Genomic DNA, 72,089 nt, shown 5'->3' on the forward strand with positions numbered 1-72,089 from the left:
TATAGATATAATTATAGATAACATTATGTAATATGATAATATAATGATATGTCACATTTGGTGATATGATTCATTAAAATACAATATGATACAATGCAAAATGACATGCAGTGATTCAATATATATCAACACAATTCGATGCATTATGACTGAATATAAAAAAATACAATAAGAAACAACATAAATAGGTCGTTTGATAAGATTCAATGGTACTTTGATATGATGTGTTACAATAAAATGTATAATTTTACATTCAATTTCTAAATAGACACAATATCTTACTGCACAATATAGCATGATAATACTTTTTTATTATAATATACAATAAGAACTATCATTTATAAGAGATAATACATTCTAAAATATTAGAAAAATATGGCATAATTTTAGATGATGCATAAAAACATTATATCATCTAATATGAAATATTATAAAGTATCATTGGATGAGATGAACAGTACTATACTATTTAGACAGTGAAGCGCTGCTAAAAGAATACAGTGTTGTACATAATGAAAGAAAAACAACAAAAACATCTATTTTTATATATAACTAAATGATAATTCTGTGCAATATTATATATTAAAACAATAACATATATACGGCCATGTCATATATCGTACATATAGTTACAATAAGATACAATATCACATGAGTTAAAATGTTTCCATTAGTAAAATAAACATTTTTGGTTCAGAAAAACAAAAAGATATGTTATGATGAGGTTGATAAATAAAACAAGGTAACAATGATAGGATATATATGATAAAAATAAAATATGATCCCGTTTGATATACAGCAGAATAAAATATGATAATATAAAAGAGTTTACCAAATAATAGATAAATAAATACATAACAAATGTATCAAATATGACATATTTTACTATATTTAAAACAGATTAAAGTTGGTAAACCTCAAAACTCATTCTCAGTATTCAGTGTAACGACCACACCTTTACAAAAAATTGCTTTAAGTGATTTTTTAAAGCCCATAAAAGTCCAAAAATATTACTCCATTGTTATATAAAGCATATATTCTGCAGTTTCCATCATTTTAACATAGAAAAGTTGTTAAAATCTTTGAAATAATAATGTTTGATCTTCTTACCAGTGTACAGATGCAAACTGATGCCGTTTTCCCAGAAAGTGGAGGCTGACGGTGCGCTGTAGGTTTTATAGACCGGCAGAGAGTGGGCAGACCTGAGGTCAGCCTTCCTGTGGGTCAAACCGCTGACCAATCCTGCCCCACCACCTCCCCTCACTCCACTGCATCTTTGCACAAACCAGCAGCACACCCTAATGGCTCTGTCAAAGTCATCTCTGTTAAAATGTTTGGGTTTATACCTGTTTTCACAGCTGTTTACCAGACTCTGCTCCCAAAAAGTTCAAATCAGGTGGATGTTTGTTATTCTAGGTTTTTATAACCCAGAAAAAAACACAGATTAAGCATATATATAACAGTATGCCACTGGTGATAAAAGAAATGAAACCTTTGTCTGGTTTTAATCTGTTTGATCCAGTTCTACCTCTATGGACGTGTTTAAGCATCTGCTTTGCCACAAAGGCTCGTTTCAGAGGAAGTTTCTGGCTGTGCATGTTAATGAAGACGCTCTTTTCACAGCTCTTTTGGCCAGACGTGTGCCCTCCACCGCCCGGAGAGAGCAAACAAACAAGCAACCAAGCAGCCAGAAGTGGTGGCAACAAGTTTTCCCCAACAAACGCTGCAAAGAGAGAAACTCAGAGCAAACTGAAAACATATTTCTTAGAAAATATATATCTAAATGATTGAACTTTCTGATGATCTGTGGGCATCATGACAGAGCAGGTATTCTTCATGGGTGTGTTGTTACAGGCCAAAGTCTTCCCTCCTCTGCTGCAGAAGCAGAGCTGCTGGTCTCCAGACAAACAGAGGCTTTGTTTGGTGATAAACGTTCGGCTCACGCAGACGACTGCTGGCCGTCTCATTGTTCGCCTCAAACAATCCAACTCTGTGCAGGGAGATGGACAAATTTACTGGAAAGCAGTGGCACACGATCCGACCCACTGGGTCGCAGTGTCACGCTGTTGTTTTGGAGTTTCTTTTGTTTACAGGGGCTGAGGAAAAAATGTTTTCCATAAAATCCAGAGAAGCGGGGTTAATAAATAATGTTATTTTCTAAATTATAATATGTATAATTTCTAAAAACCAAAACTTAACTAGCTATAAATAATTATGACGATAAAGTTGGTCCGCTTTTTTTATATTTCATAGAATCTTTCCATAAAAATTTAACATTTTAACCAAATTACTTAATTTTTTCTTAAAAAAGATATATTTTTTATCCTAATCTTAAAAAAATCACACAAAATATTTTTCTTACACTAGTAAAATGAATTCATAATCAGTTTGTTAGCAATATATATAGTGTTATACGCATGTTTTTTATATTTTCTAGTTTTACCAGCTTTATAATGAAATTATTGTTTTTTCCTTTGTGATTTAAAGCGATAATTAGGTCATAATAATAACTTTTTATCATTTATTTTAATGCACTTTGACCAGCCTACTTAGTTTTATATTAAAAAAGACTGACAGATCTCCATTTTAACTTTATGCTTAGGTAGTATTATCTATTATCTTCAATTTTAGAGAACCTATTTTACTATCATTCATTTTTGTGTGTTTTTGAATTATTTGCCTACAATAAATCCATTTCACTTCTCTCTTTTTTTTTGAGGATTTGGGATGTTTTCCTATTGAAATTGTAAGATATACTTTCAAAAATTATGCTTAAATATAAGAGGACATATCCAAAGAGAAATCATTTACTATTTTATAACAATCTTACTACTATGGTTCCACTTTTCTCACCTTTTTTTAATATAATTTTATTATTGCATCTCCTGTTTGCTTCTTAGGTTGACTTATTTTTCTCTCAGGATGGTTTAGAAATGTGTAGAACATAAAGTGGAGTTTGATGTGTTGAAGTAAGTTCTTTATTTCTCAGCCCAGTCCATTTTCTTCTTCAGCCTGCAGCCAAAACTCTGACAAACCCTTCAGCTCCAGCTCCTCTTTGTTCCTCTGTGTTTTGTGTCTCTTTCAGGATTTTCTCTCCTGGGAAACAGCCGAGGCGTCCTCAGAGCCAGCCGGGGCCACATGAGCTGAACCGTCTCCACAGCAGCCAGCTGGCATCTCCTGCCAGGCTGGAAAAAGGTCCACTGGGTCGCTGAGTCATCGCTGGGCAAGCACACAAAGCCTGCTACTGTTTTAGGTTTTTTTGCTTTTTACTCTAAGATTAGAACGCTCTTTGTGCCCAATCCTGCATCATTTAGTTTATCAACAACTTTAGAGGACATGAGTCAGTCTATTTTAACTCCACTGGATAGAAATAATAAAAAATAAACCCTAAAAGACAGAAAGATTGTTGTAATTTTCACCTGTACCCCTACAGGTAAAATTACAAAATTACAATAAGGCCTGTGTGTTCTACAAATATCTACACTGATATTTTATAATAAATTCATCTAAATTGATCAAAATGTAATTGCCTTGGCTCTTTTGTAATTAATAATATTCTTATTTTTATTTTGTGAAAGGATAGGACTGAAATATCAAATAGGGGAATAACTGATCAGTCTGGATGCTGACTTCCAAAAAAATTCTTCTTTTAAAATAATATTTTTTTTTAGAAAGGATCGGCATTAGATAGTTGTATTTATTCATAAAAATAACATTCAATCAGGTCAAATTAAACATTTGCTTTTAAACATTTTTATCCTTTAGAGTTGATGTTCTTTTTGTATCCTCTAGATGGCAGTGTTCTCAGTCAACCTTATATGAATCATTTTGGTTACATTTCTAACTTTCCACTCGGTTGGTTTGTTTATTTGTCACATTCAGCGTCATACTCTCTTTATAAATACCTGCAGATTTTTTTGTGTGCATAATTTTTGGTGGATTATTTGCTTTTTTTTCTCTATATTCTGTTTTTTGCCAGCTTTATCTAGTAGGCAGTGAATGCATTTTTTACTGAGACTCTACGTTTTAATTTAACCTTTATATTTATTGTGTTTTTTATGGATTTTCTGGATTTTTTTGGTACTTTTTACCATCTTTGTGGACATTTTTGGATGTTTTTGGAAAAGTATATGTTGATTATGACGTTTGCTAATATGGCCACAAGGGGGCACTAGAGGACATGTTCAAAATACCATAATTCCTCTGGCTACTAGATTTGTTCATTACTTTTAGGCCCAGGCTGCCTGTATTTTATGAAAAATTATGTGTTAAAGTCAGCTCACACATCTCTGCTGTTCCTAGTGCTGAAATATTTATACCGTCGGATCTTTTTCCATCCTCTAGAGTTCTGCAGAACATAAACACAGAGTTATGACTGCAACAAAACACCCTTTCAGATTATTGGTGAACGCCGGCTGGAGTAGAGCCGACATTAAATTATTATTTCATTTTCTTGTCTCCCACTGGACTTACATATCAAAACAAACCAAACAGGGAAGTGAAATGTAAATGGGTTGTTTACATATTTTATGAAAAATATGCCATGTCATTTGACTTTTACTCTTTCTGTATTTTTAAAATTTAAAAATTTCTGCATTCTTTTTTTCTTTTAATTGTTTTTTTTTATCAACCTCTTGTCTCTTATGAGGATTTGTTCTGTGTCTAGATCACTTTTCTAATGATCGTTTTCACTAATTGTAATCTTTTGCTGATCATTTAGTTTTGAACTATATATACCTCTTGTTTTTCATTGTTTTTGTTCTTTATAATAACTTTTCATCCAGGTGAAGTCCTCTCATCTGTCCTTAATATCATCAGGTATTTACTTTGTTCTTTGAGACTCCCATTCGCCTTAGTATCACCTACAATATGCCTTATGTCATTGTACTGCTCATTTAATTGCATTTATCACTGATTTTCTTAAACATTTAAAGATTTAAAGGAAACATTAAATTCCCATTTATTATTATTTCTATAAATAAATGTTACTGAGGCTGTAGTGTGTGAATGATGTGCCTCATGTTACCAAATATTAAGGTGTTTGTTTGTATGTATATAGAACAGTTATTAAGGGATCAACTTTAAAGACAATTATGCTAATGATGTGTGGAGGTTAATCTGATTTGTTATGGGAAGAAGCTATGCCTGGTCTACAAACACCATCCTGCAGAGAATTGTGTGGGCTTGAGAGAGAAACAGACTGATTGAAAACTTTTATAGTGAGTAAATAGGATAAATTAATATATAATAGAAGAGACAAAAAATTTTTCGGACAACAGTAACCCAAGTTTAGTGCTTTAGAATTCAGCCTGTAGCTTTAAGCAGAAACACTTTGTACTCCCTTTTATCCTTATATGTTTCTGCTAATATGCTAAAAAAAAGTCTGTTTTAAAGGGAAATTATTTCTCATGCACAACATTCACCAACATTAAGCAGAGAAATAGACTGCATTAGAGTAAAATGATGAAAATATCTTCTTTTTTTGTAACTTTCTGCTTTGCTTATTACGTTTTAAAGAAAACCAAAACATTTGTTTCCACAGAACACTTTAAATAGCATTTGAACTCAGCTAACTGAATTTCAGCTTCCTGCTTAAGTAGAAACACACCAGCTGACCGCAGGTCTGCTTTGTGTCTGGATGCCCAACTTGCTCCCTTTATCAGTCACCATGGCTACCTCAGAAGTGCAAACATGCAATGGTCCTCGGCTGCAGATTGGCCATCTCATGTCGCATCTTTGCCTAATCCCATAATCCTCCCCTGCTTGCACTCTCACCACCCCCACGATCGGATTAAAGGCTGCTGACCTTAACACATAGATACACATGACCAACACAAACCTGCTGGCCTGGAAACCTGCTTCCGCCTTACAGACTGGAGTCATTCACCAAACAACTAGTATTATAAACACACCCCTGAAAAAGTAGAAGGACCATTATAACTCTATCTATAACCTATATTATTTTACAAGAAGTTGCATAATCCTATTTTAATAAATGTGCAAATACTGGAAATCCTGCTTTTTGCACACATAAAACTTTGTGGACCAGTTCTGGTTGAACCTTTCTATTCCATGCTGGGAAAAACAAGTAGCTGGAGGTGGACGTCTGTAGGCACAGATCCATGACACTGAAACCAGCAAATTCCAGGTACTGACACTGAGATAGTGGACACTTACACGATCCTGAGTGTTCACCAGAACAATCCTCTGGACAGGGCTCCAGTCAGTGTGTTTGTGTTTGTTGTGTTTCTCTCCCTTCCTCCAACAGGAGGCGCCTGGTTCTGGTCCACCTCATCACACACCTGCTGATTGTTGCCTCGTTAACGGAGTGCTCTTAAGCTGATGATTGCCACTACCTCGACGCCAGTGTGTTTGCCAGTTTTGGGTACTCTAGCCAAGCTGAGTTTTTGCTGAGTAAGACTGAGTTCTTGTCAACCTGAGTTTAAACTTTGTTTATTGTCTTTGCCTCTCGGCAGCAAGTCATCCTGCAAACTGGATTTTTCTGACCTTCACTCCCTGGAGGGATTAACTGAGCTTCAAACTGAGCTGGGGATTCAAACTGGAGGTTTGGATCCAGTTTCCCAGAGAGGACGTTGAGTTTACACACTGAGCAAGGGAATCATCTCCACTACGACCCGTTCAAGTACTGCAGGAAATCTGAATTCCACCGAATCAGACTAACACTGGAATACAGCACACAGATTGGAGTCAAAGATTCTACAACTTCTCTGGAAATGTGAGTCTACAACCAGATCCTCTTCTCCAAATCCACAAATGAAATTTCCCACTTAGCCTGAACTAATCGCTGTGTCTTTCCCTCACCTTCCAGTTCCGGCTTAGCAGAGTTCAGAGCAACACTGCACCATGCTTTATCTCCTCAATAAAGCCTGTTAAACCTTTTCCCCTGGTCTCTCTGAATGCATGTGGGTCCGAGCTTTAGATAAAACCATGACACAATGATTCAATTCAATTCAGTTTATTTCTAAAGCACCAATTCACAAAATATGTAATCTCAAGGCACTTTACAATTCACCAGATCATACAGTGAGATTGATTCAAAGTTTTCTATCTAAGGAAAACAAGTTGATTGCATCGACTCATTGACTCGAAGGCAATCCTTCGCATTAAGCATGCTGGTAGCGACAGTGGAGAGGAAAAACTTAATTTTTTTTCAAGTTTTTATGGCACTAGTGGAATCTCCGGATATTTTAATTCGATTTTCATGACGTGGGCTGTGCTTATAGATCAAGTCATGCAATGAATTATGGGAAATCTTCTTTGGCTAAAGAGTTCTTGGCAATTTAATGACTTTGGATGCAGCCAGACTGCTGCACCCTTGGGCCACTAGCGCGCCTTATGACAAATAATTTCTTCATGCAGCTGTTAGACTCAGTCTACTGTAGGGTATTTTTCTTGTGGTATAAATTTACCATTACTGCACAGCATTCTATGTCCTACTTTTATGTTTTTACCCTTGTGTGAAATATTTCCATTTTGTCTGTGACTGTTGCCGGCAGAATTTTCCCATTGAGGGAAATTAAAAAGATCTTTACTTCCAGAACACCTTTGTTTCTTTCAATGAAGGCTGGAATCAGTCAGTAGGTTCATCAAACTTCACATTCAAAAGATTATGCAAGAGATCTCCAGGCTGAATGAGGCTGCCATTGAGATAGGTGGACAGAAAGGTCAATAAATGGATGAATGTGGCAACTTTGTGCTTCAGCTCCCTTCACAGCGTCTCTAGACCATTGAGTTATAGAGATTACTAGGCCACTCCGTGACCTTCATGTGTTTTTTTCAGCCATTTTTTGTTTCCCTGGTTCTATGTCTTAGGTCATCCCAGACAGGTTAGGACTGGGAACGATTTTAAGCCCTGGCATTTTTCCATCTACACCAGTCTACTTATGGACGGGACAGTAACTGCTGCTGCGTAACGTCCACACTCACCACATCAGCAGGGTTGCCAGATGTCACTGATTCACGTTTTCCAGCCCAAAAATGTTCATGAACCGTCTGGATATATGAAATCTTGCCCAATTTGAACCATAAATCTAAAGAAAAACATTTTTCACCCATAGACAGCCGTCCTAAACTGCCGATTGGGAAACATCCCAACCTGGCAACAATGCAGGTAAAACGGGAAACGTTTTACGTTTTACCATCATGCACCACATCATGGTTTTCGCAAAATATTCTAACATAAATTCACCAAATATAAGAGGAACATCGTAGTTTGAATTAAACAAAGCATTTTAGTTTTTATTAAAATTTTGTTTGTTGCAAGTGTGAAAAGAATAGAAATTACACCAGAATAGAATTACACCATATGCCAACCGTCACAAGGATGTGCATGACAAGGAAGGCCTATATATACTGCATGCATCATGCAGGTAGTTAACATTGTATTACTTCTTTAGCTCCTTGAGTTACTTGCTGTCACAGGTAGAAGCTTCGGTCAGAGAGTAAGTGTTGGGGTCGTTATAAAGGAGGGCCGACCCTTGCACGCTGAAATTAGGACCGGTATCACTGATTACCAGTCCAAGCCTGATCCCAGACCAATATATCACCGATCTCCAGTGATCTCTCTGAGGGAAGATGATTCTCTTGGAAGATTTCATGGCGCATTACCCCTTAATTGTGCCAAAGTCCTCCTGTACCTATAACTGAAAAAGTAGCTCCGAGTATCATCCATCCTCCTTTGAGCTTGACTCTGGGGAGGTTATCTGGTCATATTCAGCATATTTCATCTTTACACATGTTGAGGTGAAAAGGTGACAAAGTTCTGTATTTCTTCCACATATGACCTAAACAATGTTCTAAGCTTTTTGCAAATCGTTTAGATGTTTACTGGGAACCCTGGTTTGCTTTTTTTGTAGTTTACTTTGATTCAGGCCATGTTTTATCACCCATATGCCTTTTAGGAGCAGTTCTCTCCTCAATGTTCATTTCAAAGGTCCAAGTAAGGATGATCCCTCCTCGCTGACCAATAGCAGCTCCTGGCAACAATCAACAACAACAACATATGGTGGGGACTAAGCTGCAGACAGGTCATAGAGAAAATCTTCAAACTCTAAGAGGGCGGAAACATCGATGCCACAGCAGCTGAGCAGCCGCCATTAGGGATAAGTAATTAGCTGCATTTCACTGTTATTTTCATAATTGCACACTGAACATCGTAAAAATCTGTATATCATGGTCAGAAGTTTAAATACATGGATGTTATCTTTAAAAACAAGGCAACAATAACTTTAAATTCTGCTATAAACATCGATGATTAGAGATATTCAATTCAGTTACCTTTGTTTGTCTGAACATTTCACCTTTTTATGGTGTTTTTATTGTATCCCAACTGCCATAATGTCGTTAAAAGGATTCAAACCCTGCTTTAGCGCATTCTTCTCTTGATAAATTTATGAATAGATCATTACACTGAAGGTGACCCCTCTTGTGAAATAGATACCTTGTTTCCTCAACAGCTTTATCAATCAAAGCTGATAATGTGATGATAGAGAGAAGGTCTTAGACAGATGGTGGCTAAAACACATTAAGGTGAAAGCATCAGGGTGGGTTTAGATTGATAACTCTAAAAGTGACTGAATGGGGGTGTTGGTGTTTACACTGATTAATAACTATATCTATATCAGTAGCTAACAGTATATATTAGATTGTTAGGGCTTTGTAGGTTAACAACATTTTTATATTCAATTTTAATGATTTATAAATGTGTTTCTTTTTAATGAGTAGTCAGTATCCTGCTTGCACTAGACACCATTGGGATTGCTCTCAATTTGAAGAATTAGAAAAATGATGACTTTGGATTCATAGATGACGAGTGTCGAATTGAACCTCCAATCAGAGTCAAACTAAAACCTTTTTAGAATCAAGATAAAAGAGAAACAAATGTAAGCTAACTACAGTCAACAAAAATATAAATGCAACACTTTTGGTTTTGCTCTGTTTTTGGTATGAGATTAACCCAAAGATCTAAAACTTTTTCCACATGCACAATAAAACCATCCATTTTCTGACACGCTTTATCCCTGCTGGGGTCAAGAGGCCTATCTCCAGCTGTCTACCTGCATGAGGCGGGGTTCACCCTGGAAAGGTCGCCAGTCCATCGCAGGGCAACACAGAGACAAACAGGGCAAACAACATTCACACACACACTCACACCTAAGGACAATTTAGAGAAGCCAATTAAACTAACAGTCATGTTTTTGGACTGTGGGAGGAAGCTGGAGTACCCAGAGAGATCCCATGCATGCTCAGAGAGAACATGGAAACTCCATGCAGAAAAGATCCCGGACCAGGAATCAAACACAGAACCGTCTCGCAGCAAGGAAGCCGTGCTACCCATTGCCCCACTGAGCGCACAATTAAACCATTTCCCTCAAATATTGGCTCTGTTCGAATTCATGGGCTCAAAGGCCAATTACATCGAGGTCTGGTTGGATTCCACGTTATGTGGCCTACAAATGCGTCCTTCTTTTTGCCCGATTTGAAGGACGGGTCCGATGTATCTTCGGTTTCCTTGGATATCCCATGATTCATTGCGAGACCAAGCAAGCCGTGATCAGAGGAAAGGTTACTTGGCGCCGAACAGTGGTGAAAATTGGAAGTTCAGTTTAATATAATACAAGTCAGTGAATAGTTCCATCTGAAATGAATGAAAATAGTTGTTTTAATGTTTATTGATTCAGATATGTGGCGGTAATGTTTGATTTATCTAAAAGTTTTTATCTGTTGCTGTGTAAATGGGTTGGGCTGTAATTTAAAGACAGATTCTAATATATCTGCAGTGTGGGGACTATAAATCTGTTTGCTTAACTAAGTATTTTTTTTGTTGTTGAATATCAGAGATATATTTTTCAAAAATACATTGTTACATAGATTTACTTATATCGTTCTACCCCTTTTATAGAATTGAATAGAAAATCTCTTTATTGTCTCACAATGGGGAAATTCTGGTGTTAAAAGCAGCAAAAAAAATTTGAAAAAAGTTGTCACACAAATGCGGACCTAAGAAAAATGTATAAGAATCACATAATAATGAAGAGTTAAAATACAAACAATAAAATACTGTAAAGTGTTTTAACAATATCAAACTGGAGAATAAATAACCAATATCCAGCTATGGACATTTTTACAGTAATGGAGATTTGAAAATAGCAGCATCATCAGAGATGTGCAAAATGAAAGCAGCATGTTATTTAACTGACTAAGGTTTCTATCATTACATTTGATTTTATTTGTTCCTGCTCCTGGTGTTTGAAACCTTTATTCCACTCTGGATTCTCATGAGTTTAGTCTTTGTTCACTTTACAATAAAAAAAAGAAGAAAATAAAAGGAAACAGTCCTGAAAAGTTCAGTATTCATTCTTTTCATGCTTTGTGTGTCAACTTTCACGGCTGAGAAAGCTTTAAAAGGCTAGACCTGTTTAAATTCACAGCCAAAACTCTTCCGGTCTCCTTATTTTTAAGGACTTCCAAGGATCCAGTCCAGGTAAACCGCATCCTTGGAAGATGCAGCGCATAAATTCGAACAGAGCCTCTGCTCACAAGCTGGGAAAGTGAGCACTTCTTCTTCGCCATGATAATCCCTCCCACCTCACAGGTGCGCCATATCAGGATGTTGATTACACACCATGATCGATGTGTTTCATAAAAACGCTGCCAACTAGTGGCGTGGCAGGTAATCTACATTGTTTTTAGGGCTTCTAAGTTAAGCAGAGCGATCAGATTTAAAAAGTAATTTGTTTACAGAAGAAACAATAATAATCCAATTATTATTGTATCATGGTTTATGCGGTCTAGAATCGGTTTAACATGGCGTGCTGACAAGTTATCAGAATTAAAGACAAAATAAACTTGCTCCACCTCTATCTCTGCGTATGAGAGAGGATCTGCCCGATGGATGCACAGTGTGGGTATGCCATCGAGAGGAAACAACTACAGCTAGTCATCAAGACTGCACAGTGGATTGTTGTCCACACCTAGAGGAGATCTCTATTATCTCCTCAGCTTGACGATCCAGCCCACCCAGGACACACTCCTTTATCAGCCCTCCCTCTGCAAGCACCAGCAGCCTTTTCCCCATGGCTGTGAAAATATGCTGAATTAACACCCATACAGCCAAACACACTAGCTCCCAGTGCAATAAGTAGACTACTGCACATTACATAGCTCGATATTGATACAGAACTTTTATAAAACAACATAAATTAAACTGATATTGAAACAGACATGCTTCAAATTTAGTGCTAACCTTCTTTAGAGAAATAGTGGCAAACATAGAAATCTAAAACTAATTGAATTTTGATTTATGGTTTAAATCTGCAATCAGAAACATAAGAGAGGTCTGTTCTAAATAATGTTTCACAATAGAGCTTAATAATGACCTCTGCAGGGTTTAGTCCAGCTTCTAATGAATTTTTTTTCACCTCACAACATAAAGTCAGTCCACAGACGCTAACTAATGTTTCCTGCTTTATTTGTTGAAGCATTATTGTTCCTAGATCAGCATCTGAACTCGATTTTTGAGAAAGAAGCACCAAATCCATATCAGCTTTATTCCTTTTTATGTTGTAGCATCACTGAAGATGTGGCTTATTTCAAGAAAACAGGTTTTGGTATTGACATAATATTCAATTCAATTCAGCTTATTTTTATAGCACCAATTCACAACATGTCATCTCAAGGCACTTTACAGTTCAACCAGATCATACAGTCAAATTGATTCAAATTTTTCTATCTAAGGAAAAACAGTTGATTGCATCGACTCATTGACTCCAATGCAATCCCTCACACTAAGCATGCTTGTAGTGACAGTGGAGAGGAAAAACTCCCTTTTAACAGGAAGAAACCTCCAGCAGAACCAGGCTCAGAGTGAGCGGCCATCTGCTGAGGCCGACTGTGGTTCAAGGAGACAGAAGCAGAGATACAAAAAGCAGCTGTAAAAGGCGGCCCCGTCCAGGAAACACACAGCCAGCTCCGAGCCAGCTCCCATGTCAGAGGATGAAGAGAGCACATCCAGCCAGTCACAGTCAGACAAACAGGACTACACTGGAAAACAGGCAGATCTCCAACATCTAGAAACAAAGGGGTTGATGGCAGCAGCACAGCTGATATTTCTCTCCAGGATGGAGTCACAGCCAAACAGGAACAGACGAGGCAGAACTACTATGAGAAAAAGCAGAGAGAGCAGAACGTTACAGATTGAACTAACAGATTCTGCAGAGTGGCAGAATAGAGACGGAATGAGGAAAAAGGGGTCCCTATGTCCTCCAGCAGTCTAAGCCTATAGCAGCATAACTATAGAGATAGCTCAGGATAACCTGAGCCACTCTAACTATAAGCTTTATCAAAAAGGAAAGTTTTAAGCCTAGCCTTAAAAGCAGACAGGGTGTCTGCCTCACGGACTAAAACTGGTAGTTGGTTCCACAGGAGAGGAGCCGGATAACTAAAAGATCTGCCTCCCATTCTACTTTTAGAAATTCTAGGAACCACTAGTAAACCTGCAGATTGAGAGCGAAGTGCTCTGTTAGGAACATCAGGAAAAATCAGATCTCTGATATCAGATGGAGCTTGGTTATTTAAGGCTTTATATGTGAGAAGGAGGATTTTAAATTCTATTCTGGATTTAACAGGAAGCCAATGAAGAGAAGCCAGGATAGAGGAGATATGATCTTTATTTTTAATATTCATCAGAACTCCAAAGATTATTAAAGTGGAGCAGTGAATTATAAAATCAAACATACGATTCCTAATTTGTCCAGACATTTAAAGCATTTCTCTGAATTAAGTATGTGTCCATAGATCCAATTTTGCATTCAGGATTCTACTGCGAGTCCTAGAAAATGTTCTATAGGTAATAAACATATGCAGCCCTCTAATTCAGTCAATTTAGTTGCTGAAGTAATGAATACCTAATTTCAGGTTGTGAAGCTTTAGCAGAAGAGCTAGGGAGCAGAGAAATGCATAGGAAATGTTAAAAAGATTAGATAAATTATTCAGAGTGCAAGGTTTTTGCAGTTATTTTTTCTCTGCATTTTATTTAAAAGATGGTAGTAAACAAACTTTTGAGAGAGACTGCTCTTCTTTTATTTATTTAACCCTCATTTATGAACACAAGCGTTGAGATTTGCTTGGAAAACAAATTCTCCCCAACTTTCTTTTTTCCTATTCGCTTTTAAGGGATGTTTAGGCTTCCCACCCAAACAAATTCCTGGTGTTCTTTCCCATAACCAACACGCTTGACAAGCAAACGTCCTGTTATTCTAATGCAAAGTGAGGCACGCTGATAGCGAGTCTCCTTGATAAAGAGATGAATAGAAAGCTCCTCTTTTTTTGCATTGCACAGTTTCTATTCAGCCTGGATGAATAGATGCTTCAGAACCAGTCTGGGTTTCCAATCAGAGATGAGCTCTGGGGTCAGCAACGGCTGCTTCAAGCACTTTATATCCAGCTAAGATGTTTTCCACTTGGTGGTTGAGTTCCTGCTCCAGGGTTTCTCACACAAATTATGTTTTATTTGCTAAACACCAAAATCAAACTGCCGTATAATGAGGTTTAAGTCTTGCATAAAGTGTGTTTTCACCTTGTGTGTCATGATGACTGATAATGAAGTTAGGAATCAAATGAAGAATCACGATGCATTGGGTTGGTGGTATCATGCTGTGGGCTATTTAAAAAAAAATCAAAACCTTTTAGCTGAACTTTAAGGTTGTTGTTCAAACTGGACTTTTATTCCACTGTTTTTAATGTAGATGGGAGGTCTTCAACAGGGGGTCCGCGACCCCTAGGGGTCCACAGGGGTACTTCATGGGGGTCACAAAGTTTTGGTTGATTAGACTTTTATTTATATTCCCCCCTGCAGTTTTTTCCACTAATTCAAATGTCTTTAAATAAACATTAACATGAATTCAACACACTGTAGTAAACAGATAAATGGAGGCAGACGATGTCTTTCAGTCGTCAATGCACACATTCAGCGACACAAAGGAGCTCTTTCAATCTGGACACCATTTGATTCACAACACCTGTCCCATCAATAAGGAATCAGAATCAGAAATACTTTAATAATCCCAGGGCGAAGTTACTTTCATTGCATTACTCCATCTGTAATAGAGTGACTATAGGACCAGTTTGATATAAACCAATTTCATACTATATTTATATAATTATAGGGTCCCCACTCCATCAGTTCTGGGGTCCTTGGCCTGGAAAACGTTGAAGGCCCCTGATGTAGATAAAGTCTCTAGAATGGCCTTCCCTAAGTCGTCCTTCCCCATGTCTGTCTGATGCATGTCTGTTTTAGTATAACCCATCTGAGACTTCCCTTTCTGAAGCAGTGTTTTTCTCCTGTGCTCCACATCTCCTCTATTCTTTATTTATTGATTTTTTTCTTTTATTTTATTCCCCTTTTCCCAAAACATAAGCTACTCTGCCGCTGGTCAGGAGCACTAAGAACACAGAGAACAGACAAAAAAAAAAGGATTCACCCCAGGTTCATGTATTTCATGCCGGAAATTAAAGGAAAATGTCTTCCTTTTTTTATTTAGTTTTGTTTCTTATAAATCAAATGAAAAGCAGCAGCCCCAAGGTGACTCTCGTTCTTTCAGCAGAGATCAGAGTGTGGTGTTTATCTCCAGGCTCTTCATGGCTGGCCTTGGTCGGTATTGTTTCCTTGACAGAGGAGTATGAATGAATCACCTCTCTGTCAGACTTGTGCAGCTGCTGCAGGATTTATCAATCCACCTGTGTACAAGTCGGAAAAAGATGTTTCACTTATAGTGATATGATTGAAGTGGGAAGAACAACAGAGATAAATCTGCTGCATTTCTCTGTCTTTGTGTGTATCACAGAAATGAATCAGTCCACTTTCTGGTTTGTTTGGCATTAAAAACACACTACATCAAAATTCAGTTCAGTTGGGTTAAATTAATTAATATATAAATTAATTAATATGATCAAACTTTCTATCACCAAATCATTCAAAAATGTTTATGATTCAGGTTGGTATAGGGATTATAATAGTGCTCAGCATCAGTTTTATTCTCTTCTTTTGCCTTTGATCTCATCCCCATTGTGGGAAAATAAATGCATTTTCTATTCTATTCTATTCTTTTCTACTGTATTATAAGAAGTTTCAATAAAAAAAATATCAGCTCATCAGGAGAGAGGGTCATTTAGTTTACCTTGTAAGGTTGCAGCTTAGCCCTTTATAGGGCACTCAGTGAAATACTTTGAAAATCCAAATTTCAAGCCAATAGTGTTACTGGAATCCAGAACAAGGCATTATTACATTTGTAACATTTTTTTGGCAAAAATGAATGTCAATGTAATAACATGAAAAGCCAAGTTGCCATAAATATATTAAGAAAAATAACGCTGATACTGGCACTTACTTTTTTTGTTTATAAAGCTAAATATAATTGTTAACTAGGCTTAGTAACTTTACTTTTTAACTGTTCAATTAACTTTTTACCTTGATTTTTAACTTTTTAATTAACTTTTTACCTTTTTTTCTTGACTTGTTGACTTTGTTTTTTCAACTTAATTTACAGTAGGTAATATATAATTCAAGGGCTTATCTAATTGGTCAAATGTCAAAATAAGATGTAAAGCCATGTAGCAGTATCTGTGCTGAATGGCTGGTTATAGATCTTGTGCTTCTAGACCTCACTGAGGGATGGAGGGGAGGACTCCATTTCTAAGGGTTATAATAGTAATCAGAAATTATACCTTGCTCTATAAAGGGTTAAGATCTTTTTTGTGATTTAAGTTTAGTTTGGTGATCCTAAATCTGTAATGAATCAATATGTTACAGTGGTAGAGATTCCTTTTCCCCTTATATTAAGTGTATAAAAAATGTCAAAACTTTCTAACAGTAACTTTTTCTGAATGTATGTTTTTTTTTTTTTGCCAGATTTACGCAAATAAATAAATTATCCACCCAAAAACAATTCTCAGTATAAATGTATTCATATAAGCCAAACTAATGCAGCATTAAATTGAAGCATTTTTACTGCTGTAACAGTGCAGAGTTTTTAAACGATTTTCTGCTTCATTTTGGTGTCATCAGTGCCGTCACAGAGGGAGTTCAGCTCCCTGACAGAGTTTAATCACCTGACCCTTAGTAAACCGTGGCTCATTAACTGGACTGTCCAGATGCACACATCATTAAACCTTCACTTTTATTTATGGAAGAACACATGCAGCATTTCTCATCTAAACCTCTTAAGGGTTTGTTGTCGTCGTTCAGCTTTGATTGGAAAGAGTCCCATCCAGGGGCCTTTATGTTCATCAACAATGGAAACTCAATTCATAGAAAACTCAAGACATCTGAACTTTACTGTTATGTATATAAATCTTGTGCAAAGTTAGCTATTAATTAAGACAAATAATAGTAAAAAAAACATATTGCTTTAAGGGTTGATTTTACTTAGACTTAGAGACTTAGACAAACTGTATTGTAATTTTGTATACGCAGAGTATTTTAAACATTTTCACCTATACTATTTCATTTATACAGCTTTTAGACAGTGAATTAGCAATAACTTAGCAGTGAAAAAGAACATTTCCATTCATAAGGTGCAGCAGTTATCGAATGCAAACAGTGAGGGAGAGACATGGTGCAAAAAGGCATTGATGTGGAAGTTCAGAGCGTGCAAAATAAATATGTAAATAAATATAAATATATATGGTGCAAAAAATGCAGTAGAAAACATTTGAGTTGAGTTCTATTATGTAGGATGTTATCAGTGTGATATCTTATTTTGTGACTTGATTTTGAGTTTTTTTTAACAGTTTAGCAGTCTGACGGCCGTGGGCAAAAAGCTGTTACAGAACTGTAACGGTTACATGTGTTCTATTGATGTAACGTTTAGTTTTTTATTATCATTTATGGTTTTATAATCTTTAATACTTTATTTAACTAAATGGTTATGAAATGTTAATTAACTATTTTTAACTACCTGCTTTAATCATGTTTTTATCTTTACTTGCTTTTATTCTGCTGTTATTTCCATTCTGTTGAATCCTGAACTGTGCAATACAGATAAAGTTGCCATGCCATATTTTAATGATTTATTTACTACTTTCTCTATCATGCTGTTATTTCTTCTGTCGTGTTTAAAAATAATATATTATGTGCGATCTAAGTGGCTTGTATGGAAGAGGATTAGGCCCACTGAAAGAGTAAACAAAGGTTAACTGATTTTTAACATTTATTTCAGTTTAATATGGGAAGAAGGTCAGAATCCTGACTTCAAACTTAGAATTCTGACTTTAATCTCAGAACTCTGACTTTTTTTCTCAGAATTCTGACTGAATTCTGACAGCTAACAAACATGTTAGCATCAAGGTTTGGCCATGTCAGAATTATGAGAAAAAAGTCAGAATTCTGCGATTAATGACAGGATTCTGCGAAAAAAGTCAGAATTTTTAGATTAAAGTTAGAATTCTAAGATTAAAATCAGAATTCTTAGAAAAACAGTCAAAATACTGAGATTAAAGTCAGAATTCTGAGAAAAAATTCAGAACTCTGAGATTAAAGTCAGAATTCTGAGAAAAAATTCAGAATTCTGAGATTAAAATCAGAATTCTTAGAAAAAAAACTAAAAATACTGAGATTAAAGTTAGAATTCTGAGAAAAAATCAGAATTCTGAGATTAAAGACAGAATTCTGAGAAAAAATTCAGAATTCTGAGATTAAAATCAGAATTCTTAGAAAAAAACTCAAAATACTGAGATTAAAGTTAGAATTCTGAGAAAAAATCAGAATTCTGAGATTAAAGACAGAATTCTGAGTTTAAAGTCAGAATTCTGAGAAAAAAAAATCAGAATTCTGACTTTTTTCCAACATTAAACTGAAATAATATTTAAAAAATAAACTAACTTTTTATGTTTTTTAGTGGCCCTAATCTCTTCCGTAGGCTAATTTTGACTCATTAGATAAAATTATGAATATTACTAATTAAATGTCATCAATAATGCAATTTCATTTAATACTATGTGTGTACGTGCTGACGCACCTGAGTTGTGGCCCTGCCCCTTTAATGACATCACCCACTCTCCTCCGGCAGAGTGTCTCGTGCAGCAGTTCTTCGTTAGACCGGAGCAGGGATGGCCAGTGTCGGGACGTCTACTCTGTTTTTTCCCCTCAAAAACTTCCTCCATTATAAGTGAAATGTATTAAACTCTTTGTTTTTAGCTCCGTATTTGCTTCCCGCTCTTTCCAGAAAACTAATGAGTCGAGGAGAAGCCGTAAAACAGAGGCAGCGGAGTAGCGGTCCTCCTCCCCGTCAGCTCCCGATACTTTGTGCTGTGAGCGCTTCCAGCGAGCAAGAGGTCAGTTCAAATTATCGCAGAATGTACCTTTTACTGCCTGGTTTTCTAACAGCAGCCTTTTCTGTCCCCAACCGTTATGTTTATTCAGCCCTGCAGTTTGTTTAGATCAATTCGGCTCTACTTCACTGACACATTTCTGTATTCTAATCTGTATAATTAGACATATCTGCTCTGCATTGTCTGAAATGCTGCTTTACATTGAGTTAGAAGTTATAGAGCATAATATTCCTCTTTTACTTTCTTTAAATACTTGTTTTGCTTTGATGGGACGTATATTTTACATAATAACTGCCTAATATCTATAGTAATTATATTTAATTGTATAATGACACATTTGTTGTCAGAAATAGAGGTGCAGGGAATCTGACAGGAATGTCAACAGCACTAAAATGCGTGTGAATATTATTGTTCAGAGCTTCTCTTGTGCCAAGAAGGTCATCTGATAAGCTGAAAATCCTCTGTCTCTGCCACAAGCTTTTTCTTCACCATCTTCCTCCTCGTTTGTCTTTCTCTCTTCATCCCCTGGTTCCTCTTCCTCCTCAGCTCAAGGACTCATTCTTGCTCCTAAATCCTGCAGACAGCTCTTCCTTCATTTCCTTATTTTTCTCCTAACATTTTTCCATCCTGTATTCCCTTTTTCAGTTCTTTCCTCTGGTTCCTACTTCCTCAATAAATGGTGCAGCAACATTTCCAGGTGGAAACTATCAGTTTGTGTAAAGCAAAAATACTTAAAAACAGGAAATGATGCTATAACTTCATCAGATTTAACTAGTTTGAGAAAAAGCTGCTGTAATTTCCTCAGAACTGATCACTTTTAAAGCCTGAAAGATATTTTTGGGCTATATGAATGACAACAGCAGCTGTAATAGGCTAATGGGATGAAGCCAGTTTATAACTTATGGCTTTATTGTTTCTGCAAAAAATATACATTCACAGCTTAGTTATTCTTCTGACCTAAATCTAAATGTGAGATCAGTTTCCCGTATATTAATATGCATAAGGAAATGTATTCAAGGTTATTATTTTTTATTTTTTTTGCTTTGCATCTTGGTTCTCTAAATCTCCACAACACGAGATGAAGAGAAAGTTTTCCAAGCTGTTTAAAAACTAAAACTCTTGCAAATATGAGACATAAATCGATTAGTCAGCTTTTCTACTGCTCTCATAGTCGTTTTAAAACACAGTCCTTCCTGCAAAGAAAAGGGCTTTGGATCAATTTTCCCCTCAAAATCCGGATAGCACCATCATTTATGAGTCATAGCGATGGGAATCGAAAAAACCGGTTCCTGTCCATAACCGGTTCCATGTGTTCCGATTCCATGGCACCGTTTGGCAGCTCGCTTAACGATTCTCTTAACGATTCCAAGCAGCACCAGAGCCTAACGCTGGGTGGCATGACTTACGTCACACTTTTTACGCAAGTTTAGCACATGACATTCAGTAAGCACTTACGATGTGACCAGGCGTCAGTCTAGAAAAGCAAAACAAAAGCGCTCAAAGCCATCGAAAGATTGGCTTCATTTTAAGGAAGAGAAAGATGGCAACAAAGTGCAAAGTGGCAATTACATCAGCGGGAGGAAATACATCCACTCAACATGGCATACTTTTTAACGAATGCCGTGTTTTTGATGCTTCCGGACAGAGCTAAAGTTACGACCAGCATGGAAGGCAACTCTGCTGATAAGTAGCTAGTTTTAAATCACTGGATGTGCTTAATGTGGTTCCTAGTAAATCAGATGCCATTTCTGGAAATAAACCAGTTTCCTACCTCTCTCTGGGGTTATTAAACATGCTACGAAATTGCTCCGCAGTTCAGAGAGCAAGAGAAAGGTGACTCTTATTTAAATCAGGGGGAGATGAGTTTATTTATTTTTATTTATTTAAATTTGTACAGTAATGCTTTTTCATGAAACAGATGCCTTCTCCATTACATTTAGATGACTATGACGAGACGGGTAGCCAGGCTGGCTCAGAGGCTTCAGCTTCTTTGTTTCACAGAATCGATAAGAGAATCGGAATGGTGAAAATTTTATAGATTTCCAGCCCTAATGAGCCATGTAGGGTTTTTAACAGAGGAAGACAACCATTATTTGCTGTAAAAAAAACAACTTTTCCTCTTCGCAGAAAAAACCTTTCTAAGGGGAATATTTGGAACAAATGAGTTTGCTGCTTATGAGTGAGCACTCCTACTTTATTTAAAGATTTATAATGAGGATGGGGGCCTCTCTTCACCTACCATAAACCGCCTCTATCACCTATTAGCGGTTTTATAGGACCTCCATTAACTTTAATTTAATTAGATCTTTTATGGTTGATATAGTTGTGCTGATATCCTGGTTGGCTCCAGTTCTTAGAGCGGATCATGCTGCTATGAAACCAATCCTTTAAATGGACCCTGGAACCTGACCCTGAAGACAAAACAAGAGCTCAAACCCCAACACAAAAGGTTTTGCAAATGTCTCCTGGAGCTACGAGGCGTAGTGAGGAGGTGTAGGTGTACAACAACATTTAAAAACAATCAGCGGCAGAAAACCCATGAGAAAGATTTCTTTTTTTAGCTTTTTTAGATATTGATCAACACCGTAAGGGTATTTGAATAGTTCTCTGTGAAACAGAAGATGTGAATTTTATTACCTTTAGTGTTTTAGCAGAAAAAATAAACTATATGATATTTATTGATATGTAAGAGCTAGGTTTTAGAAATGTTTAAAATAAAATTAACATCAGTTTCTAGCTGCAGACTTTGTTTTGTGCTCCTTATAACATCTATAACTTCTAGGAGTGGAACACTGGTTGTGTTGTATATTTGTTTGGATATAAGGAACTTTGAGCTTTCAAACTCAAATTATATTGAATTGAAAGAGATATTCTGCTTATTAACAGAGATATCTGTTGATGTGCCTCATTTTCAGCAGCTAAGATGTTAAAAAACAACAACTTTTCCTTCAGTTTCCGGCTTCTAGAAGCGGTTCTTGTAATAACAGTCACTCAGGGACTAGGGGCAGCCGTCTCGCGGTTAATTAAACTCTCTGACATGCTCACCGCTCCTCGGATCTCCCAGCCTGACTTAAAATAAGTTCATAACACACATCTCGGATTTGAGCCCAATCCCTTGTTTGCATTTCTGCCCAGTGTCGAACACACAAGCTGGAAACCTCCCGGCTGTTCGTCGTGGAAAACTAAAGGAATCTGTTTCTGCTTGGCGTCTGCAGATTAAACAAAACAAGCAGGAGTTTCAGCTTTTTCCAGGGAGCTAATTTTGCTATTGATCCGACCCATTGAACAGCAGATTACGGTTCCTCCGTCATGTTATTGATGAACCTCCCGTTCACCTCGTCCTCTATTTATCTTTGACCACTTTAGACGACATCTCTGTCTGAGTTTTGCTCATTGATCACACCTCAATGACGCTCATCTTCTCCTCAGAGGGAGGCTGCAGGACGAGGACCGGTTCGCTTCCCTGGATTTCTCCTTAGGAGGAAATCAATCCATACTTATGGAGGACAAAGTCAAAGAGACAGGAAACAATTTAGATTTAGATAAAACCCAGTTCAGTCAAGAGTTAATCGGGTTGGTGTGGATTTATGAGCAGAGGACAGGAGGACGAAACCAAAATACCTAAAACTGCAGAGGAGGATGTTTGCAGATTTAGATGAGGATAAAGGATATCATTAAGATTCCTCATTATCAGTCCTCATACTGAAGAAAATCCAAGAATCAGTTTCGGTAAAAATGCGTTTGATTAATAGGAGCAGATCTATTCAGTCTATTTCTATAATAGATTTAAACTCTGGACGTCTGAATTTCTATACATATTTATATATCTGTATATATAAGGGCTGAATCAGTAATCAGATTAATAGTGATTGATCGATTAGTAAAAAAAAGTTGTAAAAAAAAGTATGTAAACAAAGATTAAAAAAGAACATTGTCTTTTGTCACTATGCTCTATCCATAACACCTTAAGTGGAAAAGTTTGAGTTTTAACTGGTAAAAAATCTCCTTTAAGGAACCTTTGGTTATCCGATTATCTATTAATCAATTAATCAAAAACATAATGAACAGATTAATATGTATGTATATATATATATATATATATATATATATATATATATATATATATATATATATATATATATATATATATATATATATATATATATATACATATATATATGTATATGTATACATATATATATATATATACGTGTGTTTTTCCTTTAAGTAGACACGAATTGACATTCACCCTTAGGGATCAGCTGTAAGGGAAAAAATAGCTTCCCAAAGGTTCCCAAACTGAATGTGAATTACCTGGCACTGAGGGGAATGGGCATTTTTTCTTGCTGTGGATGTAATACAAAGAATTTGTTGCATAATTGCGACAATGACAGTCAAGGGGGTTAGGTGAGGTTAAAAATCTCTTTAACAGAAGGAAAGTTTGCCCGTTTATGGGCATCCGTCTTTTATTAAATGGATACAGTCAGTTTGAGCATTTAGACTTTTGTTTTCAGGATGGAGTTTGACCTTTTAAAATATTCTATTGATTTTATGACTTCCTTTTCTGACCTTATACTAACCTTTTGTGATTTACCTGTGTACATTAGTAGAGTTTATGATAGCCATTTAAAAAATCATCAGTAAAGATGATAACATTGAAGCAAACAGAGCTCTATTGTGGGAAAAATATCAGGACCTACAGATATCCAGATTAACGTGTCGGATTAGTAGTGGAAAAAAAGGGGATGGATGCATCACCTAAACGACAGGATGAATTTTTATACCGAACCAGAATGTATTGTGGATGTTTTTCCTGTTTTCTGTCTGGACAGATCCAGATCTCGCCTCTTCAGTCCTGGGAATAATGACTCATCAGAGTGAGGATGGATTAACTCTGTAACCTAATCTAGATTAAGTCAAAGATGATCGACAGGAGACACTATACAGTATTTTTTTGGCCAAACAAACTTCTTGGAACGTAATTTATAAATATTTAAACTGCCTTTTAAATGTTGATATTGGGACTGACGGGCGATTGTGCGTTTTTTATGTTTTCCCCATCAGGTTTATTCTTTCTTGTTGCATTTAAACTCTGGCTCTTCTTCAGCATCTATAGAAAGAGGCAGCAGTTTAAACTTCAGGTAAAACCTGCTGCAGCTGACGTTCATTAAGCAGATTAAGTTCAGAAACATGACAGCCCGTCCTCTGAGTAAAACATTAGTGCTTAAATGTAAAGAGCTTATAAATGCATTTATTGGGGACTGACTTCTAAAACCCTCTAAAGCCTGGAGCTGCATTGTGAGTTAGAGGTTGGCTCGTTTTAATGGCTAAACTCCCTCCTGATAAATAAAATAATGAGATCTAAGTGGCGCCCTGACACTCTCTGCCTGAAGGTTCATACTTTCTAACTCACGGATTGCTGCTCTGAATACTAACTGTGACGCTTTATTTTATGAAAACAAACACCTGTGTGAGCATTAGAGCCCTCCTCTAATGAGCATAATCAGTTGAAGGCTTTTTCACAGCAGCTCCTGCAGCCTGTGTCACTTAAATCAAATTAAAACGCCGTCATTAGTGTGCAAATACACAACTGTCCCCACTGTTTATGCTCGCCGCACCCTGCAGGACTAATGAAGGCACTTGGGAAGTTTTGCATCCAAACAATTTTCTTGCTGCGTTTCTAATGAGATTAGAGTCCTGCTCTGATTTGGGGTTTCAGTGGAGTCAAGAAGTTGTTGTCTGCTTTAGTGCCATCATGAGGGAAAACAAACAGTTTTAAAAGATGAAATTGTTTACGATGGCGACTAAAACAACGTTTGTCTCTGGGTTCCTTTAAAAGTCTGTGAATAAATGCGCATCAGGCAGGATTTTTCAGACTGCACTGTTTCACAGTATAAATCTCCTCTGGTTGCTTTTCTGTGGCTCTTTCCTGCAGCTCTGCTGCTACTTTCATTGATTCAGAAAAACGCTAATTTCTCTCCTAACATCATTTCCCGGTGCCGCAGCTCCGACCTTTAGCTTGGTTGCCGATCTAGAAAATTAGCAGCAGGCTTTGGAAGTTGTTTTAGTTTTGCTTGAGTGCACATGTGAGCCTCCATGCTGAAATCCTTTGTGTGTTTGTATCCCGTCCAGACTAAAAAGCTGCCAATGACTTCATGAGCGGCGGCCATGGCAGCCCATCGAATCGTTCGAGTGAACAACAATCACATCCTCCCTCGCTGTAAGTCTGAGGGGACGCTCATCGACCTAAGTGAAGGCACAGCTGGGGCCAGCTTAAATGATGTGAAAGGTCAGTGTCTCATTCCACCACAGTTATAATCTCAGGTATAGACAGATTCAGATGAGCTCCGGAAAATTTAGTTATCCGGATCTGGAAATGTGTGGAAGAGAATACTGCTTATCATAGTAGAAGTGTCATATAACCATCTGCCAAAAAACCTCAATGTGAGTTTTAGTATTTACTGTTTTATTACAAAAGTAAAGAACTTATAATACGTTCACACCTAAAGCAGCAGAGGCAGCAGGAGCAGCTAGTTTACATGCAAAGTCTGTGGTTGACGGGCATCAAGGTGCAGCAAAACCTCCCGACAAGCATCTGACGAGCTCGATGCGCTTCAGAAGCAGGAGATGCTGGATTTAGAAAAATTGAACTTTTCCTGCCTGACATGCCACATCAACCAATCAGAGAAGCTGATCTGGGAGCTGGCAGGGAGGCGGACAAAGGGCTGCTCATGCAGATAGCTGTGATCACTCCTCTAAAATGTTGAGTTTAACGTTTATTAAAGTACCTGCCGGTAAAATATGTTTGCTTTTATTATTCTGGTGCAATTTGGATTACTTACATGAAAAAAGACCACTAGCGGTAAACCGTGTGGAGGCGACCAGGCCAAAGGCTACTGTTGAACTGGGTTCCTAGTGACACCGCCGGTGTACGGGGGTCTGAGCGGTTCCAACAGACACAATATTTAAAGGCAGAATGGTAATCTGCAGGAACTGACTGCACAGGTGAAGTTTTCAGGTGGACTTTCTCACTTCAAAATAGATTCAAACTACTTTTTACCCACTGATCAGAACAAATATAGCTGCGATTGTTACAGGTAAAGAAAGGATAGGTAGCTCCGCCCAACGCGCATCAGACCCACTTGTCCACCGCACAGCTAGAGCAGCAAAGACCCTTCAGCCGCACGTCAGAACTAAACTTGTACAAGCATAAAAAATTAAGCAATGCGTGTTTTGCTGCCTCTGCAAAATTTCATCTGGAATAGCTATTCTTCTACATGGGAATAGTTCTGCCCTCTTGGTAACTGTTCCAGATTACCCCCAAAAACTTTACAGAGCATAAAAAAATTATTTGTTTTTTGACTTAAACCCAATGCTAAGGAGGATCGACAACAGCAGTGACCTCAGAGAAGGAAGCGTTTCTCTATTTCAATCGAGGACGGTTTATAAGGCTGCTAGTAAACTATATGAATTCCATCATTCAGAGACAAGTTTATTCACAGGTAGACAATATTTAAAACATGTAGAGATCCTTCTAGGAATGGACATCTCTGCAGGAACACTCCAAGGTCAGACAAGAAAATGCTTAGATAAATGATAAAAAAAATGATAGTGTGCTTTGTTAAATTATCATTACGTGATAATTTAACAAACAAGTACAGCTTGTTAAAGACAAGGAGAAAATGTTTTCTCTTTAAAACAGAACAGGTACTTTTGGTCCTGAATGAAGAACAAGGCTTGTAGAAAAATGTTTCTGTGGGTAAAATCCTCAGCTCCTAGTTTAGAGAAAATCAAACACAGCAAATCAGGAAAACCACGCCGATTCAGCACGGAGGAGGGGAGCCGATCATAGGGCCTGTTTTACTGCCACCTCCCCTTATAAACTCCTCTTTATAGCATACTATTCTAGAATCCAACAACTGTCAAAAGAAAAGCTAAAAATTCTAGAATTTGCTGAAAAAAGCCCAACCTTATCCTTAACCTGAGACGTTTTGATGGGATTTAAAGTTCACAAACAAAAAAACACATAAAATTATATAAAGGCCCAGTATGTCAGCCTGTGATAAATGCTGCAATGCTGTAATATATATTGAAATATTGGGAATGTCTTTAAAGGTCATATCACCCTTATTCAATAAAACAGAATTGCATTAAATATATGTATTGAATTAGTGTCGACCTGTGCTGCAAACCTTAATGAACCTTAATCAAGATCAAAGAGAAGAATCCTCCTAAACGATACGTGAAGCAGACGTATGATTACTGAAGGTTAGTGCTGGCTCTAAAATCTGTGAAGTTAGAGGTCAACTTACAGCTTCTGCATTTTAGCTCAGACAAACAATAAACGTGAATCTGTTTTTTGTTTGGTTCAATCAGCTTTAGATATAAATACCTAAAAAATTTATCATTGTGTTCTGATAATTAACATTAAGGCAGGGAAAGTTAAATTATATCGCACATTTTAGGAGCAAGAGAAATTAAATTGCAAAAGGAAAACACACAGGGAGAGGTACTTTGTTCGATAATTGAAGAAGAATGAAATGATCAATAATAAAAGAAAAGAAAATTGGACTTTAAACTCAAATTGAAATGTTTAGACAGCACAGCCCAAGGCTACTTTAAACAACTAAGTTTTTATTCTGGATTTAAAGCAGATTTCTGTGGAAACTGAGAAAAACTTCTGTTTGAGCCAATTTTTTGCCGCCTCATTGGTTTAACTTGTCTGTTATTTTACAGTTTGATGACGATCTGAGGCCTGTTTACTGCTAATAAGACAGACCTGAGCAGAGACTGAACAAACATGGCTGTGCTCTCCTTTCTTCCAGTGCCTTCTCCCAGTGCCTTAAAGCTCGACACTCAAGACTCGCTTGGAGCTGCGCAGGAAGTGGTCGCTATTAAGGATTACTGCCCAAGCAGCTTCACCACGCTGAAGTTCTCCAAAGGTGATCGCCTCTTTGTGCTGGACACGTCAGGCGGAGAGTGGTGGTACGCCCACAACAACACAGAGATGGGATACATTCCGGCCGCTTACGTCACACCGGTCAACTTCAGGAACTCTTCGCTGAGCGACAGCGGGATGATCGACAGCCTCGGGGAAGGATATGAGGATGGGGGGAAGGAGTTTGGAGGTCTTGGGGAGTGGATGGGGATGAGCCTGAAGCCCTCCACCAATTACAACACTACTCCCTTCTCTGTCAACCCTTTTATCTGTCCCCTAAACCAAAACTCTAAAGACGTCAGTGCCAGGAACTCTGCCGATATGATTTACTTGGACTCTCTGGCATCGCCGTCGTCCTGTTCTAACAGTTTTACGTTTGTGAGCAATGGGTTTAACGACATCAGCTCAACCAACCCGAACCAGGAGGCCACTCCCAACTTCCAGAGAGAAAATCCTTCGTTTAAGAGCAAACGTTCCCACAGTTTATCGGAGCTGTCCGTCCTGCAGGCACAGTCTAATCCAACGCTACCTTCATCTGGGTTCTTCACAGGCCTGACAGCTCCGCTACCAGAACAGTTCCAGAGCAGAGAGGACTTCAGGACTGCCTGGTTGAACCACAGGAAGCTAGCTCGGTCCTGCCATGACCTCGACTCTTTGGGTCAGAGTCCAGGATGGGGTCAGACCCAACCAGTGGAGACCAACATCGTTTGTCGGCTGGACTACAACGGAGGAGTTGTTCAGCTCCCTGACACCCACATCAGCGTACACATTCCTGAGGGACACGTCAGTCATGGAGACTTCCAGCAGATCTCCATGAAAGCCTTACTGGACCCCCCTCTAGAGCTGAACACCAACCAGTGCTCCACTGTAAGTCCCGTGGTGGAGATCAAGCTCAGCAACATGGAGACTAAGTCGTTCCTGACCCTGGAGATAAAAATATCAGTAGCGGTGAAGAAGGAGAGCTGTCACGCTGCCGATGTGCTTTGTGTGCGCAGCGATTGCAAAGAAGGGCCTTACACCCCGATACCCAATGCCTACGTCTACAAAGACACCGTCCAGGTTCAGCTGGACAACCTGGAGCCCTGCATGTACGTGGCGGTCGTGGTTCAGTCCCAGTACGTCAGCCACAATACGACTGTCTGGGACCACATGCAGAGAAAGGTCACTCTGGGTCTTTATGGACCCAAACACATCCACCCTTCCTTTAAGACAGTCGTAGCCATGTTTGGGCATGACTGTGCCCCCAAAACCTTGCTGGTGAATGACGTAACATGGCAGGCGGGCTCCACTCCGCCGGTGGCGCTCCAGCTATGGGGGAAGCATCAGTTTGTGCTGGCTTTCCCTCAGGACCTGAAGATCGGGCTGTATTCCAACATGTCCAGCTACCAGGTGAAGGCCAGCGAAGGAGCCGGGATCATTCGGGGATTTCAGGTAAAGCTGGGAAAGGTCAGCAGGCTGCTCTTCATGATCACCTCGAACAACCCCAGCGATATCTCTGACTTTACTCTCAGGGTCCAGGTTAAGGACGCTCTAGACTGCATCCTGACCCAGTTCTGTGTCCAGACTCCACAGCCTCCACCGAAAACAGCAGCGAGGATTGCAGGCCAGCGGCGGTTCCTTAAAAAGAGAGAGGTGGATAAAATTGTACTGTCGCCTTTAGCCGTCACGTCAAAACACCCCAAGTTTCAGGATCGGTGCATCACTAACCTGAAGTTTGGTAAACTGATTAAAACGGTGATCAGGCAGCATAAGAACACATATCTGCTGGAGTACAAGAAGGGGGATGTTATCGCCTTACTCAGCGAGGAGAAGATCAAACTACGGGGGCAGCTGCGTACCAAAGAGTGGTACATTGGATACTACCAGGGAAAGCTGGGGCTGGTTCACGCCAAGAACCTTTTAGTCCTCGGTAAGGTCAAGCCTATATACTGGTGCGGACCAGACCTCACCACCACAGCGCTGTTGGATCAGATACTGAAGCCTTGCAAGTTTCTGACCTACATCTACGCCACGGTGAGGACGGTTCTGATGGAGAATGTGGGCAGCTGGAGGGCGTTTGCAGATGCTCTGGGATACGGAAACCTGCCGCTGAATTATTTCTGTAGGACCGAACTGGACAACGAGCCGGAGAAAGTGGCGTCGGTTCTGGAGAAGCTGAAAGAGGAAGGCACTAACATGGAGAACAAGGATAGGAAGTCCTTCCAACGAGAACTCATGATGGTAAGATCAGTTCAATATATTAGATATTTTATTTCGTTTTAAAGTGTAAAGATATCTCAAACTTTATATTTTGCTTAAAGTTGTAGGAAAGCGGCTGTTCCAACGGCTGCATTTCCGAATTCTCCCCAGTGGTGCACGACTTTACACGAGTGAATAAAGTGAATGTGATTGGTTGTTTATTAAGGGTTGCGGGATTATTGTGGCGGAAGGTTCGCAAGCAAGTTTGATTGTAGCCGGTGTCTCAGAAGCATCTTGCTAACTAGTTAGCAACTTAGTGGTAATAGGTTCCCAATGGGAAATTACATTGGGACCAAGTAGCACTTAGCAACGACACTGTCAAGGAATGCCATGGACAGCGGAAACATGCAAGAGGAGGAGAGTTTAGTGGCGGAGGTCGTGGATGAGTCTCCCCAGTCATCCATTTTTTATTTAAAGGAGGAAAGCGGGGACGAAGATGTTGTGGAAGAGGACGCCAGGGCGGCAGAAGCTTGGTTTGGTGTAGAACGCTTACAGCCGTACATGTTTGAGCCTGTGACAAAGTGGGTGAGAACACCATTTGTCTCAGTTTATACATTTATTTTGTTTGCTTGATTTAACCATCTCTTTATTCTGTAGTTTGCATTCATTTACTATCCCGGGTTTGTTTATGTTTGCATTTTTACAGATAATTTAGTAAACATCTTGGTTTAAATCAGGTGATAACTTTTCAAGGTTTTGTTTGATTATGTAACTTTAGTTTTATTTTGGTGAACTTACCTTACCTGTCTTTCAGGAGGAAGTGTGACCTCACTTCCTGCAATTAAAGACTCCTGTGTAGAGCTGTGGTCACAGGAAGATACCAGAGGAAGAGGGGGGGATGAAAATCCTTTTACATTTTGTTAACTATTTAAAATCCTTGCCAATGTTACATTTAGATGTAAATATTTGTATGGTGTTTATTCAGTACATTTTGCTTAAAATTATAGTATGTAACAACAGCTAGGTAGAGGGTAAATGGAGCAGCCACATTTGTTAATGGAAGAGTCCATTGGAGGCCATTTTGTGTTTCAGACCAAACAGGTATAAGACAGAGCTGTTTGAGGTTCAGAAGGGAGAGGAACCAGGTCAGTGTAGCTGGGTGCACTTGACATTATTTATGGTTGATTTAAGTTCAGTTAATGTTCTGTTGAGCCATGTTAAACCTCTGAGTTATTTTTTTGGGAAATTTCTTTTGTAAATACTTTTTTTTGCACCCTTGTTTTGCAATGTAAATAAACCACCTGCTACATTGGACATCTGCCTACTGCCTTCTTCAGCCACTTGGCCAGGCTATCTCACATTTGGTGGCAGCGGTGACTCCCAGGCCAATTAAGAGGCAGTGAAGATGTCAACCCGGTCAAAGAGGGGCTTGGTTCCAGAAGGTGAAGCTGGAGAATTTGAAGAAGCCAGTGACCAACAAGGGGCAGTAAGTGGCTATGATACCGGACAAGAAAATGTGGCTGAACTGACAAGGCTTTTGCAATCCTTGATGCAACAACAGGCTGAACGTGATGTCAGATTGGAACAAGATTATCAGCGGCAGGAAGACAGATTGAGGCAAATCCGGCATCAGTTTTCCCAGCTTCAACAGCAGGTGCATCAGGAGAAGATGGACAATCAGCAACTACGGGTGGTTCTAGCTTCTACCTCTGCTCAGTCAGGAGGACCTACTCCAGAACCACCTTCCCTTTCACAGGATGTACACCTACCTGACTCTGGACCAGCACATCAACCCAGTGGGATTCAGCATTCAAACCTGGTGAGACATTCTACCTGGAAAGGGCCAAAAATGCATCCCTACAATGAAGGTGAGGACATTGAACATTATCTAACCACCTTTGAAAGAATTGCACATGCCTGCCAGTGGCCTCAGGATGAGTGGGCCCTTCACCTAGCACCACTGCTAACTGGTAAAGCTCGTTCGGCATATGTAGCCATGGATATTGATGACACTATGGACTATGCAAAAGTGAAGTGTGCTGTTTTGCAGAAGTTTGAAATAAGTGAGGACACCTATCGAAGGAGGTTTCGTTCCTGTACCATTGGAGAAGGAGAAACCCCAAAGGAACTGCAGGTCCGGCTCAAGGACTGGTACATCAAATGGATGAAGCCTGAAACAAAGACAAAGGAACAAATCGGAGATGCCATCATCTTGGAACAGTTTCTTGAGGTACTGAATCCTGATGTTCGGACGTGGATTAGAGAGCACAATCCAAAGACTTCCAAGGAAGCAGCAGAACTGGCTGAAGCCTTCTTGTCAGCACGTCGACCATCGAAAGACTTCATTAAAGCTAAGTCACTTTCGTACTTTCCTTCAAACAAATCATCTGGTGGCACTGACTTTGGACTGAAGCATCCAAGACAGAACTGGAATAACTCAGATCCTGTCAGATCTGAGAACAGAAGTAAAATAAATAAAGCTTGCCATTTCTGTGGCCAAGTAGGTCATTTTAAAGCACAATGTACTAAAAGATCTGCTAGTAAAAATTACATGTGTGCAGCTTTAAAAAATCATCTCAGTAAGGACAATAGAAGTATAGTTGATTTTCAGCAACATGAACCTTCTGTAGGAGTGCTTATTGAGGATAAACCCTGTGTAGCTTTGCTAGATTCAGGAAGTAATCGCACTCTGGTTAGACAGGACAGTCTTCCAAGGGATGTAATATTTTCTGGAGCAATAGTTGATGTTTGTTGTATCCATGGTGACAATGTAGCTTATCCTATTGCTGAGGTTTCAATTGAAGTTGAAGGTCAGAGTTACACCCTTTCAGTGGGAGTACTGCAAACACTGCCATATCAAGTGGTGTTGGGTCGTGATCTCCCAATACTGACAGAGCTAATAACCAGGCATTCCTGTCGGGCCGAAGTTAGTGAGAGTTTGCTAGCTATCACGAGGTCAAAGTCTGAGAAGCGACAGGATAATTCTTCCGGTTGGGATGAGTTACCTTTTGCAAAGGAGGATGTTCCATTGAGTGAGGTTAGCGTTAGCAAAAACGTGAGAAAGACCAAAAGGGTGAGAAGACGTGAAAAGGTCAGAGGAACAAAAATAGCCGGGCACAATTTAGAACCTTTGAATTCTGAAGGTCTTCCCAGTGCTAGTGATGTTGCTAAGCTACAGAAAGAAGATCCAACTCTTAAACCTTTGTTTGCTAAATGTGTTCATGAGTCAACTCTAGTTAAGGGCAGAGAGGAAGTATTTATGGTTAAGGGGGATCTGTTGTATCGCCGCAGCAGGATTGGTGACCAGTTGGTGATCCCACAGAGTTTGAGACCCACTATTTTGAAAATGAGTCATTCTATTCCCTGGGCAGGACATTTGGGGCAATCTAAGACATTTTCTAGAATGGTTCCCAAGTTTTACTGGCCCCAGCAGTTCACTGACACAGTAAAATACTGTAAAGCTTGCCCTCAGTGTCAACTAACAGCTCCAGACAGAAAATCTGATAGGGCTCCACTAGTTAGCATGCCTATCATTGATACACCATTTTCACGCATTGCTATGGACATAGTTGGACCTTTAGAACGGAGTAAGGCAGGTTATAGGTATATACTTGTGGTCTGTGACTATGCCACAAGATATCCTGAAGCATTTCCCCTGAGGAAAATAAAGGCTCGTCAGATTGTAAACTGCCTTATACAGTTGTTCTCTAGAGTGGGAATCCCTAAAGAAATCATCACAGATCAGGGCACCAACTTCACTTCAAAGCTGCTTAAAGAGGTCTACAGTCTGCTGGGAATTCAAGGTGTAAAGACCAGTCCCTATCATCCACAAACAGACGGTCTTGTGGAGAGATTCAACAAGACCTTAAAATCAATGCTCAGGAAGTTTGTGAATGATACAGGGTCAGATTGGGATCAATGGCTTCCATTTCTTCTATTTGCCTACAGAGAGGTTCCACAAGCGTCTACTGGGTTTTCACCATTCCAACTGCTTTATGGACATCCAGTCAGAGGTCCAATGGATGTTTTGAGAGAAGCTTGGGAAGGATCTAGGTCAGAAAAGATGTGCACTGAGCGCTCATATGTTCTTAAAATGAGGGACAGGTTGGAGAAATTTCAAGAACTTGCCAACACTAATCTGGCTCATGCACAACAACAACAGAAGCGGAGGCACGATAGAGCTTCAAGAAGAAGAGTTTTTAGTGAAGGCCAAAAAGTTCTTCTTCTGTTGCCAACTTCAGAGAGCAGTCTTCTTGCAAAGTGGCAAGGACCATATCAAATCACAAAGAAGACAGGCCCAGTCACATATGAGCTTTATCTCCCGGACCGTCGGAAGACCCATCAAGGTTTTCACGTAAATCTGTTAAAAGAATGGACTGATCAGCCAGAGGCTGCAACTTCTATGTGGGCACGCACAGTTGTGGATGAGGATGAACCTCAGGAGCAGTACTTTCCTACTTCAACTGTCAAATCTGTACTACCAGACCTTCATCATTTGTCATCAGAAAGACGTCATGAGGTGCAGCTTCTTATGACAGAGGAACTCTTCAGTCTGAAGCCAGGTCGTACACACCTCATTGAACACAAGATCACACTGCATTCACCAGATCAACGGCCAATCAGAGATACCACTTGCAGGATTCCAGCTAAGCTACTGCCTGAGCTTAAGACTGAGCTCGAAGAAATGCTGGCTGCAGGGATCATCGAGGCTTCGTACAGTGAGTGGTGTAGTCCAGTGGTTCTTGTTCCGAAGAAAGATGATTCTAAACTTAGATTTTGTGTGAACTTTTCTAAGTTAAATTCTGTATCCGCTTTTGATCCTTATCCAATGCCGAGGGTTGATGAACTGAGTGATCGCTTGGGACATGCTAACTTTCTGACAACCCTTGACCTCTGTAAAGGATATTGGCAGGTGCCATTGACGGAATCATCAAAGGACTTCACAACATTCAGAGTACCGAGTGGATTGTTCCGGTTCACTGTGATGCCTTTTGGTTTGCATGGAGCGCCAGCAACATTCCAAAGGTTAGTGGATCAGGTTTTAAGAGGTGCAGAACAGTACGCGGCTGCATACATTGATGACATTGTTATCTTCAGTCGAACATGGGAGGATCATCTGAAGCATCTTCAAGATGTGTTTCAACGCATCAAAAATGCAGGGCTTGTCATAAACGGCAAGAAATGTAACATCTCCAAACCTGAGGTGCAGTACCTAGGGTATCTGATTGGAGGTGGTAGTATCCGCCCTCAGATTGGAAAAGTGGAGGCAGTTGCTGCAGCACCCTTACCGAACACCAAGAAAAGACTGAGATCCTTCTTGGGATTAGTGGGTTGGTACCGTAGACTGATTCCCAACTTTTCTTCTAGGGCTGCTGTGCTAACAGACATGACAAGAAATTCTAGTCCTACAAAGCTAAAGTGGTCTGAAGAAACTGAGAATGCCTTTAATGATTTGAAAAATTGTCTGATTCAGAAACCTGTTTTGCAATGTCCAGATTTTGATCTACCCTTTACAGTACAGACCGATGCCTCTGATGTGGGTTTAGGAGCGGTCTTACTGCAAGGAGTGGAAGGACAGCAGTTGCCAGTTCAGTACATCACCCGCAAACTTTTTCCAAGGGAGATGAGGTACTCAACTCTTGAAAAGGAAGCTTTGGCAGTTAAATGGGCCTTAGACACACTGAGATATTATCTAATTGGAAAAGAATTTGTTCTTGAAACTGATCATCGGGCTTTACAATGGATCCACAACATGAAAGACACTAATGCAAGGATAACAAGATGGTATTTGTCCCTTCAGCCTTTTCGTTTTCAGGTCCAGTATCGACCAGGAAATAAGAATGTTATTGCAGACTTCCTGTCCCGTTACTCAGAGGAATAACGGCCTTAAGGGGGGGGGAGTGTGACAAAGTGGGTGAGAACACCATTTGTCTCAGTTTATACATTTATTTTGTTTGCTTGATTTAACCATCTCTTTATTCTGTAGTTTGCATTCATTTACTATCCCGGGTTTGTTTATGTTTGCATTTTTACAGATAATTTAGTAAACATCTTGGTTTAAATCAGGTGATAACTTTTCAAGGTTTTGTTTGATTATGTAACTTTAGTTTTATTTTGGTGAACTTACCTTACCTGTCTTTCAGGAGGAAGTGTGACCTCACTTCCTGCAATTAAAGACTCCTGTGTAGAGCTGTGGTCACAGGAAGATACCAGAGGAAGAGGGGGGGATGAAAATCCTTTTACATTTTGTTAACTATTTAAAATCCTTGCCAATGTTACATTTAGATGTAAATATTTGTATGGTGTTTATTCAGTACATTTTGCTTAAAATTATAGTATGTAACAACAGCTAGGTAGAGGGTAAATGGAGCAGCCACATTTGTTAATGGAAGAGTCCATTGGAGGCCATTTTGTGTTTCAGACCAAACAGGTATAAGACAGAGCTGTTTGAGGTTCAGAAGGGAGAGGAACCAGGTCAGTGTAGCTGGGTGCACTTGACATTATTTATGGTTGATTTAAGTTCAGTTAATGTTCTGTTGAGCCATGTTAAACCTCTGAGTTATTTTTTTTGGAAATTTCTTTTGTAAATACTTTTTTTTGCACCCTTGTTTTGCAATGTAAATAAACCACCTGCTACATTGGACATCTGCCTACTGCCTTCCTCAGCCACTTGGCCAGGCTATCTCACAGAGCCCTTGCCTCGCAACGCTGCCAGTTCTGTTAGCTCTACGCCTGCCGAAGACACAGACGTCCATCCCCGTGAACACTGGGACGCAACTCAATGGGAAAGGTAATTATTCTTATTCCTTATTTCAACCATTGCGTATATTAGCTGCGACATGAATCAAGATGCTATGACCGAAAAAATTTGATTGACAGATGACCGTTGATATATGATTGGCCGAATTTAGGTGTTCAGGCTGACGTAGAACTACTGTAACTGGCCTGCATAAAAATAACGGGAAAAAAAACACAGATTTTAGGACAGGATTTAAAAAAAATTATAGAAATTTTCTAACTTTTGGTACAATATCATCTGAAAAGGGGGACATTTATATATGTTTAAGCCAGAATGATTTGACATTTAAACGTGACTTCCCTATGACTTTAAAGCAGAGGCGATGATTTTTAACTGTTTCTATAGATACTTCTAAATTTCAGATCCTTATTCAAACTTTGGGTGCTTTTTTTGTTGTTTTCCTATTTTATTGGTGGATCATTCTTGTTTAAGAAGCTCATAAACTGAAAAAAGAAAGTGTTAGTCGAAAGAAAGTCCCTAAGATTCCCTGGAGATGTAAAGAATACCAGGTTGTTATTCCAAATAGAAAACTTCTTTCCCCTCTGTTTTACTCCAAGGTGAAATACCAAGAAGTCTGTGTGGGTGAGATTCATTTAAAGTTTGCTATAGACACTTTACTGCACTGTGGAGCGGTTGGTTGCAACTTCACCGTGCAGCCTGGGGTCTCTGTAGGGCTTTTTGGGGCTTGGGGGGAGCACGGTCCCACCTCTCTGGGTACTCCAGCTTCCTCTCGTCCAAAAACAGAACTGTGAGGTGAATAGGTTTCCCTGAATCATGCTTAGATGTGAGTGTGTGTGATTGGTTGTTCATCCTGTGTGTCCTTATGTTCCCCTGGGATGGACTGGTGACAGTACGAGTTAAAAATGTTAATATTCTGCCTGCATGCCATCCAAAGTCATTTTAAATTAGCAAATATCAGATGCCGGGGTGTAGATGAATGCAGAGCATGAACTAGGTAGGAGCTCCCTGCTGTGTTTTGACAGCAGGAGGGAGTGTGGGATTAAACCGCTCTGGATTAAAAGAGCAAAAGCCCTTTTGAAATCGTTTTAGAGAGTTAAAGTCACAGGTGATTGTTGCTACAGAGGCCCAACATTTAACATCTAAAAACGTCAGCAGTTTGCTTTTTCTTTTGGTTCAAAGAGAAGGAGGAGTTATGACCAAAAGCTTTGGACACAGAGAGGTTTTAACAGTTACCATTCTGCTGAAATGCAGTGAATGTAAAGACCGACCCAGACAGAACACATCTGAACATAGAGCTAAAAGACAGAAATCTTGTTCTATAAAATGTTGAAACAGGTATTCTCTTTCCCAGCTTGGTTGCATTAGAAGAATATAGAGCTGCTATTTTTATTTATTTATTTATTTATTTTTGCCAAAATACATTTAGGATGTAACTGTTAAGATCTGGAGGGAGGGATAAACCACCCGGTTAAAACAAAGCCACAACATTTCACCTGTTGTTCATCATAACCATCTGAGTTACATGTCTTTGCTGTTCATTTAAATCTAGTGTAATGTAAAAACTTAAAGTCGTAGGGAAGTCATATTTAAATGTCCAATCATTCTGGCCTAAACATGTATATAAATGTAGTCTTTATCAGACCATATTGTTCCAAAATTTAGATAATTTTGAATAAAAAAAAAAATCCTGTCTTAAAATCTGTGGTGTTTTTTTTTGTTATTTTATGCAGGCCAGTTAGTTATACATCAGTTTGTACACCTAAATTCGGCCATTCATATATCATATGGTCATCTGTAAATTTATATGTCGCAGCTAATATACGCAACGGTTGAAATAAATAAAGAATAAGAATCATTTCCTTTAATCAGCCCTTGCGAGGCAAGGGCTCAAACATGTACGGCTGTAAGCCTTCTACACCAAACCAAGCTTCTGCCGCTGACTCATCCACGACCTCCGACACAAAACTCTCCTCCTCTTGCATGTTTCCACTGTCCATAGCGTTCCTTGACAGTGTTGTTGCTAAACGAGGGGGAAGTGTGCAGACAAAAAGCAGCTGTGATTGGTCCTTGGTATGGTCCTTGGTGGTCGTCCTTCTCGATACGGTGCCGGGGAGCGCCATTTTTAAAGACAGAGGAGTAATAACAACAATGGATAACCATGACCAAAGGTTTAACGAGAAGGTTTGGAAGTACAACCACTTGTATGATGCCTCAGACATGTTGTTTTGGATAATAAACACTCCCGCTGGCGCCGCAGAAGTTCTAAATAGGCTCCCACTTACGCTTTGGTGGGAAACTGCTGTGCGTCCCTAGAAATTCCAGACGAACATTGCAGAAGCATACCAGCAGAACTGGTACGCGACCAGACTCATGCAGCATTTGATGTGTGCGGCTGCAGAAGTCTAATTTCCCATTGGGAACCTACTAGCAATAACAATCCGACAAACCAGCCACAGCCAAACATGTTTGCGAACCTTCTGCCACAACAATCCCGCCCCCTTGATAAACGATCGATCACATTCACTTTTTTCACCCGTGTAAAGTCGGGCACCGCTCAGGAGAATTCTGGAATGCAAGGGTTGGAACAGCCGCTTCCCTACGACTTTAACATGTTATTTTGTAATAACCTAATTAAGATTGAATGATTAATCACTCACACTGCCTCAGCAGTAGACTGACTCTATAGAAGTTAGAAAATTTGATTGCTCCAAAAAGAGTTAAATTGCTGAAAAACATTTTTTTTATAGAGTTGCGCATTTCTGCACAATTTGTAGTTACCGGTAACTTCCCTATGTATTTCAATCACAACTACTATGAAAAAGATGCAATATTTTAATTGGGAAAATGGTAGGATTGCACTTTTTAATTTGCACTGCGGAGTCGATAGTAGCAGCAGAACTCCAGCAGGATGATGACCTCTCAGCCTCAGAGGATGTTATTTACGTAACAAGCCTGGTTTTGGATCTCAAGCTGGAATTCCACAATAAATAATTCAGCATTTGAAACCCGGGGGGGAAACGATCTGGGTCACCTACTCAAAATGCACCTTAATCAATTTTCATCCTGGTTCCATGCCTGGTCAGTGAATGCATCTCAGCCAGAGCATCTCTAAAGAGGGACGGACACCCAGTGATACAAAGATGTTTAAATGTGGTAGAGAAACTGAAATTGTTGAGGTCGAACCGAACCCAAACTTCTCTTTTATGGGTTCAATCTCTCAGCCTCTGCTGGATTTAGGAAATACGCTCAGTTATTAATGTTTCCTGTTTGCAGAAATCAAACTAAGAGGTATGGAATCCTGATTAAAGAGAAACAAAAACTCCTTTTTTTGAGCCATTTTAGTAAGAATGTGTTTGTAGGTTTTTGGTCAAAAATAGTTAAAATGTTTGTAAGTACAGTTGCTTTATAAGTTTCTGGAGGTTTAAATGTAAATTCTCTTAATTTCCTCCCAGAATCCTATATTTTTTTACATCAGAATCTATTGTTGTATAAAAAAAATACTCATGCTTCAGCCTGAGGTGGCTCACATGGAAAACTAGGATTCCATTTGAAGGGGTCCTGAGGATGCTTTTATCCTAAAGTAGTTAAGAGGAGTTCCTGCTGTTTGAATGTTGATGGAGTCGATGAAGTGTGCAGCCCTGAGCAGCTCTAGATGCATTTTCCCTCACAGGGCATCTCACCTGTGACCGCTGCACCTTCCCCTGCTCTCCGTCTCATAATCCGACGCAGGCTTTTATTCTGCCAGCTGCACAGAGGCTTTTTAACCCTCCAGGTCCGGCTTCCTGTCTCTGGATCCTCCGTTTTATTAAGTTTACTTCAGAATGACATGGTCCTTTCTGTGGTTCTGTAGTTTCCTCTGAAGTCACAGCAGCTTTCATCAGCAAAGACGACAGAGGCGTTGGGCCGCTGACCTTCCTGTAGTTCAAAGGGTTCCAGGCGCCGTGATGCTTATTATGTCACATCTGAGGATTCATGACTGAAACCTCTGTCTCTAAACTGGATTTTATTTATTATCTGCTGGAAATCGCTTTAAAAGTTACTGCTGGAGATCTTTTAAGGAAATATCTAATAGTTATCTAATTTTATAAATTCTTTATCTACTAAAAACCAGCACAATTAACCATTTTTTACTAGGTTCTTCTACTAGTTATGAAATCTTAATTTAAATTACAAACGTGAATAGGTTAAAATTTTTAAGAGGGAAATACTTCACAATTTTTTTAAGCTTTTGCTATTAAAATGTACAATATTTAAACTTAATATATTTAATTTAAAGGCCTAAAAGTAGGATTTTTCCTGAAAAGGTGGAAGTTATGTGTCTGCAGTTTAAAGTTTCCTGCTTATTTCTTTCCTCCATTTTTATTCCACCAGTTTTAGATGCATTAGATGCACCGCCTGCACAAAGCAAAGCCTACAGCCTCCACTGTGGCTCCCGTCCGCTCCGCTCTGAGTTCCTTGGAGATCGCTGAGGGCATGCGCGAGATGATTAAATTCAAAGCAGCAAAACATGCGGAAATGATCCAGGGTTTCCGTGGATCATTAAAAATAATTACAATTTATTATTTTTTGGGGATTTTTTCATTAATTTTTATGGGATTTCGGTGTAACAATCAACATATACCAAAACGAAAACCGTGACCACGAAACCGTGAACCGAACCAAACCGTGGATTTTGTGAACCGTTCCACCCCTACTTTTTACCCACTGATCACAGCAAATATATCTGCCATTGTTATAGGCAAAGAAAGGAAAGGGTTGCTCCGCCCAACGCGCATCAGACCCACTGTTCCACCGCGCAGCGAGAGCAGCAAAGATGTTTCAGCCGCGCGTCAGAACTAAACTTCTACAGGCATCAAAAATGAAGCAGTAAGTGCGTTTTTGTGAATCCAGTAGAACTTATATTGCCTGCCTGGAATGGGTGACAATAGTTGAATAAACTTTTGGTTCTCAAAATGGTATCGGTGCCCTATTTGTCGGTACTCACCGATACGATACTACCATTTTAGTGCTGGATCGGGGCCCCGCCCGATTCTGATATCGGTGCAAAACTAATTTCCACCAAATTGTTTGGATACGGTAATCTGTAAACCGCCATCTTCTTAGTAGCTCATGTCAGCATCATTTATTTTAGCAGGGCCAAACATTACAGTTTAATAAAATTTAATGTGGTAAGAGAGCAAATTTTCCCCAGGTTTGGTTGTTTCCCAACATGTCAGATCACCTGGTCAAAGAGAGAGGTGATAAATCTGAAACCCTATAAGGATGTGATGCAAGGAGCCCATTATCCAGCTGTGTTGATGGTGCTGCTCCTCTTCATGGGCATTTTCTTTAACGTGTGGGTGGATTTGAAAGGTTTTGATTTCTCCTTGACTTAATGTTGGTTCACATCGCAACCCCCCCGCTTCAATGAGTATTATGCAAGGTTTTCCCTGCGGAGAGCGAGCTGTAGAAACGAGGTCCAGCCAGCCTGATATGAAACAAACTCTCTCCTTAAACCAATGAAAGAAATCTTATGTAACTGTTACTCAACCAGAGATTCCTAGCGGTGAAAAGCTTTAAAATCCTCTATTAGCAAACTCTGTTAGTTCCTGCTGACGTGTTCTTTTTTTTTTTAACTGTACGAAATACCAAATCCTCAGTAATCTGTGGATGTAAATCAGGACCAAATGAGTTGCTCTGGGCTTAATATGCTCCATAAATCGTTCCATTGTTCTAATGATGCTATCTGATGTGACTGACTTCATTAAATACCACTTCTGTATGCTAATTAGAAAGTAGAAGAAGCTGTGGGGCTGATGATTGATGACCCCTAAACTCCATGTATGTTAATCAGATGTGACCTCTGTAATGAGAGCGATGAAATTTATGCGACAACAGGTCAGACTATCATGGGATGGTTCATCTAATTCATTAATTCAGATCAATTAGTGATTCACACACACCCTCAATGTGGGATTTATGTATTACTGTTGCTTATTGCTGTTATTTATTATATATGTTAACTAGGGCTGGGCGATAATTCAATAACGATATATATCGATCGATAGACGTGTGGCGCAATAGAAAAAAAAGAGGGTCGATAAAAGTTCGATAAAAAAGAAAAGCAGTTTTCCTTCCTTCTCATTGTAGCCTAGGTTTATGCTAGCCACTGCTTCCTCCCAACCAATCACAATCGCGGACCCAGGCATGCCGTCACCAAGCGCCACCCCTCTCAAACCACAACACAGAGCACATGAAGATGCAGCAAGGAGAGGCGGAGGAAATTGTTTCAAAGAAAGGTTTTTGTAGTTCGGCAGTCTGGCAGTATTTCGGTCATGGCAGTCGGACCAAAAACAAACCACAGTCATCTGGAAAATGTGTCGGGAACCAGTGAAAACCAGTCTGATAACGAAACCAACTTTTTTTTATCATCTCAGCCGCTCACAGCCGCAGGAGTACGAGCTGTGTAGGCCCCGGTGCGGCTCTCCTCCGAGGAATCTTCGGAAAATATATATATATTTTCAGTTCTGGGCAGTTTCCCACGTAGTTCTAACAATTGAGATAAAAATGCCGAGGGGCCAGAAACTTCAAAGTAATAACTCAGGTTAAAGCAGGAAACGGGGTCGGCGGCGGGGCATTTATTTATTTGTTATATTTATTTTGGTCACTTTAGTTTATTCTTTGTCAGTATTTAATAACATAACTCAGGTCTCTTAAGTTATTTTTCTTTAAAACAATTCTGTTATGGTTAAAAAAGTTGGTTAAATAAAGATTTAATTCGAAGTCTGTGTTTGTGTTTTTTATTAAAATTAAATCATTTAGCAATTTTATAAAAAGTCCAGGCAGAGCTGCACATAAAATATGGTTTCAAATCTTTTCAATAATTATCGATATCGATCAATATGCATTTTTTTTTATCGATAAGCTTTTTTTCTATATCGCCCAGCCCTAATGTTAACACTAAATATCAAGTTTTATATCAATATATCAATTATCTTTATTAGAAATATCAGGTGATGTGTCTGTGTAAATTGTAAAAAATCGGATCTGTGTTGTTCAGGCAGCCATGAAAAGATCAGGTCCAGGTCGCATGTGGGCAAAAAAAAAATCGCATTTGGGTGAATTCAGGCTGCAGTGTGAACGTAGCAAAAGAGTAACCAATTAAACCAGGCATGCCCAAAGTTGGTCCTCCAGGGCTTCTGTCCTGCAGGTTTTAGAGGTTCCCCTGCTTATGCACAGCTGATTTTCATTGATAGCTGATTGACAGGCTTCTTCTGAGCTGCAATCATCAGAATCAGCAGGGTAACCTCTAAAAGCTGCAGGACAGCGGCCTTTGAGCACTAATTTAAGGCATGCCTGCGTTAAGCCAACAGCTCTGTTTTAACCTTGTGAGGAAACTGGAGTACCAGGAGAGAACCCATCTATCCAAAAGGATAGCATGTAATCTCTGTTCATTTACTGTCTGAAAAGCTATACTAAATGAAATTTCATTTGCACACACTTTGTATACAAATGACAATAAAATTTGTCTAAGATTAAGTAATTGCCATGGAGAAAAAAAAAACATATTTGGACCCATTTTCTGGTTTAATAAATGTATTAAGAAGCATTTAAAGTCGTAGGGAAATCTTATTTAAATGTCAAATCATTCTGGCTTAAACATGTATATAAATGTACTCTTTTTCAGACCATATTCTCCCAAAATTTAGAAAATTTCTATTTAAAATAAATCCTGTCTTAAAATCTGTGTTTTTTTCCCTTTATTTTATGCAGGACAGTTAGTTATATATCAATTTTTTTCGGTCATAGCATCTTGATCTAATATACGCCACGGTTGAAATAAGAATCATTGTGTTCCATCTCAGTGTTCACGGGGATGGACGTCTGTGTCTTCTGCAGGCGTAGAGCTAACAGAACTGGCAGCGTTGCGTGGCAAGGGCTCAAACATGTACGGCTGGAAGCCTTCTACGCCAAACCAAGCTTCTGCCGCCCTGGCGTCCTCTTCCACAACATCTTCGTCCCCGCTTTCCTCCTCTAAATAAAAAATGGATGATGGAGGAGACTCATCCACGACCTCCGACACTAAACTCTCCTCCTCTTGCATGTTTCCGTTGTCCATAGCGTTCTTTGACAATGTTGTTGCAAAGTGCTACTTGGTGCCAATGGAATTTCCCATTGGGAATCTACTATCACTAAGTTGCTAACTGGTTAGCAAGATGCTTCAGAGACACCGGCTACAACCAAAAAGCTTGTGAACCTGCCGCCACAACAATCCTGCCCCCTTGATAATCGACCAATCATATTCACTTTATTCACTTGTGTAAAGTCGTGCACCACTCGGGAGAATTTGGAACTGCAGCCGCTTCCCTACGACTTTAAATCCAAGAAATGGTCAACTGAAGTGTTATTCATTCAGAGAACAAGTTAAAACTATCATGCTGTCATATCTGTTGAGAAGATGGAGCTCAGGCATCAATAAAAATCCTGGTAAACGTTGAGATTTTCCCTATTTGGAGGTTAGAGCCTTGTGATTTTTCTGTTATAAGTAATCTTTTTCCTTTAGTCACAGCTCTGTTCAGACATAATTCGCTCCCAGAACGTCTTAATTTCAGAGGACATGTAGCTGTTGTTTCTGAGCGCAGGTGGTGGATCTTATTTTCCTCATCCTATGAAGCTTAGTGGAGCTGAAGATTACCCTATGAAAGATGTTAGAACACCTCCTCATCAAACCACAGTGTTTGTCTGTGGATTATTTTCATAATAAGGGAGTTTTAGTCAAACAAGGTGAAGTTCTGAGGATTAACTCTCACTGCTGCTTCTATTCAGCTCATAGGGGCTTCCTCAGAGTCTGTCTTAGCGACGGCTTGAATTTGCTCCCTTGGAAGCCATAACCAAAAGCAGGAGCTGCGTTCCGACTCCTCTGCCCTCCTCAGAAACTGACAGGTACTCTCATGTGAAATCTGAGCAGGCATTGATCAGGACCAACTCTGAGGACCGGCGGGGCACCCGACACTGCCCCAGCAGATCCCTTTATCTCAGCGTGTTGGGTTACAAAAGGACAGAATGAGAAAGCCTGTCTGTGAGTTGAAGAGAGGATTGTTAATAATAGATCAGTGCTGAGAGAGTCGCTCTAGGAGGGGACAAAGTCAACCCTTCAGTCACTTTAGTTAACCAATCTTGACCCAGACCTCGAAAAACAAAAACATGCAGGAATGAATGTCTTCAGTAAGTTTAATCCTAATTTCAGCTCCTGGTCCAAAACAGAAGAAAAAAGGGACAAATATAAAAAAAAATAAAAAATAATAATCCTGTTTAAAATTAGTCATGTGGGAAATCTCTAACTTTGATTATGTATTTATGTCCTGATCCAATATTAAAATCAAATATCTCGGATCTGATTAAAATTGATGTAACCTATTGGTAAATAAAACATTGTTTAGTTATCATACCATTTTTTGTTTGATACTATTTTTAGACTACATAAACTATGCTTGATTCTTGCTGATATTAAATTGGGTCCATATCGATATCATGACTCAAAGCTGCAACCCGGACGTACCTATTTTATACCTTTTTTTTATTTATCCATTTTTTCTACGCATGCATTTTTTTTTTTTTTTATCCAGTTTTTCTGGTCATGTTCAACAATCTTTTAACTAATCCGTCTGAATCTGACAGAAATATTTCCAGCAGACAGCAATTTCTTTGCTGTTTATAAAGTATTTACCTAACAATCAACAAAAGTAATCTCTTGACTGATGACACACATGCATTCAGGTTTTTATTTTTTTTAACTCTTGCGATTGAATTTGAAATAAATAGATACATTTTACAAAATAAAGAGATTTTTCATAATTATAATTTTAACAGTTATTTACATAAAATGAAAGATCCAAAGGTGATTTTAAAAGTTTGTACTTTATAAGAATTCACAGTCGTAGGGAAGTTATATTTAAATGTTAAATCATTCCGGCTTATATGTGTTTATAAATGTTCTCAGACAATATTGTCCCAGAATTTAGAAAGTTTCTATTTAAAAAAAAAATCCAGTAATATGGTTTATTTGAGACATTTTTACTTATTTCCAGATCGTTTTTGCAGTGTGGGAATAGATAGGAAGGGAAACAGCTCTCTAATGGCTGTGAGAAAACACCTGCTCAGCTGAATCTGCTCCCTGGTGGAGGAGGCTGCAGAGACCAACACCTTGAGGTCAAGAGGTCTCCCTAAGAAGCTGTTTATTTTAAGGTTGTCATGCATATCTGTACCAGAGGTGTCTATGTCTGCAGAGGATGTTTGAAGAAAATTGTGATAACTACAGATTTCTTTCTCTGTCTGCTCTGTGTTGCTCACTCTGCCTCCTCTTGCTCATTTCTACCTGTCAGCATCGTCCTTAGTTGTGCACAGGAAGCTTATTTTCCTGACAGCTGTCAGCGCCGTCTGTCCGTCTGCTGCAGGGACATCCTGCGTTATCTCGCACCGAGGATGTTTTCCCTGGTGCAGCAGAGCGTTTTCTATTTATAGACCGTGACCATGTTGTTGTTTAATAAGCGGGAGACTAAACCAAGCTGGAAACAGATGAAGGGATCTTCTGTGGTTCTGCTGCCTCTGAACACATGAACATTTTCACAGGTTGGAAGACCCAGCTGCAACCCCCACCCCAAAAAAACCCATCTTATTCCTTGTTATACACCTTATTAATTGAATTTATTATCATAATTCATAGCTGTCCGAACTTTCAACCAGACCTCACCACTTCAGACCTTCTTTTAATCTTTAAACTTATGTTGATTAGTTTTCTAACGGTCATTCAAGCTGATTCTTTGGACTTTGTCATCAGGTTTCTGTCCATTTCCTTCAGTGCGGGCATAACGGCTAAAGATTATATTAACTTAAATCTAAAAAAAACTAAGCAGACATTGCTAAAAAAACTACAACCCACAAACCATCTAGCAAAAATATGACACAAGTCATGGGTTTAATAGATTTTATGTACGGTAATATTGAAGTTTTATCTCTGCACAGAATCAGACTCTGGATGGTGTTGCTAACGTTTTCTGTTCTCCTTTAGTTCCCTGCTTGTATCTGAACCTTAATAATTTATGCAAGACTTTTAACAACTTGGTTCGATATATTAGATAGATGTTATATTGAGCACAGATGGCTAACTCCGCACTCAGGGGATTTGTAGAAGGTGAAGCTAACTTCTAAACATAAAGGGAATCACCTGAGATGTCTCCACCAAATGTATGAATGAAAATACGGTTTTTCACATCCAAGGAATACGATCAAAATCCGACCTCAGGTTAAAAAAAAAAATGGAGGAAAAAGAACAAAGTAATCAATTAGTGACCAGTCGTAACCCACAGAAGCTGTACTGTTCAATGACTTGTTTTAAAACAGGACAGGAACGGCTCCAGCATTCACCACAGTAAAAAACAACCAGAGCAATGGTGGGACTTCTTTTATCAAAAACAAAAAAAATCCTGTTCCAGGTGACTTGTGTGGTGATGGAAGAGTCATGTTTGTTCTGCCCCAACATTAGGGTTCTGAAAAGTCGCCATCATGACTTGATCATTCTGGAGATCTGGACCTTTTTGGGCCATATTTCCATGATGGTTTCTTCCGACCTTGACCCCCTGGCAGGAAAAAAAGAGAGAAATCCTGTGTGTTGTGTTGTTTTCACTGTCCTCAACACAGAGTAAGTCACTCCTCATTGGGAGTTCCTGTGGAGGCAGTTGTTTAATCACCAAAACTGTATCCTCTTCTCCAGTCATCATGTCAAGATGAAATATGGCCACCGGTTCCCAATGTCAAAAAACCATGATCCTGGCATATTGCACAACATTAGCATATAAGCTATTAGCAGAGGAGAATCATTTAAGTTCAGAATTCAAAGAAACCAAACCTGCTGAATGCCTAGAAGCTGAATGTTGGTTCAGAATAATTATACAAACCTGTTAAAGTGTCGTTCCTCTCAGATTAAACAGCAACGGAAACACTAGTGGCTCAGACAACAGCTGACTAAGTCCTTAAGCAAGACGCTGATCTTTGACCTCCCTTCTGGTTTAGCTCTGGTCTCAGAGCCTCACTGCTCTTATCTTGTTCCAGATAACTCGACTGTCTGCCCTCCTGACCCCATTCGGCTTTTTTTCATGCCTCCAAACCAGTCCTAGTTTCCGTTTTATGGTGCTGCTGGTTTTAAACCCCCCTGTCTTTCACAGCACATACCTGCAGCCTCTGATTTCCATTTGAACACTTCGTGTTCATTAGCAGCTGAGGCTTTTGATCAGGTTTGGCTTCAAAGAGTCTATATTTAGACCAAAAGAACCACAGGTATCCCGAACCCAAGACAGAGGTACAGGGACAGACTGCAGAGCACATCTTGGTCCTATGATCAGTTTTAGGAATTGGCCGGAATCCTTTAAGGTGGAATAAATATAAAAGACTTTAGGAAAAAAATCTATTTGGATGAAATGAAAGTAACCTGCATCCAGATTGATTTTACATCAGCTCAGTCCTCTTAAATCCACTACTTCGGGTAGCAGGGTTTCAGTTTTCCCCTCTGCACATGGAGCGCTGCCCTCTGATGTACTGGTGGCCTGTAGACAGTTTGATAGATGCAGTACATTTCTAGAAAATGAAACTTTATTCTCTTCAGTGCTTCACCACTACCTTTTACAGGCAACCAGATTTGTAAAATAACTCCTGCATCATGTGGCTTTAATAATTGATTAGGCGAGCAGCTGTGATCAGATGACGGGTTTTCAATTCAGACCCTCTTTGAGAAACAACAGTGTGAAGGACTTACTGTAAAGGTGGAAGATGATAAAACAGTGAGTCTATTTAATATTTGCACTATAGATATAGTTGACTTTCTGAGACCAACGATCAGAATATGGAAACTACTTTAAAACTGCAAAAAGTACATTTCCCCATAAAGAGTTTGTAGAAACTCTTTACTCTTAAACGATAATTTTTGTTCTCATCTTCATCAAGTATAAATCAGTGTTATTCTACTCAATATTTGCTTTTATAGTAGATGTAATGAGATTTTAGCCTACTTTTACTTTGTATAAGCCAATAAAAATGTTTGTTTCTTCTGGGTTCCTGGACTTGATTGGTTGACTTTATTGATGTGATGTATTTGTTACATCAGCTCAAATAGTCAAAGAAGGTGCATGGGATATATACAGTGTTGTTCCTGTTTCTTAAATGTGATTTTTCCAACTTGTTGTTTTTGTTTTGTTGAGTTTTTACAGCACTAGTGGCTTGTTTTTTCAACATTAGGCTGACAGCAAAGGGGGTATGAGAGACATGTGACAAAGGACCACAGGTCAGATTCTAACCCGGGTCGTCCGCGTCGAGGACTAAGGGTGGTGCGTGTTATGAAAACATTTTGGGGGAATTTTAATTTTGTTGTTCAGAAAACTAGACAAAAGTTGAGAAATAAAGTCACGAAAAGGTGATAAGATGAAGACCTTTTAGATCATGTGAAAATGCCTCTTTTGCACCGGTGCTGTAAACAATTAGGAATAGAAACTTTCAGGAACTGACAAGCCGGGATTGTTGAAAATATACCTCAGTTGTTATGTTATGGTTATTGAAAATAGCTTCTTTTAATTTTCCAACGCGTCTTTAAGCTTCTCTTTGTTTTGATACAATCCATGTCTTCGGTTGAGCTCACTAAAACCAGTGTTTAGAATTTAAATTTTAAGAAACTAAATTCCTTCTTTACCTCTATTAGCTCTCTAACCTTCAGCCTCAAAGGCCAGTTCTTCTGCTTGATGCCTAAACTCTGTTCGGACGTTACATTTTAGTTTTGTACTAAATCAGAGGGCAAACTTCTGAGCTGCCTCTCTACCTCTTCTCCTGAAAAATGTCATCCTTTCTTATTCCAATTCCCCAGTCAGTCATCTTTATAAGTTATGTGCATTTTAAACTCCTATATTAAGAATTTTAACAAATCTAAAACCATTTTGTCCATTTTCAATCTTAACCCTGTTAAATTTCCTAAATGTTCTTAATTGATGTGAGGTTGCACCAGCATAGTGACCCTGCAGTAATTGTGTCCTCATTAGGTTCAATCAATCAGAAAAACTTTCAGGTTTAGTGGATGTTTGTTTTGGACAAATACTTTGTTACAGTTTTTTTGGTTTCTCTCAGATTTAAAGGTAAAGAAGATGGTAACAGAAGATAGAAATTCAGAAAATAGTGGCAAGGAACTCAGGAACCTGAACTAGAAGACGCTTGGGAGAAACTACTGAGGAGTATATATGGGAGACAGGACGATGGGTGGAGTAATCAGCTGATTGGGAGCAGGTGTGCACAGAAGCAGCTGGAAGAGAGCTAATCAGAAAGGGGAGGGGCATCAATGAGTAACCTGGAAAAAGTGATAGAGCTGGGAAGAATGAAAATGACACAAAAGGTAAAAGAAACCATGTGAAACAGACCTGATCAACTAGAAAACAAATGTGTGATAAGAGAAAAAGATATCTAAAGATAACAGAAACAATAAAAATATGAAAAACTAGACAAAAAAATAAATAACTGAAAGAAATGACACGGAAAACTTAAAAAATAAATCAAAACTGATATAAATCTTGACAACGACACAGAATAACAGAAATAGAAGCATAACTGAGAATCCAAAATCAAATTTAATCAGGACGGAAAAGTCTAGATCGGCAGATGATAACATCAACATCCAAGCCTCTGGAATAAACCAAACAGATAAGGCTTATCTGATATATATAACAAGACATTTAGAAACTGACATGCAAATATAATGTAGTGAACTATTTTACATTTATTTTACCAATTAGTTAAAGTCTGAAACCATAAAAATCCCGCGGGTTTTGGGAAGAATATCCAGCTGATGTCTGTGGCGTTTGTTTAACTCCTCTGGTCGGTTTTCTGTTGCATGTCAACTGTTAAATTGCTCCTCATGACAATTAGAAGCCCTCTAACCACTCAGATGGTCGTGTTTCACAGCTTATCTAAACTCAGGTTGGGGTAAATGTACACTTTGCAAAGTAATCCAGATATCGTTTTTCTCAGGTAAACCTCCTCCAGGCCCAGAGGTTCCTTTTGTTTATCTGTCACTCATCAACAGACAAATGATCTCCTAAAGAAAGAGTTGCTGGATCAGTTTTTACATATTGTAAGGGACGTGCTTTCACACTGGGAAACAATGCTGAGATTGTCCGTCTTTCACCAACCAGGCGTTGCTGAAGATGGACTGCCAGGGTCTGGTTGCTAAGCTGGTCCTGGACTTTGTTTTGTTGACCACGGCGGTGGAGGTGGCGTCCAGGTGGAGGGAGCTGGCCGAGAAGCTGGCCCGAGTGTCCAGGCAGCAGATGGAGGCTTACGAGGCTCCGCATCGGGACAAGAACGGCATCCTGGACAATGAGGTGAGGCACTCAATATCAGGATTTACATGACAAGCATGAGAAATATCTGATTATGTCAAATTTAATGTGGATCAATTAACTTCCAGTCAATCTATTAACCATCTGCTGGGACCAGATGGAGGTCAAATATAAGGAGATGGAAAAGCACAGGGAGCACTTTCTATAGGAACTTAAACGGAATTAATTCCAGCAGTAGATCGGTCTGGGACAGAGACGTATCTTTGTTGAGACATACAGTAAAGTTAAGCAGTCCTTCTGTGAAGACACACAGTTAAGCTACTAGGGCTCTATAAAATCCATGTTATTTTTTCTGGAATTCCATTTTATTTTTTCCCAAATTCCATTTTTTCTGTTTTAATTTTTGAAAATTCTTTTTTTTTCGTTTAAATTTTTGCGAATTCTGTTTTTTTTACCCTGTACTGTTATTTAAGTCGTAAAAAGAATGTGCTTTTAATGTTAATGATTAAAATGTACACAAATAAAATAGGAATGACCTTAAATTTATTGAGGTAAAAAAAACATATTTTCTCATGTTGCAACATAACACTGCACTCTAAGTACTAACAAATTATTAATGGTTATGAACCAATGGTTATAAATAAAAGTGCTCCATTAGCTTTTTCAAGTAAAAAAATAAAATAGGACCTCTCAATTTCAGAATTATTAAGTATTTCATAAAGAATCATATTTTCAATTCAGTACATTAAAGTGCATAAAATACAAGGCAAAATACAGCAAGTATGTAAACAAGTGTTTCTCAACTTTTTCACCAAAAGTGGAGCTGTGGAGAGCCGCTTCGCCATTTTTTTAATGTTTTGATGGGGGAGGGTGAGCTGAAATGACGGAGCGGGAAGGGTTGTGTCGCCCAGATTTGCGTCCCCCGGTGTGCATTTCCCCCCAAAATTCCGCATTTACACTAGATTCCGCGTTGATTTGCCAATTCCGCGATTCCGTGATCGCGGAAATTATAGGGCCCTGAGCTATCTGCTTTAGATATACACTATATTGCCAAAAGTATTTGCTCACCTGCCTTGACTCACATATGAGCTTAAGTGACATCCCGTTCCTAATCCATAGGGTTCAATATGACGTCGGTCCACCCTTTGCAGCTAGAACAGCTTCAACTCTTCTGGGAAGGCTGTCCACAAGGTTTAGGAGTGTGTTTATGGGAATTTTTGACCATTCTTCCAGAAGCGCATTTGTGAGGTCGCACACTGATGTTGGACGAGAAGGCCTGGCTCTCAGTCTCCGCTCTAATTCATCCCAAAGGTGTTCTATCGGGTTGAGGTCAGGACTCTGTGCAGGCCAGTCAAGTTCATCCACACCAGACTCTGTCATCCATGTCTTTATGGACCTTGCTTTGTGCACTGGTGCACAGTCATGTTGGAAGAGGAAGGGGCCAGCTCCAAACTGTTCCCACAAAGTTGGGAGCATGGAATTGTCCAAAATGTCTTGGTATGCTGAAGCATTCAGAGTTCCTTTCACTGGAACTAAGGGGCCAAGCCCAGCTCCTGAAAAACAACCCCACACCATAATCCCCCCTCCACCAAACTTTACACTTGGCACAATGCAGTCAGACAAGTACCGTTCTCCTGGCAACCGCCAAACCCAGACCCGTCCATCAGATTGCCAGATGGAGAAGCGCGATTCGTCACTCCAGAGAACGCGTCTCCACTGCTCTAGAGTCCAGTGGCGGCGTGCTTTACACCACCGCATCCGACGCTTTGCATTGCACTTGGTGATGTATGGCTTGGATGCAGCTGCTCGACCATGGAAACCCATTCCATGAAGCTCTCTGCGCACTGTTCTTGAGCTAATCTGAAGGCCACATGAAGTTTGGAGGTCTGTAGTGATTGACTCTGCAGAAAGTTGGCGACCTCTTCGCACTATGCGCGTCAGCATCCGCTGACCCCGCTCCGTCAGTTTACGTGGCCTACCACTTCGTGGCTGAGTTGCTGTCGTTCCCAAACACTTCCATTTTCTTATAATACAGCTGACAGTTGACTGTGGAATATTTAGGAGCGAGGAAATTTCACGACTGGATTTGTTGCACAGGTGGCATCCTATCACAGTTCCACGCTGGAATTCACTGAGCTCCTGAGAGCGACCCATTCTTTCACAAATGTTTGTAAAAACAGTCTGCATGCCTAGGTGCTTGAATTTATACACCTGTGGCCATGGAAGTGATTGGAACACCTGATTCCAATAATTTGGATGGGTGAGCAAATACTTTTGGCAATATAGTGTACCTTCTAGGGAGGAAAAAAATGGAAGCGATGCTTCCAAATAATACTTGAATTTTTGGAAGTTATTCATTGGATTGTTATAGTAAAACTTATATATAAAAAAGCTAACAGAAATTCTTAGAAGACAAAAAAATAATTCATTTGGCACACCAAAAACCCAATCCTCACACCAAATAAAGCATTAAAATCTCTACATCTTTTAGAGGTTCCACCTTTTTCAGAATTAGAATCTGTTTTTATAAAACTTATTGTAGTTGTGATTGTTTTCCAAACTGATTTGAGATGGAACAGGGACCCCTTAATTATATATATTCTATAAAATTATGTTATATCAAACTGGTCCTATACAGAGCATGTGAATGGAGCGGAGCACCGCGCACGCTTCCTGCTCAGGAAGATGTTCGCACCAGGACGTTCCGCTCTGTATATATCAACCATAATGTTAGTATTTTGATGTGCATAATTGACCACAGTGTTTTAGTTGTCAAGTAACTATTAATATATGAAAATTTTAAATGTTTCATAGGTTTAAACATTCCTCTTGATAGTATTTCTGCTGCCACCGTCTGTATTAGAGGGCATTAAAAATGGTAGGGGTGGCCTATGAGTGGCTAAGGCCCAACTAGCTCCGCCCCTGATCTTCTGCCTCCATTTATCTGTTTACTACAGTGTGTTGAATTCATGTTAAAGTGTATTTAAAGACATTTCAATTAGTAGGGGGGAATATTAAAACAAAGTCAAATCAACGCAAACTTTAGCGACCCCCATGCAGTACCTCTGTGGACCCCCTAGGGGTCACGGACCCCGTGTTAATGACCTCCGCTATATAGAATTTCAATCATTTGGTCTTTTTCTCTAAAAACAGGTCTTTTCTGTTTCTGACCCTTCAGTCTATGTGGAAACCAGCCTATGATTTTCTGCTGACGTGGGCTGCCCACGAAGGGGACAGCTATCGGGACGTAATCCAGGAGCTCCACCATGGTCTGGACAAAATGAGGAACCCCATCACCAAGCGGTGGAAACACCTGACTGGCGCGCTGATCCTAGTAAACTGCCTCGATACCCTACGCAGTGCTGCATTCTGTCCCACCGGCTACGGAGACTTTGCTGTTTGAGCATCACCTTCCCTTTGGAAATAATTAATGCTCTCTAACCGTTGATGGGAGTTTTTCAAACCAAGTTCCAAAACTAAAATGTGTTTAAATCTCGGGGCATCGTTTGATCTGTAGGATCTTCAGGATATATGGAGGCTTTAGCTGGGAATCTTGCTGCATCTGTTTCTAACCCATCTTTTCCTTCTCTTCTTTCTGCATCTCTTCTACTTTTTACTGCTATTTCCTCCTTTTTATACATTGTAAGTTACTCCCATCCCCGTCTGACTGTTTTTGTAGCTTTTTCTCATATATTCCTTCTCTTTTACTTTCAGGAGAACATTAGAACAGTCTGTGTGAAATAATTTAAACTACAAAACGTCTACCTGTTGACATTAGCCTCCACTATTGAAAATTTGTCACTTTTTTTTGTTCTAAAACTAAGGTGACCTGATGTCTGCAATCTAATCTGGGGACATTTAATAGATAAAAATAAATACCTTTTATGAAAAGTAAAATAGGAAACGGGGACAGTGATGTTTTCATTAATTTTTACATATTTATAGATATTTAAACAAAAATCTAGTGTGAAATCCAGGAATGCGCCTCTTCCATTTCCTAAGATAAATAATATTAATCAATCAATAGTGGTTATTACTGCCATCTGGTCATTCAGTCAGCTCTGACTTAATCCTTTGTGAACAACATAACATTGTGTTCAGGAACAGGGCAGTTTGCATTAATAGTTCCAAAAAATTTAATTGAAACTTTTTTATATATATACAATTTGAACAACATTTTTTAGATTCTACATAATGATAACTATAAAATGAAATGGCCTCCAGTTGTTTCTACTGTATCCTGGACAGCTGCAGTGCATTGGGTCGCCTCCAGTAACCTGGATTAAAATCTGTGTCACTAATAAAAAAGTTATGTTAGATTTTTATATTCAGATTAAATTACAACCATTAAAACACATCTATAAATCTGGAGCAGCCACACCAAAAATACATATTTTTTCATTACACATATACGGTGGTGTGAAAAAGTGTTTGCCCCCTTCCTCATTTCCTGTTTTTTTTTCATGTTTGTCACACTGTGAAAAAGTGATTTATACTTTTATACTTTAAGTAGCTTTTGGAGCACATACCTTTTCACTTTTACTTGAGTAAAGAGGTACAGTTGTTTCTTCAGCTTTTACCAGAGTATTACTCTAGACACTGCAGTATCTATACTTCTACTGAAGTAACAAATGTGTGTACTTTGGGCAAAATTCATCGTCAGTTTTAAAACTGATGCACTCTGCTCCTCATTTATTAACAGCTGTTCTGTTTGCAGCATGCTGACACACTCTTTCTACTATAATAACAGTTTCATTAAACGGTAAATTCGTGGACATTTCCGGGGACAGCTTTAGCCGGGGACTGTCCCTGGAAATCAGGGACGTCTGGTCACCCTCAAAAATGTCTTCAATAGAAAAGAACCATGAACATTAAAATAAACATCCAAAACACTTTTCAGTGTTACAAACTCAAACATTGAGATTGTTTATGGAAAAAAGTGCAGTTAAGGTTGTAGTTAAAAGACTAAAGTTGAATAAATGAAAATAGCCATTAACATTTGCAACCTATAAAAAGAAAGTTTGTGTCTGTTTGTGTAGTAAATTAACAATGTACTTAATTCCACTGTAAAACTTCAATGTGATAAGAAGTTAATCTTAGGGCAGAAAACGTTCATTTTTTTGAAAGCTTATCTACTAGCTAGCTTATCAGCTAACAGTGATGCACTTGGAGTAAAAGTATATCTATTGTCCAGATTGTTTTGTCATTGATAACGACAAAACAAAATGTTAAAACAACAAGTTATAAAAAAAAATCAGACCATCAGGATCATGACATAATGAGTAATAATTAAAAACCTTTATTTTAGACAATCCAGTAAAATTACAAATTTAACAAATACAAACAATATATATAATTGTTAATAAAAAAAAAACATTTACAAAATACGTATAATTTAGTGATTATATCTGAAAATTGGTATGAAGTTCTGTTATCAGGATGTTTCATATGCTAACAGAACAGCTAACATTAGCTTCCTACTATTGTTAGCATTTGTCACCTGATAATACAGTTAAATACATTTTTTATCACAGATTTATTGAACTTTCAAAGTAACACTTGTCACACAACAGAAAACTCTTTAGTTGATGATAATTTTCCAGTTACTGTGTAAACAGTAATTACAGTAAGCTAGCTAGGTGGCTAGCAAGGACAATTTTTAAATGCAGTAGCCATTCTACTTCTGTAATGTTTTTAGTTTGACATAGAAATAGAAAAATTTATGGTTAAAGATAAGTACATGGATTTTATTGGATGTCCAATATAAAAAAAAACATCCCAGTTATCAATACCATTATGGTTAGCATTAGCAATCTGGACAGTGAACGTTGAAATTAGTTTAAACTGAGTAATATATACTGGAGATCATTTTGCCTAAATAACCCTGTGTCTTTTAAATGTAAAGAATGATAAAGGACATACTTAATGTTCAGAATAAGTTTAAAGCACACTTCAGAGTATTTGAAGCATTGTTAATTATAAGTAGAAAGCGCTTTGACTTGGACAAGGACCTTTCTGCCTCCTGTTGTTACCACATTCAAAACAATAGACCTTAAAAAATACTACATTAGCAAGAAAAACATCTTTTTTTTGTTGTTCCAGTTTTTTTTAAAGAAGCCATCTCTATTGTTATACATTTCTGAATGTACTCTCAGCAAGGATAAACAATTAGCTTGATTTCTTATTGTTGAATAACTGGTAATATATATATTTTTTCTAATGCTTCTCCTGGTAATTTTGTGACATCTGCTGTGCTTGGAATATTTACACCATCTGGAGGGAAATGTGTGAGAAATGTCTATATTTTTACTGAAAACCAACTGAGTATTGACAGATTTATAAATGGAAATGTATCAGCTGTGATAGGCAGCCAATCAGAATTCAGTTCAGTATTACTGTGTAGAGTTTGACAATAAAAGAGGAATGTAATGATTGCATGTGTGCATGTGGGATTTGATTTTCTCTGGACTGACCTGATGGTCCATCCATCCAACCATCAGTTCATCCATCCATCCAACCTTCCATCCATTCATCCCTCCAAACATCCATCCAGCCATCCAACCATACATTCATCTATCCGTCCAACCATCCATCCATCAAACAATTCATTCAACCATCCAATCATCCATCCATCAATCATCCATCCAATCATCCATCCAACCATCCATCCATCTAATTCCCATTGATCCATCCATCCAACCATCCATTCATCCATCCAATTCCCATTGATCCATCCATCCAATCATCCATCCAACATCCATCCAACCATCCATCCAATCATCCATCCAACCATCCATCCAATCATCCATCAATCCATCCAATCATCCATCCATCCAACCATCCATCCTTTCAATTCCCATTGATCCAACCATCCATCCATCCCATCATCCATCCATCCATCCCATCATCCATCCATCCAACAATCCATCCATCCATCCAATTCTCATTGATCCATCCATCCAACCATCCAATCATCCATCCAACCATCCATCCATCCAATCATCCATCCAACCATCCATCCATCCAATTCCCATTGATCCATCCAATCATCCATCCATCCAATCATCCATCATACCATCCATCCATCCAATCATCCATCCAACCATCCCATCATCCAACAATCCATCCAACTATCCATCCAACCATCCATCCAATTCCCATCGATCCATCCATCCAACCATCCAATCATCCATCCAACCATCCATCCAATCACCCATCCAACCATCCATTCATCCATCCATTGACATGTACAAAGATATTGTCTCCTATGGGCAGAGCAGCCATCTACTGGAACAGACATTTCAGTGATGTAACGATATCTAACTTGGCTTTTAAAGCCAAACCAGTCATTTCAAAATTACAAAACTAAAAATCATAATATGTACACATAATCAAAACGCAGCTCATTATTTGGTGGGTTTCTTGAAACTTAATTTGAAATGTAGTTTTTATGCATACATCAAACTTTACGCTGCTCAGTCAGATGTTATAACATTTTCCAATTAGGTTTTATATACCGGGTTTGACTGACATTTTTCCCTTTTTTATGAGCTGCAACAGTGAATGTATTTCCCATCTATCTGAAGCCCATCACAGCATGTTTGATTCTCCCCACAGACTAATAGCACTTGTTATTCCGCACCGCGGGTGTGTTCTTCAATCACTAGCAACAAAGAGAGTGAATCCCCCACCTATTTTTGTTCTCTCTGTACATCAGGGTTCATTGCCATGCAGATTTGTTTTAACGTTGCATAACATACAGTCCAATTCTGCAGGTAAACACAGCGCATAAACCCTTATGAATCCTTCCTTGTATGTTTTATTTCTCTGCATAATCCCCCCTCTGTCACACACACAAACTCATAGAGAGTTTGATGGACTTAATTAAAGCAGATAATTATTCTCCCTCAGAGGACGGGCCACCTTCACAGACGTCCTTCGCCTCTCGATGACTCACCCTCCACATTCCTGTTCGTCTCCTGGATACAGTCTGAAACTAAACACTGAGACGGTGAGGGGTTTGTTGGGTCAATCCCTTATTTCCTTAGATGCTCCTTCTAAATGTCCAAATTTCCTTGGAGTATTTTAAAACAGTTTTTCTTAAAGACTCGCTTATCTTCGGACTTTTGCTGCTTTTCTCTCATGTTGGTCCAGCGTCTGACTGCTTCCAGAGGGATATTATCCTTTAAAAGTTATTCAAGCTAAACAGCTGATCTAAATGAGATATTTATGCCTTCTGTTAGCAGCAGCCTTTAACAAAGACACAAGTTGCTCCTATTTTCCTCACTTGCCATTTTTTTATGCTTTGAAGTATTAAGACATACTATAGATTCCATTAAATGCCAAACATTTGCATAAATATTTAAATACGGAAAAATGTAATTTTTATGGTTATCCATGGATGGCCTTGTCAAAGTACAGACCCTCTCATTTCATCTGACTGAAAAAAAGATAAAAGACCTTTCTTAATTTCTGGGCCGTTTATAATGAACACTAGGTAAGTTCAACTGAATAAAACTAATTACTCGACTTCATCCGCCTATGACACAGCCAATCAGCTTTGAACCACATCTCCACGAAAGCCAATCGGCATCCAAAGCTCATCTTGAAGGCCTCCGATCCGCAACTCGTCTGCTGCCTGGTTGCACTGTGTGACTTCATTCAGATGACCCCGTTTCAACCCACCTCCAGCCCCTCCTCCACCATCGTAGCTAAAACTTTATCTGAGTTTTATTCCTCCTGGACTCTTACTGCGTTCCTTGTCTCATCTTAACCGGTCCGGCAGAAGACCGCCATTTTGAGCCTGGTTCTGCCAGAGGTTTCTTCCCAACGGGGAGTTTTTCTTCTCCACTGTCGCTTCATGCTTGCTCACCAACCTGTGTTATCCAGACTGGACTTCCATCTTCCAGGTATCTGAGTGAAGCTCTAGTATCAGCTCACGCAGTCCACTGGATCTCCCCATAAAGCTCAGCAGAGCGTCTCCTTAACCAGCAGTCTACAGACTGACCAACTCCATCTATCTCCTCTCCACCACCAGTTTCAGGCCTGGGGGGGAAACAGCCCTATTCTTTACTCCTGTTCATGCATATCTTTCAAAATTCAACGCTATGTTTCCTGCACAGGTCTGAGCACCAAAGACCAAGTAATTGTATCAATAAATTTCTTCTAATTGTCTTTTCTCTTCGTGAGTTTTTTAGTTGAAATATATTTAGGCTCCTGGATTCAATCTCACGATTTCTTTAAGGGGGCACCAAAAATTCAGCTCATTCTTCAGATCCTGAAACAATTTCCCTCAAAGAATCAGAAGCAGGTTAGATTGTTCAAACACCTGAAGCGTCTCTTTATTTGGAGGAGTTGAATACAACAGAAACACCCTTTTCAGACGCATACAGAGAGAGTCTGAGCTTTCTGTCCTCTCATTAATGAATTCAAGCTGCTTTTGAAAATGCAGAGCAGGTGGTGGGATGAAAAGCTCGGGGACAAGCGGTCTCCGCGTTTCATCTGGTGTTTTAGGGCAGGAAGGTTCCAGAAGGGTCTTCTCGATGGATAAAGGAAAAGCCCTTCATCTACTTTTTCTCACGTCTCGGGCCTCCAGCAGCTTCTGAAACCTTTAGACTCTGTGATTATCTCCACTTTCCTGTCAGATGGGGGCTTTGAAGGATAAAGTGTTATCACCTCTCCTGGAGATCCGTCTCTTTAAGAAGGTTAAATACTTCTTCAACACACTGAATAATTTCCTTTTTTTTTGGTTTATGTCAAGTAGGCATCAGTTCGGCTCACAGTGAATTGTGATGTTAATAATTTAGAGTCAGTGTTTGGCTGTTAACAGCCTGTTTCTAATTCCCCTCATTGATCTCACACCCACCCTGATTAGGAGAGGAATCGATGCCAATGGAGGACAATCAGCCATGACTCAGGTTGTTGTTCAGAGACTTTATATCCGTCGTCCTCTTGCTTACGCTGCTGTTTCCTAAACGATGAACAAATGTTTGCGCTTATTCTGCATAATTAGACCATTTGTTTCAGTCCTTTTATCCGATAATTAAATAAACAGCAGGCCCTGATAAAACGGGAACTGCAGGAAAATTAAAAAGATGTGATCTACTTTCTGTTTTAGCAGCAGCAGCAGCATTCCACATTTTACAAATGTATAGAAATCCAGCCTTTATAGGGCAAGTTAACATTTCTGATCACTATTTTACCCCTTACAAAAGGAGTCCCCTCCCTCCCTCAGTGAAGTCTAGAAGCACAAGATCTATATCCAGCCATTCAGCACAGATCGTGCTACATGGCTGTGATTCTTATTTTGGCGTTTGACCAATTAGATGAGCCCTTGAATGATATATTACCTACTGGAAATTAAGTTGAAAAAAGTAAACAAGACAAGAAAAATGTAAAAAGCTAATTAGAAAGTAAAGTTAAAAAGTTAATAAGTCTAGTTAACAATTATATTTTGGTTTATAAACAAAAAAAATGAAAGTGCCAGTATCAGCATTAATGCCTCTAAGGTTATATTGTATCAAAAAAAATGTGTTTCTTTCACACTTTTTCATGAATTTCTTATAGAAGCACTTATTTGTGTTATTTTTCTTAATATATTCGGGCGAGTTGGCGTTTCTTGTTATTACATTAACATTTATTTTTGCCATCAAAACGTTACAAAAGTAAAAAGGTCATGTCCTTGATTCCGATAACACTATTGGCATGGATTTTCTAAGGATTTCACTGATTGTCCTATAAAGGGTTAATGTGAAGCCAGCATTTCCGCATATATAGACACATATGAGTTCAGTTTTTAAATCATTCTGGCCTAAACATGTATATAAATGTACTTTTTTTATTATTATTTTTTTAATCCTGTCTTAAAATCTGTGTTTGTTTTTTTTCCGTTATCTTCTGCAGGCCAGTTAGTTATACGTCAGCTTGAACACCTAAATTCGGCCAATCATATATCAACGGTCATCTGTCAATCAAATATTTTCGGTCATAGCATCTTGATGTCGCAGCTAATATACGCAACGGTTGAAATCAGAATCCTTTCCTTTCCCATTGAGTTGCGTCCCAGTGTTCACGGGGATGGACGTCTGTGTCTTCAGCAGGCGTAGAGCTAACAGAACTGGCAGCGTTGCGAGGCAAGGGCTCAAACATGTACGGCTGGAAGCCTTCTACACCAAACCAAGCTTCTGCCGCCCTGGCGTCCTCTTCCACAACATCTTCGTCCATGACCTCCAACACTAAACTCTCCTCCTCTTGCATGTTTCCGCTGTCCATAGCGTTCCCTGACAGTGTCTTTGCTAAGTCACCAATTTAGTGCTACTTGGTCCCAATGGAATTTACTATTTGGAACCTACTAGCACTAAGTTGCTAACTGGTTAGCAAGATGCTTCCAACAAACTGGCCACAACCAAACTTGCTTGCGAACCTTCCGCCACAACAATCCCGTCCCCTTGATAATCGACCAATCACATTCACTTTATTCACTCGTGTAAAGTCGGGCACCACTCAGGAGAATTCGGAACTGCAACGTTTGGAACAGTTACTTCCCTACAACTTTAAATCAGAGTATTTATGGACTTTAGCAGCACCTTCTACTTGGTAAAACTCCCACAAACTAGTTCAGAGACTCACAAACCATGCCATCTCCACCCCTCTGTGGAATTCCTAACCAGCAAACCTCCAGCCTGATTACTGACACCATTAGCATGAACACCGGCACACCGCAGGGCTGTGTTCTCAGCCCCTCCCTCTTCACCCAAGACCGTCATCTTATCTTTCAAACTACAGCAGAAAAAACAATATTGCTAAATAATCTGACTGCCCACTGAGTCTTGTATACAAGCATATTGAACCGAAGTAAAAGAAAGGTACAACCTTGATAGTTTCCATATTTTGGGGAGTATTTAGTGTCATTTTTAAGGTTTGGTTATGACCCAAAATGCCAGAACACACGAAGGAGTCTGGATGTCGTAGGTTTATTTACAAAGCCTGAAATAATGAGCATTTGCATCACCAGGCAGTATTTAAATAATGTTTTGATGAAGAGAAGGGGGAGCTTATTCCAGCTGTGCAGCATAGACTAATATGGTTTCCGGGTCGGTTTCCTCCAAGGTTTTCTGCTCCAAGGAAGGACTCCCAGCCAGACAATGAGGAAAATGGACAGGACAAAGAGCAGCGGGGTAGGAGACTAGAAAATACAATGAGCCTTTGACTCAAACTAACCATGCAAAGGAGCTTAAGCGTCACTATTTAAGCACCCTGAGTTTCCTGAACATGGCAGCAGAACCACAGACTGATCTCCTCCATGCCAAACTCCATTGATCCAGAAAATCACACCAAACAACTAGTGAGGTTGTGCTGTTAGCCACATTGACTTACTGTTCAGAAGCTCAGTATCTCTGCATTGAAATCCCTTCATTGGTCTGATTTAATATTCAAATTTGAGTTTTAATTGCCTTTAAACCATAATCATCCAAATAAATGGAAATAAACAGAAATACTCATAAATGTTAGTTTCACTTTTTAATCTGAATGGCAGAAAAAAATTCCCCTTCTGTAATATTCTAATTTCATTATCAGTTGTTCCAATATGCACTGGAAATATTTGAGTCTTTTACTAGAAGTAGATTTTTTTATTTTTTTATTTTTTATTTTTTTTTTGCTTACTGCAGATAATTGAAGAAAATTAATGAATATGCATGAAACTACATACTGAAGTGGTTGTGAAATAATTTAATTGTTGTTCTGACGGCTGATATGAACAATTTGTACACATTTTTTTCTTTACTTTTCCTGAAAAGTAAAATATTGAAAAATGTGTGACTTGAATCAAATATCAAGAAGAAATGCAATCAAATGTCCATGATCAGCAATTATATAATGAGGTCTGATTTAAATAGCGGTAAAAATCGACAACACACCTGATGAGATTTATCTGGGAAATTGAACTCGGCCGGTTTCTGCTTCTCAAAATTACTTTATGGAGAAAAATTACAGAAAAATAGAGTTTAAGCAAAAACATTTTCTGTTAGTGGTTCTATGCTGCCATCTAGTGATGATCCACCCGAACAGCATATCACACAGTTCTATTTACAGTCGGGGTGGGGGTGGGAGGGGTGAGAAGCAACTTAAACAACAAGTTTCATATTAATGTTTGGTTTTTGTGTTTTATTCCTAAAATAAATTCTGTAAATTCTTTTGTTCGTATTTCTATTTGATTTCAGAAATCTTACTTTGATGTATGACTGTGACTAACTGGATGTGCTCTCTTCATCCTCTGACATGGTAGCTGGCTGGGAGCTCGTCTGCCTGGCTGTGTTTCCTGGATGGGGAGGCCTTTTAAAGTTGCCTTTTCTATCTCTGCTTCTGTCTCCTTGAACCCCAGTCGGCTTCGGCAGATGGTTCTGCTGGAGTTTACTTTCTTTTAAAAGGGAGTTTTTTCTCTCAACTGTCGCTACAAGTATGCTTAGTGTGCAGGACTTAATTTAAGTCAGTGAGTCGATGCAATCAACTGGTTTTCCTTAGATAGAAAACTTGGAATCAGTTTGACTGTGTGATCTGGTGAACTATAAAGTGCCTTGAGATGACGTGTGTTGTGAATTGGTGCTAGAAATAAACTGAATTGAATTGATTGTTCCATCCCTAACCTAAAGATAGTTGAAATTTTAATTTGTGTTTAATGAAATATAACTCCAAATTTAACATTTTCACCGATGTGTAATAAGTTAGGTTATTAGCTTGGTGTAGCTATCAGAGAGAATCAGTCCCAAAATTTTAGGCGGGAAAAACTCAGCAGCCTTTTTTTTTAAATATGTTGAAAATACAAATATAAAACTGACATTTTTTAAGCTTAAGAAATATTATATTCTATTTAAAATAAAAAAAAAACCTAATAATTAAAATTATTATAGTTTATCAAATGAAATCCAAAGTATTTATCTTCGCTTGTAGTTGTAATTAATGGACAGCAGAGGGCAGTGTTTCACAGCCTGCTGCGCACAGGCTTAACGAGTGCAGCGGCGGAACTTTTCAAGTTAAGACTGATGCTTACAAAATGCTTTTATCTTGAAATTCCAACCGGATGCGCAGTGGCATAAAGTTTTGTTTGAACTTGACTCACTTGGTCCACGCGTCACACAGCATTAGTGTGGTGTGTTTATGTTCCCACGCATGAAGGTGAGCTGGGGAATGCTGAGGCATGCTGATGATGATGAGGAGGGGACACTTTGCGCATTTGGAGCAGCAGGGTGCGCAGTGATTGCGCCGCTATCTGCGCGCTGATTGAAACGTTTTGCGCTCAGCTGCAGTTGGAGCGGCTCCAGGGATGCTGCGGCTGCCGGGGTGTCGCTGCGCAACCAGGGGCTGCGCCCTCCTCCTCTGCTGAGTCCTTTCCACACTTTTTCTCCCCCTCATGGATCTAGGTCCCATCTCTCCCAGTCTGTAAGATGGGGACCAGTTTGTCCAGCCTGGCAGCCTTCCAGTCCCTCCACATCGTCATGCTGGGTTTGGACTCTGCGGGTAAGACCACGGTTCTGTACCGGCTGAAATTCAACGAGTTCGTCAACACGGTGCCCACCATCGGCTTCAACACGGAGCGGATCCGCCTGGGTGGCCCCGGGGCCTCCAGGGGCATCAGCTGCCACTTCTGGGACGTCGGGGGCCAGGAGAAGCTGCGGCCCCTGTGGAAACCCTACAGCCGCTGCACGGACGGCATCGTGTACGTGGTGGACTCCGTGGACTCGGAGCGGCTGGAGGAGGCCCGCGCGGAGCTGCACCGGATCACCCGCTTCCAGGAGAACCAGGGGACCCCGCTGCTGGTCATCGCCAACAAGCAGGACCTGCCGCGCGCCCTGGAGGTGGGGGAGATAGAGAAGCAGCTGGCCCTGTCCGAGCTCAGCCCCTCCACCCCCTACCACGTCCAGCCGGCCTGCGCCATCATCGGAGAGGGACTGGATGAAGGGATGGACAAGCTGTATGAGATGATAGTGAAGAGGAGGAAGGCTCTGAAGCAGAGGAAGAAGAAGCAGTGATGCACGACAATCACTGCCAATAACTTTTAATAGGAAACAAATGTCCTCATTAACAGACCTCCACCATAGAATGTAGCAGATAAAGACTGAAGGAAGTTTGAAACCTTAACTTAAAACCTTCCCAACAGGTAGATAATCAGGATACTTTCTGCAAACCTTTCCTTTTTCTGTTTTTTTCTGATGGAGATGCTCTCTGTGTGCTCAGATGTGAGGCTGAGGGAGGAAGGATTCCCCTGAGAGGAAGGCACACTCAGCTATTTCTGGTTCAGGCTTTTTATTTCCTGCTCTGTCTCCTTTCTGGTGAGAGGATCTGAAAACAGCAGAGCAGGTAGAGACAAGGGGGAGACACCTAAGCTGTACGAGGGCTGCTGAAATCTGATGAAGTAGATCTATTGGATACTATTAGCTTTTTAATTTGCAAATATTATATAAATTCCATCTTATGATGAAAGACTTATTTACAATCAATTTAGATTTTTCCAACTCTGCAAAATTCCAAATATCTAGCTTCACTTCCATTAAAAGTTTTCTGTAATTATTGCAGGCTGCGCAGTGGGCATGCAGAAAGAAGGTTTCAGGTTTCATTCCCGGCCCGGGGTCTATCTGCATGGAGTTTGCTTGTTCTCCCTGAGCATGCGTGGGTTCTCTCCGGGTACTCCAGCTTCCTCCCACAGTCCAAAAACATGACTGTTAGGTTAATTGGCTTCTTTAAATTCTGCTTAGGTGTGAGTGAATGGTTGTTTGTCCTGTTTGTCTCTGTGTTGCCCTGCGATGGACTAGCGACCTGTCCAGGGTGCACTGGAAAAACGATCTAGAAATAAGTAAAAATTTTCTAAATTAAGTGTATTTACCCTTAATTTAAGTAGGTAAAGGAGATAGTTTGCCAATGCAATGAGTATTTTTACTCTTAAAATAAGATAATTAGATAATATGTACTTGAAATAAGACCTTGCAATTGTATTTTCTTATTTTAAGTGTAAATTGTCTTGTTCCAGTAGCAAAATGTCTCTTTTACCGCCTCAATCCAAGAAAAAAAACCAGCACCCCTCGCTACCCCAGCAGGGATAAGCGTGACGGAACATGGATGGATGTAATTATTCCAGCTACTCAGATTAAAATAGATGCCTAATGTTAAATGGCTTCCCCTTTCTTTCCTAATTAGATCCTGGGTTGTATTTCACACAGTCATCAGCATATAGTGTGATTCTGCCATTACCTAAAATCTAATTCACTTCTGTAATATGTTGTGATATTTTACACTGATTTGGCTTGATGGGGGTCTAAACAAGGCAAAATCAGGATAGAAGGATATGCAGTTCCAGATGTGTAATGTTATGTTTGTGTTGCCTTAACCTAAAATCAGATAAGGTTTACCCAAAGTAAGAAGAAACTAACTGTTTGAACCAGCCACCAAGATAGAAAGAGTCTTCCTTGGTAATGATTATGCAAACCGGCCGGCTGGAACCTGTTTTTTTTTTGTTTTTCCTGATGCATCTATATTTTATTATAGTCTTCCTGCATTTCTATGATAAATTTAATCCCCAGACGTGTTTTAAAAAAACAAGATTTTGCAGAAATGTTCAGAAAGTAGCGTTTGATATAAACTAACAGGACTCCTGAAAGTCGTCATGAAAGCTGCTGGAAGCTTTCACATCTTATCTGAAGCAACACTAAACAGCATGCTGGTCGACCTGATCCTTATCCTTCATGAAAAAACTCCGTCATACTTGTAGCTCCCAGCGGACGGTAGGCATGGTCGTTCCTGCATGACGATCGCTCATCCACTCAATATTTATGCTCCAGAAACATGTTAAAAGCCAAAATACAGCGAGACCAAACATGTGATATGTGCCAAAATGTAAGAAAAAAAAGTATTTTTTTGATTAAAATCTTTATAACTGATCTTGTGTTTGTTGTCTGTGTGACCTTTAGAAGGGAACTCTTATTTTTATCTGCTGTTGCAGACAGATTTAGCAAAAGAAATATCATATGTACTGAATTATCACAATATAGGAGCATTAAATTCACTTTCATTTAATTAAATAAGCCTATAAATGTACTGATACCCTAAAGTTTTTAGTCCTGTTTCATCATTTCCAGTTTTCCTTTAAAAATCCTGACTGAAAATCCTAAAAAAAAGATGAAAATAGCAGGTTGTCAAAGACAAAAGTAGATGTTTTCATTGTTTTTGTTGATGCTTTGTGCCAAATTTACCTTTCTGCCTTCACTGTCTCCAGACAATCTGCCTCCAGTCACATAATTACTGTAGTTTTCTTTAGTCGTGTTACTGAGCGGCACTATCATGTCAAAGTGTGACCACGGAGTGGAGAAATGTTGTTTACTTTTGGTGCAGTTACTCATATGACAATGTCCCCCTGAAATAACAGCGTTTTGTGGTCTGAGGTTAAACAGGCGGAAGGAGGGAGAGAATGTTTACTGATTTCATATCAGATGAGTCTGAGCGTGGGAATGTGGACAAACCGTGAATGGATCTCATGGGGATTCTGGTCATGCAGTTTATACACTGCGATTTGGAAAAGTATTCACACTTTTTTCTACATTTCCACATTTTTCCAGGTTAAAAACACGTTAGTAATGTTTGCAGGGGCAATAAAACTCCTGTTGATTAAAGGTGACCGTGCAGCTGATTGTGCATGAGGGAAACTTGCAGAAGAATAAAGGTTGCATGAATTTCTTATTCAGTCTTTTCCTTCATTTTAATTTGTTTCAACATAAAGTGTTTATCCTAAAGAGCTGGAAAGTCAGTCCCTGTTAGCAAAGCAGGGTCATTATGATCTGGAGGTCTGTTAGAGCAATAAAAGGATTATAATCCTTTTCCAAACCTGGGTCTGGTTTGGTTCTCTTGATCTTTTCTAAAATATATTTATAATTTAAAACATGCAGAGGTGGTCTTTATGACATTTAGGGAAACTCAGATGAAGGTAATTGTATTTCTGTTTGTGCGTCTGGTTCATCTGTTGTTTTTGCCTGAAGGATTTAAGATAATTATCTCAGATGATTCGGGGAGGGATGATGTGTAATCTGGACGACACCAGGGCGCTGAGAGGAGATTATGTTCCGCTCACATCTCCGCTAAATCTGCATATTTCCTGAATCTGCAACAGTTTGCAGATTAACTCTTCCTTTGGAGAGCTTGAATTTATCTCCGCATTGAGCAGCTGCTTCTCCAGCTGGTTGCTTTTCCTGTGTAGAGAACAGTGTTGGATTTGCAGAAAATCATATTGTCAGGGAGTATCTGTGGCTGGGTTTTTTTTTTTTCTTGGGTTTTTCCAACAGGGGGGCTTCTCCTGGAGCTGCTGCAGAGATTGGGTCATCGGCTGCAGAACTGCAAAATCATCAGCCTCATTACCTGGATGCTTAAAGATATTTTATTTCTGTTTGGATCATCTAAATAAGTGGTCCTCCTAATTGTCAATCATTCTGGTAATCTGTTTACGTAAGGCCGTCCTACATGCTCGTCCTGTTAGCTATCTTTTTCTGCGCATGCGCATGTTCAGGCGTATATCTGTGGTGAGCTACAGTTCCAGACAGTCATTAAAGCTCACCTTTCTCACCGCGGTTCTTTGAAAATGGCCGACGGTCGTAAGAGAAAAAGTGTCTACGAAGTGTATGAGAAGAAAAGAAAGGCCTCAGAAGAGGCAGATATATCCCAGAATGCTTTGCATGGACAGCTCTCCTCACAAAGCATCATGGGATTTGCTGTCACAGCGGCCCGCTGTCACCATAGGCTGCCGCTACCCGACAGCGGCGACTAATAACAAAGATGGCGCAGGCAGCACGCGGTGGAGGAGGAGTTACATGACCAACGGCGCACAAAGTAGTGATCATCTGTCCAAATGGTCAGTTAACTGAGTTCGCTATAAATTCCACTATATAGTCTCCACTCTATTCTCCACGAGAAAAGCAACTTTTCAACAGAGTTTGCATGAGGAGAAATGGGCTCATGCATGCTCTTGCATGCGTTTAATAGGCGTCCCCTCTCAGGAGAGGATACAGGGTTGTGCATGTGCAAGTGGAGAAGGTGGCTGTCAGGTTTTGGTTGAGGTTTTGAGGTCCCAAATGCAGAGGCGGTGAGGCAGAGATGAGTTCTTGTAGTTTTAATGGAGTTCTCAATAGGTAGCAGGGGCAGGAATCCGAAGATCCAACACAAAAACACAAACAGACCAGAACCATGGAGACATCAGGGAAAATATGCATGAGGAGCCGGGGAAAAACGAGGAACCAGCACTGAGGAACCGCACAGGGAGACTGAACAAGGACAGGACTAATGCGCTGATTGGGAGCAGGTGTGAAGAGAGGCTTCTAGAAGGGAGCTAGGGAAAACGAGGCCAACACAAGAGGGCGACAAAGAAAAACCTAAGAACTCAAATACATCCAGAAAACACAACAAAATAAGAATTAAACCAATAAAATTAGAAAACATGGAACAAAGTAAAACTGAATACTCAAAAGAAAACTTAACAGAACCAAGA

The 72,089-nt window shown here is 39.3% G+C and overlaps 3 protein-coding genes across 3 annotated transcripts in view; 2 read left to right on the forward strand and 1 right to left on the reverse strand.

The window, feature by feature from the left end:
- Nucleotides 1-1,266, reverse strand: part of s100b (S100 calcium binding protein, beta (neural)) — a 2,155-nt gene extending 889 nt beyond the window's left edge. Inside the window, exon 1 of the mRNA XM_038297524.1 lies at nucleotides 1,111-1,266. The gene's annotated coding sequence lies outside the window, so the exon portion shown is untranslated. The remainder of the gene's footprint in view (nucleotides 1-1,110) is intronic.
- A 17,816-nt stretch (nucleotides 1,267-19,082) lies between these two features.
- On the forward strand, nucleotides 19,083-57,041 carry sh3bp4a (SH3-domain binding protein 4a). Its single transcript, XM_038297523.1, has 5 exons — nucleotides 19,083-19,350; nucleotides 25,480-25,636; nucleotides 28,173-30,505; nucleotides 52,424-52,612; nucleotides 55,749-57,041. Exons 2-5 carry the CDS (start codon nucleotides 25,516-25,518, stop codon nucleotides 55,971-55,973), a joined length of 2,868 nt encoding a protein of 955 aa, XP_038153451.1. The 5' UTR covers nucleotides 19,083-19,350; nucleotides 25,480-25,515; the 3' UTR covers nucleotides 55,974-57,041.
- A 9,636-nt stretch (nucleotides 57,042-66,677) lies between these two features.
- arl4ca (ADP-ribosylation factor-like 4Ca) lies at nucleotides 66,678-68,301 on the forward strand. The gene has a single exon (XM_038297532.1). The coding sequence runs from the start codon at nucleotides 67,012-67,014 to the stop codon at nucleotides 67,594-67,596; it is 585 nt and encodes a 194-aa protein (XP_038153460.1). The 5' UTR covers nucleotides 66,678-67,011; the 3' UTR covers nucleotides 67,597-68,301.
- The last annotated feature ends 3,788 nt before the right edge of the window (nucleotides 68,302-72,089 follow it).

Source organism: Cyprinodon tularosa, unplaced genomic scaffold, assembly GCF_016077235.1.
Source record: "Cyprinodon tularosa strain WSP-4 unplaced genomic scaffold, ASM1607723v1 ctg39, whole genome shotgun sequence".
Classification (NCBI taxonomy): Eukaryota; Metazoa; Chordata; class Actinopteri; order Cyprinodontiformes; family Cyprinodontidae; genus Cyprinodon; species Cyprinodon tularosa.

Coding starts and splice junctions, on each gene's coding strand:
- sh3bp4a (XM_038297523.1), top strand. CDS start 25,516: ATGGCAGCCCATCGAATCGTTCGAGTGAACAACAATCACATCCTCCCT. Junction 25,637..28,172: donor CAGCTTAAATGATGTGAAAG/GTCAGTGTCTCA, acceptor CCTTTCTTCCAG/TGCCTTCTCCCAGTGCCTTA. Junction 52,613..55,748: donor ACGGCATCCTGGACAATGAG/GTGAGGCACTCA, acceptor CTGACCCTTCAG/TCTATGTGGAAACCAGCCTA.
- arl4ca (XM_038297532.1), top strand. CDS start 67,012: ATGGGGACCAGTTTGTCCAGCCTGGCAGCCTTCCAGTCCCTCCACATC.